At 32.7% G+C, this 57,480-nt stretch overlaps 3 protein-coding genes across 4 annotated transcripts; all 3 read right to left on the reverse strand.

The window, feature by feature from the left end:
* Positions 1 to 2,140: 2,140 nt before the first annotated feature.
* Positions 2,141 to 55,522, reverse strand: LOC132759156 (alpha-(1,6)-fucosyltransferase-like). 2 transcript variants are annotated; one of them, XR_009629674.1, is made up of 11 exons: positions 55,446 to 55,522; positions 30,364 to 30,600; positions 24,847 to 24,986; positions 16,652 to 16,829; positions 15,914 to 16,031; positions 14,745 to 14,982; positions 11,373 to 11,619; positions 9,030 to 9,206; positions 8,293 to 8,443; positions 3,942 to 6,916; positions 2,141 to 3,828 (listed from the first exon to the last, which is right to left on the reverse strand). XR_009629674.1 is itself a non-coding variant. In XM_060750879.1 (10 exons), the coding sequence occupies exons 2-10, from the start codon at positions 30,555 to 30,557 to the stop codon at positions 6,596 to 6,598; spliced, it is 1,764 nt and encodes a 587-aa protein (XP_060606862.1). In that variant the 5' UTR covers positions 30,558 to 30,600; positions 55,446 to 55,522; the 3' UTR covers positions 2,141 to 6,595. The 2 variants fall into 2 exon arrangements, 1 of the variants encoding a protein (XP_060606862.1); XM_060750879.1 differs by having other exon boundaries at positions 2,141 to 6,916.
* On the reverse strand, positions 30,580 to 35,150 carry LOC132759164 (uncharacterized). The gene is made up of 4 exons (XM_060750886.1): positions 34,891 to 35,150; positions 33,141 to 33,947; positions 32,833 to 32,950; positions 30,580 to 30,600 (listed from the first exon to the last, which is right to left on the reverse strand). Exons 1-4 carry the CDS (start codon positions 35,148 to 35,150, stop codon positions 30,580 to 30,582), a joined length of 1,206 nt encoding a protein of 401 aa, XP_060606869.1.
* On the reverse strand, positions 35,156 to 35,905 carry LOC132759165 (uncharacterized). The gene has a single exon (XM_060750888.1). It carries the CDS (start codon positions 35,903 to 35,905, stop codon positions 35,156 to 35,158), a length of 750 nt encoding a protein of 249 aa, XP_060606871.1.
* Positions 55,523 to 57,480: the final 1,958 nt, after the last annotated feature.

Here is a 57,480-nt window from a genome sequence, read left to right on the forward strand (position 1 = left end):
TAGGAGAGTCCATACTGGAATAACCAGCACTCATAATACTACAACTTTGCAGGTGAAAAGAAATTCAATCAACGAATATGTTTCATCTAGCTAAAGATGATCATTAAGCAGAAGAAAAAAAAAGAAAAAATGGAAAATAATGAGACAATATTAGAAAAAGGCAAAACTTGACAACATGTATATAGAACATTACATAATCTAAATGTTATTCAAATATGAATGTAAAAATACCAATGCAAAATATTGAGGTCAATTTGGAATAAACAGATCATTATCTGTCCTGTGTGTGTGGCAAGTATATGATTGATACAATAAGACTGAACAATTTGACTAGATACAACAGTAACTACCTGACATCATTCTTTCTACCGGTATATAAATCTAAGCTCAAGTTTGTGAAACATTACAAGCATACCCATTATTTATCTACGTTTAAATTTTGGTAAGGTTTGAAATCACACTGACATTAGTGAAGGAAAACCTCTCCATACATTATTTCAATCTCAAGCTAGCACCTAGGTAAAGACCACCACCCTTCTATAGGCTAGCTGGAATAGCATCCTCAAATAAAAGAATTTATAGTCCTTGGTGGGATTTAAGTTTACAGTGGTGACGGGCAAGTGGTTTGAAATCAGCAACATTAACCAGTCAGCAATGTAGGTATCAATAAAGTATATCCCTTCATTATGATTTATCTACAGTTCATCAAATAGCTTTTACATGAAAATAGCTACTTTAATAGATTTCCATTTAGTCTGTATAATTCAATTTAGATTATCATAATTGTTACAATTAAATACTAGTAAAACTTGTGTTTTAAAAAAACACAAGACTTATATCTATATTAAAGTTATGCTAATTTGGCTTGAAATAAAATTTTATAGACATCAAGAAACAAAAAGTGAAGAAATGCAGGAGTGAGGTATCAGTTGTAGAGAATGGCACAAGGTTTTAGTATTAATATAAGATTACTATGATCTACAAACAAAAAACATTGATAGTTGCAATATAAGAATGCTGCTTTCTTTAAGATAATGAACTACCTAAGGGACTCCACTCAGATTTTTTCTTATGAAGGGACTGGAATAATCCAAGATTATGTCCCATTTGATGTAGGTCTTGACCAATAACTTACTTGCATGATTACAGATCAGTACTTGCTCACTATGTTTGTTTTTTTTTCTTCAGAATATTCTAATTGTGAAAAAAAGCACAAAATTGAAACTTTTGTCACTCTAATTGGGTTTAAAATAGCACAAAAATACAATTTTTTAATTAGTTTCTGAGTCTATTTCTTAAAAATCTTTTGCTAAGTGCCTCATCTGATCTATGTTAGAAATTCAAATTTTATGTTTTTTTATTACTTTTTTACCTCCTTTAAACCAGAACCTGCTAACTGAAGGTGACTAGCTATTGCCGCTAGTAAAGAGCCTAGCACATTTGTGCAGTCCATAAACTAGACTCAATACTGTTAGTGACTCAAACTTTTTTATTTTGATACTGATATCTCTTAATTTCCAAGTGGACTTTTCCAATTTCAAAGTAGGGTAAATCCATTACAATAATTCAGGTGGTATTAGCATATCATATGTTGTTAGTAACACTTCTTCTATAATAAATATCATAAAACTAGTTTCTAATTGTCCGGTTATATCATGTAACAATTGTAAAATTGAATATTACATTAATACTATATTACATTGTCAGAAAAAGAGAAATACATATGGTATATATTCTACAATTGTTAATACATGTAATAATATTGTAAGTGACTAGTGGCAAGTTTTGAGAGCTTAACATCACATGATACAAATACATTGAGCACATGACAACAATAGTCTTTGTACAGCGATCGACACCTGCCAGTCTGATAGACCTCTGACGTAAAGCATTATGTTGGTGTTCCGCTCATTTTATAACAAATTTGTGACATACCTCAATACTAAATTTCCAAATTTGAGCAACTGTCTGGTTACATTTATGACATCAAACTATAATGTATGCAAGGCTGAAGAAATCAAATCAAACTGTCCTCACAACTCTGCTACAATCAGTTATTAACTTATAAGGAATTCAATTTTATAACATTAATATTTCAGTGACATTATGCTCTTTTTTTTTATTGTGTAATTAAGCTGAATTCACTATATATTTCAAAAGACTGACTATTATAATGGTGATTGGTTACTGCTTGATATTGGAAAATGTTTAGAGTAAAATATAAATTTGCGTAAAATATAAAAAGACTGCCCCATTCTTTTAATAAATCAAACATTACAGTTAAATTCAAATGGATATTTTCAGCAATTTCATTGAGCCACATGAGTTATTTATCATTCATGCAAAGTAAATTATAAAATTGAAAGGAATTATGACAAAATTTAACATGTTTTGACTTTCACATGTTCACGGACTCTACACTCTTGGATGGGCATAATGTTTTTCCATTTGAGATACCAACAGTATAGAGTCTGGTCAGACTTATGTACCAGTTAGTCAGACTTTATACTGGCGACAAAGTCTCGTCTTAATCCAACAGACATACGGTAATAATAACACTAAATGTTCAAGTCTTTTGTTGAAATATGTAAATTAAATACCATTAGGCTTACTGTACATATAATCAAGAATTCTAGTACTGTAAGATTTCTAAAACAGTAAAAATGTCTTGTACATTATAAAAAATTTTCTTTAGTACACCAAACAGTTCAGTAGTGTAAAAATAATTACGCAAAAAAATGGCAAGAAGCATTTGCAAGTTAAAGATGTTATAAAACATATAAGTGTCATCATAAACTAATTAATATTGATAGAACTGCAAGCAAAGTAAAACCTAGATAAAATATGATATTACTATGTCCATTAAAGCTTTAAATAGTTAATGTAGATAACAGCATAAGTAAGCATTTCATGATTTAAAATAAAACACATCAAAAATCAATCATAACTAAATTATTCAATGTCACTAGCTCATCTATCTAATTGTCAAAAACTTTGACTTGTAGACAATAAAATAAAGCTGCGTATTTCTTGTAAGAACAATTATGTTGATATTAAAAGATCATAACAACAAAACATATAACTTTCACAATACTATTGCAATATATAAAATACAAAAGCAAAATGACAAGTTTACATTATAACATAAAAGCACAAAAACAGGTTTACAAAATAAACAGAATGGCACTAAATAACAAAATACTGGTCCTAAAATACTTGAAATGAACATCCCTCACTATAATAAAAACAAAGCGTTTCTCAAAATGTGATAAAAAGTTTAAGCTGTTAACAGTATAAAATACATGCCTAGATTAATGTATGCTTCCTTTACATTACAAGAAAAATATACAAATTATATTGACAAATATCTTACAAATTTCTTCAAAATTGACCAAAAAATTATCAGTGATGGTTTTTGTAAAAAAAGAACATCACTACAGCTGTAGATAGTTGTTTAATGAAGGACTTATTCTAACATAGATACAAGCATACATGATTTGTGTGATTCATCAAACTATGTTCTAGCATGAACAATCTGATATGTAAACATATAATCATGAATCATTTTAAAACATATCTATATAATATAATATTGCTTTCACAGTATAGGTAAGCATGTGACCAGAGTAGGTTATTTTCAAAATCACATACTACCTTAACAGTATAGAAAAGCATGTGACCGGAAAAAGTTATTTACTAAATCACATACTTCCTGACCAGTATAGAAAAGCATGTGACCAGAATAAGTTATGTTCTAAATCACATACTACCTAACCAGTATAGAAAAGCATGTGACCAGAATAAGTTATTTTCTAAATCACATACTACCTTAACAGTATAGAAAAGCATGTGACCGAAGTAATTTTTCTAAATCACATACTTCCTTAACAGTACAGGAAAGCATGTGACTGGAATAAGTCATTTTCTAAATCACATACTACCTGACCAGTATAGGAAAGCATGTGACCTGAATAAGTTATATTCTAAATCACATACTACCTAACCAGTATAGAAAAGCAAGTGACCTGAATAAGTTTGTTTTTTTTCTATAATATACTATTGCCTTATCAGTATAGAAAAGCATGTGACCAAAATAGTTTTTTTTTCTAAAACATACTACTTCCTACTTTGTACAGAGAACCATGTTATAAAAATTGCTATTTTTTTAAGAACTTAAAAGTAGAAAATTCAGACCAAAATACACACAAAAGAATAAAAGTATTGATATTCTTATTTGTCAGTTTTTCCATGTATTTATTGCAATGTATTTGGCATGATTGATTAACTCAAATAGTAAATTCACCACCACCCTATCTTTTCTAGTCCTCTAATTAACCTGATTATTTTTAAAAACAATCAGTAAATGAAAAGAATTAAAACTTAAAAAAAAAACAAGTTAAAGTAGATAACAGAAAATTAAAAACATGTACCCCAGAAAAAAAGCAAAGTATAAATATATCTAGCATCTTCTGTTAAATATATCGTATTGCATTATCTTCTCCATTTTCCAGGTAGAAAAACAATTTTAGACCACATGATTTTCAGCACTTTTAAACTGAAGTGTTAATTAATCTATAACCTTCTGGACTAGAAAGTGACTGTCCTAATTTGTCATTAGTACACAGCCAGGCCAGCCTACACATATGTGCTGTCCATCCAGGCTCTAACTGTTGGTTGTCTAAATTTTCATGACATATGAAATACCCGAAATTGATAATCAACAGTTCCAAACTTCCAAAGCCGGATAAGTCAATGTAAGACATACCACAGTTCACTGGTCAAATATTTTTTTATAATACAGCAAGTTTGTAACATCGCTTTTCATTGGATAAGCATGATGTTTATATAGATTCATACACACAACTGCAGTCAATTTATGATGAAATGATTCAAATCTCACTTTTTTTTCTAAAAAAGATTCTTGCTGTTTTATATGATTGGTTCTAAATATTTGTGACAGGTTATATGGCATTATATAAACGGCAGTTTGCAATATAACCCATGCCTAGTGGCTCTTGTATATTTTCAAACAATCATTTATATATGGCCATATAACCTGTCAAAAATCTTTATAATTAATAACTGCAGTCATATCAATATTTTACAATTTAAAGTCAGTAAACATGAGACAATTATTTCGCTGTCATAGGTGTATTCTGAGTCAACTTAAAAACAAAGTTTCAACTAAAATACACTCAATAAATACATTAACACAAAATTAACAAATGTACAAATTTTTGTGACCCATGATTTGGCACTTTATCATTTCTATAATGTCATCTAATAAATCAAAAAATGTAACAAAAATCTGTAACAAAATAATTTGCTGTTTTTACACAGTTTAAAGACATAAAAGGTCTTTCACTCAAGACTAAAATAAATCTTTTGTTTTGTCTCTTTTTATAAATGGGAACTTTTATATAATATTGCGTCCATAATTTATATAATACATAGCTGATATATAATGTTACTTTCATTGAAAATAAACAAATGGATTTCACTCGGCAGATAGACATATTAGTTCATTAAAAAAAATAGGATTTCCTTTACTGAAATAAGAAAAAAACTTCAACAAAAAATTGAACTTTTATTTTTGTTGCATACCAAGAGGGATACAAAAATCACAAATTTTTCCATGGATTTCAAGTTAATAAAATATTCACATATTTCATGTGAACAAATCATACTGACAAGAACATGTAAAATATAATTATACCCATCAATCAGAATATGCATACTTTTTAATGTTCATGAAATAAAAAAACCTTAATAGTTTAAAAGTTTTCCTTCTTAGTACATGTATCACAACAGTGGTCCTATAGTGTTTACCTGATTATATTTGCTGTGTATAACCTGTTAAAACATAGGCAAATTTTACCATCATAAATGGTTGCAAAACATTTAGTATACCCAGCCTTTACAAAAATCATCACAATCTTAAAAATTTTGCAGGATATTATTAATACAATGTTTCTATGAAATTATCTTTAAAACAGGCAAGTTATTTTGCTTACTTCAGGATTTTGCTAATCTCTACATTATATATGTTTCAGATGAAAAAAGAATTGTTAAAAACAAAATATTGTTAAGACTAGCAATGACACTTTGGAGATTTTTTTTTCTTAATTTGAATTTGGGAATTATAAAAGGTTAAACACATATATTACAACTTAGGACTACAAGCTGATTTATTACTTTGTTAAAAAAAAGCTTAAGAAAAAATAGACAACAAATGAGCAGCGTCACGACAAAACCAACATAATGGGTTCGCGACCAGCATGGATCCAGACCAGCCTGCACATCCGCACAGTCTGATCAGGATCCATGCTGTTCGCTATCAGTTTCTCTACATGTTATAGGGTTTGTAAGCGAACAGCATGGATCCTGATCAGACTGCGCGGATGCGCAGGCTGCTCTGGATCCATGCTGGTCGCAAACACATTATGTTGGTTTTGTCATGACGCGGCTCAAATATGCTATTATTTCTACAGTGAGGCAATGATTTACAAAATCATTCCTCCAAAAAATACCATACAATAATATCACAAATTTTGATATTTTTAAAACATCACTCCCAAAATACAGAGTGAAACTATCATAATTCTATTACTTCCGGGTATGTAGGCATTTTCACTCTTTCAATCTTATTGATTGTTTTATATGATGGAAATAACCCAGATTTATGTGAAGTGGCAAGTTTTCCCTTGGAATAGCCATCCCAATGGTTGCCGGCTATTCCAACCAAGTCACCTACTTTCAGGTAAATTTCGTCTTTGTTTTTCGGTGTATGACTAACAACAGCCTCCCACTGATGACCGTTCTGACCACCAAAATAATAAATATCATCTAGAGATTTGAACCACTGTGAGGCGTCACCATGAAGTGGCTGCATCAACTCATATCCAACACGACACACCTACAAATATATCAATATACCAGTAAATTAACATTACTCTACACTTTACTACATTTTGAAAAAAATCCCTGAAAATGATGACTGGAAATTCGAAATAAATGCATGTAGTGTTATTTTCATTTTTTTTTTTTTTTGGTTGGGTTTTAAGTCAAACCAACACAGTTTAGATCGTGTGACGACTTTCCAGGTTTACTGGTGGTGGGAGACCTCAGATGCCCTTCCTTAAATTATGTCATGTGCTAATGGGCACCCAAGTAGAACCACCAACATCTGTAAAGTGTGGTAAGAGTTTTTCCGATATTTATACATCACAACAGCAGGTGTCAATTGCTGTGTGGCAGCCTTAAAAAGTTGTCCTGTACTTCATTTCAGTGTTGTTATATTTTTCTGGTCCTTCGGAATCATTGAGTCCAGCACTTTTAAGTGTTGAGAATTGAGTACCGCTCAAACCAGTGTTAAGGGACATGAGGGCTGTTGCACTTTTTCATTATCCCTCATGTACAGAACTAAATCAAACCGGGTCTGCAATTTTCATGTAATTTTGCTGTTTCTAATGCTTCCAAGGAATCACTTTTTTCCAGATATTATTACTGAAATTACAGGATTTTTAATAACCACACGTTATACATCATTCATTTGTTTAAAAGGGCCAAAAAATTGTTAGTTTCTCATTTCTATGTGTACTTTAAAGGATAGTTTATCCATTTCCATAAACTGAGAGGTATACTGCATAATTATATGTCTAAAACAAACAAATACCTTCTTTGTTTTACAAATAGCCAAACAAGTCAAGCTGGTGTGAAATAAGGAAATCCTATATTTGTTAAACCTTGTGTTACCTGTTTACCTTACTGCTAAACAATTTGTTATGATATCTTTGATCTTTTTTAAATATCGAAAAACAAGCACTTCAGTTAAACCAACAAAAAGTATGGAAAGTGCAAAAAAGGTAAGTAGTGGATAAAGAAATTAGACACTGCCACATATGGCAGAACCAAGATAAAAATTGTACATCTGTCTATATTATAAACATTTTTTCTTCATTTTTCAATGAATCAATGTTATTTAACTGACTATATGTGCATGTATATTAAGAAATTAAAAAGTATGACTGTAAAACTAGGATCGTCAGGTTATACAAATGAAATATTTAAGGTTTATTTGTTTATGTGCCTGTTTTTTACGTTTATTTGAATACATTTTCAGTAGTTTTTCAGTGATGGGAACACTTAACCAGCTTTCCTGGATAACAAACCAGTAAAATACCCATTATTCTGTTATTGACTGACTTTAACAGTTTATGATAACATAAATATTTATGTAAAGTCAAAACCTTACATAAATATTTATGAAAAGTCAAAACCAAACTATTATACCTGAGATGAAAATGTGCAGACAAGATAATCACACAATGAGAGCATGTGGGTGTCGAGAATAATCCCACGTAATGATGCGTCTGTATATCTACTGTTTAACCCAGCTGTCTTTGATACTTCGTTATCACTAACAAACTTGTACTGCGGATAACTGAAATATAAATCATTAACAAATAATTATTTAAAGTAACACCATTAACATTCACCTAGTAAAAGCATTACACTTGATAGGAAAATCTACTTTTTATCATTATCAAATTTCTTTTAAAAAAAGCAATTAAAGTTTCAGATCAAAATAAATATAATTCCAGTAAAAGCTTTTAAGCATAACTTCATGAATTAACGAGATTGCATATTATTATCTAATTGAAAGCAATTACTTTATTCTCTATGTTCTCTTGTATAATCACCTCACAAAATTAATAAATATACAAAAATGTCTTACATTCTCATAATTGGTTCATCGTTTTTTTTTTACTTCCTCTCACAATATATCAGACATTTTATATGATATTGATTTTGATGGAATTTATTTTCTGCTATAATACGTGAAAAAGCATCATTAAGAAACACTTGATGCCATGTGATATGTATTAAAAGTAATAAATCAAACCTAAGAAAAAATATTTCAAATTATGAGAAAAAACATTTTTGAATCCTTACAAGATTTAGTTAAAAGAAAAAATACAACAAATAAATTACAAGAAATTTAAGCAATTCTAAAACAAGTGGCTCACTTATTTTTAGCTTCAGTTAGTACATTTGGGTCGTCTGATGCCAGATATACTCTACGTTGAACACCCGGATGTCTTCTTTCATAAATATCAAACCATTCATTAACATATGTCATGTATTCATCCACACTATGAAACTGTGCTTCCATTCCCACTTTATCAGTCCTTCTTATGTGAACCCTGTCAATCAGATAAGATTTATACTTCATGCTTCAAACAGTTTCATTACATGCTTTAAATGGACCATATATATTTTTCATAGGTTATTACATCTATACAAATAATGAACCAAGGATGTCACATTCAGTCATGTGCTGGCACCTTGGTACAACCACTATCCAAGTTTTATCCCATACAACATTGAAATTTCACTAGCATTATTTGAATCTACAGCAGTGGGAGTACCAAGTGATTCCAAGTTGGTAACATTAATGATGGTACTCCAACCATATACTTTATGACTTATATACTTTAAAATATATTATAAGTGAATACTACAATTTTACATAATTTTGAGCATAACAAAACTGTTATAAACCATGAAAAACAATTATTAAGTCAACTCCTTACAATGCTGGAACCAATAAGAGCACCTTAGGGATAACATTCATCTGTTAAAATACCCACTTTTGACCAAAAAAAAATTAAAAATTAAAACAAGAGGGCCAAGATGGCCCTAGATCGCCCACCTGACCCATCAAACTCATCCGAACAATTACCTAGACAAGCATTCTGACCAAGTTTCATGACAGGTGAGTCAAAAATGTGACCACTACAGTGTTAACAAGGATTATCCATATTTGAGCAGTGTGACCTAGTTTTTTACCCAGGTGACCCATATTCAAGAGTGTTAATAAGGGTTTTCTATTTTTAGCTCTGGTGACCTAGTTTTTCATCCAGGATGACCCATGTTCAAACTCATCCAAGCTATCACCTAGACAAGCATCCTGACCAAGTTTGATGATGATTGAGGCAAAAATGTGACCGCTAGAGTGTTAACAAGGTTTTTCTATTTTTAGCTACGGTGACCTAGTTTTTCATCCGAGATGACCCATGTTCGAACTCATCCGAGCTATCACCTAGACAAGCATCCTGACCAAGTTTGATGATGATTTAAGGCAAAAATGTGACCGCTAGAGTGTTAACAAGGTTTTTCTATTTTTAGCTCCGGTGACCTAGTTTTTCATCCGAGATGACCCATGTTCGAACTCATCCAAGCTATCACCTAGACAAGCATCCTGACCAAGTTTGATGATCATTGAGGCAAAAATGTGACCTCTAGAGTGTTAACAAGGTTTTTCTATTTTTAGCTCTTGTGACCTAGTTTTTCATCCGAGATGACCTATGTTCGAAGTCATCCGAGCTATCAACTAGATAAGCATCCTGACCAAGTTTGATGATGATTGAGGCAAAAATGTGACCGCTAGAGTGTTAACAACTAAATGTGAATGGACAACGGCCGACCGACGATCCTAAAAGCTCACCCTGAGCATGCTTAGGTGAGCTAAAAAAAGCACAAGCCAAAAGATATAGCTTTCAGAATTATGACCCTTGTCTAAGAAATGAATCTTGTTATGATAAGCCAGCATTCCAAGTTTCATATTGGTATCTTTAAAATTGTTCAAGAAATGGCCTGTATTAAAGTTTTTTGGACAACACAACAACACAGGGATCTTTCTTTGAAACACACACCAATAATATATAGATCTAGTCAAGCCATCTTTCACTTTCTCAGAGGCTGATCATGTTCTATAATTAGATATTGTAGATTTAGTATTGTATAAATTCAAAACAGAGCAAATGTATAACACAAAGTGAACGGTGTATGGTTAACTTACCTTCCATGAAATTATGTTACAGTTACAGGTGTATAGCACAATATTGCAATTTATCAAGAAAAGAATGTTGCACTATCAGAATAATGTTTAAAACAAGAGCTGTTAGGAGGCCAGCATGCTTGACTATTTTCAGTGATTGATAGATAGAGCCAGGATAATGTAGAATTTTCTAAGTTAAAAAAAGGCAAATTTTTTTAAATTCTTGAACAGCTATGGGCCTTGTTCAGTAACCTCCTTCTATTATGCTCTCCCATAAGTTTGTGAAGTTTCAACTCAATCCTTTCAGCAGTTCTGACCATATCAATTTGCCAAAAACTTTACCAATGTGTGACAGTGACGCTGACGTAAGAGCGAATGAAATAGCTCTCCCAACATTCTTCTTATAGTCAAGCTTATAAAACTATATGTCTAAAAATTATTATGTAAGATTATTAAAAGCTTTAGAATGAACAATTATTAGCAATTAAAGAAGAAAATCAAGGAAAAGAATAATATACTGATATTTTACCCAACAATAGGATTTTCAAATCCCAACTTCTTTTTGCTTTCTGTGAGATCATTCTTCAACATTTCATTTGGTCGAGTAAGATATGTCACTAACTGACCAATCCACCATGCAGACGGGTCACCATGGAAACGTAGTAACCTATCAGCAAGGTCATCTGGTATTGCTAGTGGGAGATAATCTGGACGTGGGGACAAGCTGTCTACAATTGGTAGCTCGACAACCTGTGCTGATTCTATGATACTGCCAGCTGAAATTATACAATTATTGTTATGAAATATAAAGCAACCCTTTTAAAGCTGAGCTAAAATTTCCTCAATCTGATTTTGACAGAACATAATATTCTTGCATATCAGACTGGCATTTCCGTTTGCTAAACCTATGCCTGAAATTTCATCTGGCATAGGGGTGCCAGATGAGTCACGTGCTGTACAATGGCATGCTTAGAATGACATAATTTTACTGTTATGAATGAAGTTATAATTTCATAATGCAGAAGTAAGAAAATATTTACCGGTGTAATGACATAATTTTTAATGGAAAATTGTTTTAAGGTAAAGAGTTTAAATATAATGGCATATGGTAGAAAATGCAAGAAAAAATAACAGATATATGTTTGAGGTTTAGATCGGAATATCCGTCACTCGGGAACCCGCCCATGGTGTGGAAACTAGGCAAGCCTCGTTATCGCACAATGGGCGGCTCCCCTCGGGACGGACATTCACATCCAAACCGCAACATATGTCAGATATTATTAATCATGTTTATAACAATCAAAACAGAATAGATTAAACTAAGACATACTTTCTCCAACTAAATAATCAAAGAAAAGCATGTGTGGTGACTGTTCAAACTGACTAACCAAAGGATAACAAATTTAATGCTTTTACTGCTAAATTATTCAAGGGCAGATTAGTGGCCTAGAGGTTAAGGTGTCTGCCTCTCAAATTTGGAATCATAGGTTGGAACCTTACTGGAGTCACAATCATGTTTCCTCATATGACACAAGAAGTTGTAAGTTCCAGGAAGCAAGAGAAAGCAAGAGTTATTTAAAAGAGTTAAAAAAAAGTTTATTTCACTCATAATCATAGTGTTGAAAGGAACTCCACTGAGGTCCAAAAGCCTAAATTCCTAAAATTTGAATTCCTTACATAGATCTGTTTAGGCACTAAAAAATGACTGTATGCAAAGGATTATTAACAAATATACTCAGAAATAAATTGAAAATCGTATTTTTGTGCTAGTCTTAGTCCAATTTGATTGAAAAGCATTGCATGGCTTTTCAATTTGGATCATTTTTCACAATTGGAATAATTATTCTGGAAAAATGGAGTAAGCGAATGTGCTGAAATTTTGCATACAAGTGTCTTGTCTAGACCTAAATCATATGGAACATTCATCTGGAAAAAATATTTCCAGTCCCATCATGTCAAAATACCTCAATGGAGTCCCTTTAAACTTAATTTAAAATATTCCATAAATGCTCTTATAAACTATTTAGTAAAAAAACAAGAGCTGTCGGTAGGACAGCAACGCTCGACTATTCTTAGTGCTTGATAGTAAAAAAAATGCTTGATACAGTTACCTCCTCCTGTTTACAGGTTGGGGTCATGATGGTGAACAAGTGTGCAAAGTTTCAAACCCATATGTCAATGGACTTTCAAAATATTTGAACTATTACAAAAACTTTAACGTAAATTCTAAGTCAAAAAAGGGGCATAATTCTGTCAAAATGCTTGATAGAGTTACCTCCTCCTGTTTACAGGTTGGGGTCATGATGTTGAACAAGTGTGCAAAGTTTCAAAGCCATATGTCAATGGACTTTGAAAATATTTGAACTATTACAAAAACTTTAACGTAAATTCTAAGTCGAAAAAGGGGCATACTTCTGTCAAAATGCTTGATAGAGTTACCTCCTCTTGTCTACAGGTTGGGGTCATGATGGTTAACAAGTGTGCAAAGTTTCAAAGCCATATGTCAATGGACTTTGAAAATATTTGAACTATTACAAAAACTTTAACGTAAATTCTAAGTCAAAAAAGGGGCATAATTCTGTCAAAATGCTTGATAGAGTTACCTCCTCTTGTCTACAGGTTGGGGTCATGATGGTGAACAAGTGTGCAAAGTTTCAAAGCCATATGTCAATGGACTTTGAAAATATTTGAACTATTACAAAAACTTTAACGTAAATTCTAAGTCGAAAAAGGGGCATAATTCTTTCAAAATGCTTGATAGAGTTACCTCCTCTTGTCTACAGGTTGGGGTCATGATGGTGAACAAGTGTGCAAAGTTTCAAAGCCATATGTCAATGGACTTTGAAAAAATATTTGAACTATTACAAAAACTTTAACATAAATTCTAAGTCGAAAAAGGGGCATAATTCTGTCAAAATGCTTGATAGAGTTACCTCCTCTTGTCTACAGGTTGGGGTCATGATGGTGAACAAGTGTGCAAAGTTTCAAAGCCATATGTCAATGGACTTTGAAAATATTTGAACTATTACAAAAACTTTAACGTAAATTCTAAGTCGAAAAAGGGGCATAATTCTGTCAAAATGCTTGATAGAGTTACCTCCTCCTGTCTACAGGTTGGGGTCATGATGGTGAACAAGTGTGCAAAGTTTCAAAGCCATATGTCTATGGACTTTGAAAATATTTGAACTATTACAAAAACTTTAACATAAGTGGTTACGCCGACGCCGACGCTCGGGTGACTGCAATAGCTCTACTTATTCTTATCGAATAGTCGAGCTAAAAACAACACAATATGACTGGCATTATACCTATATTTCTTCCAGCAAGAAAATAGAATAAAATGATCAATAAAATAAATTAGATGTTTATATATAATTCAGTCTCTCTAACTTGAGCAGTAATTCAATTAAGTGGTTAATTAACTTAATAAAGCAATGCATACACCAATTAAATATTCATTTTAAGTGTAGTCATAGAGTACTGGTAATTTGAGTACATCTTGTGCAATCATTTTGAAACACAAACATTTTCTAATTTTCCATTGTCTTTTAGAAAGAAAACAATTTTAAAGCATTACACATATACTGGTAGTAAAAGCAGAAGAATTTTTAATATGCCATATTTATTCATGGTTGCTTTCTTTTGTTTTTTCCAACCATCTTATAAAAGAAAGTTATAGTGGTTAACCAACAGATTAGTAATCTTAGGATTGCTGGCCGCAAGGGTTGGTCCAAGTCAAGGGCAAGCCATCATTTCCTTGAGCAAGAAACTTTACATGGATTGCTAGGTACTGGTTGGTTAAGGAATGGATTCGAGAGTGTTTCAATAAGCTTATAGCTTCCAACACAATCATATAAAATAAATTTGTATAAACAAAAGAAACTTATTAATTCAAACTTACGCCCCCATCTGACTGCCTGTTGACCCATAGTGGAAGTACAAGTTTTACTAAGTGGTAGGAACACAGTTTCCCAGCCTTTAGTGGCATACCTCCAGCCTTCTGACTGCAGGATCAGAGTGCGCTCAGTGGCATAGGACATCAGAAGACAGTAAGTAACATGGTGCAACTGGCAGCCATACCCGCAACCTTTACCCAGATTACACAACATCTTTTTGGCAGATTTGCAATTCTTTGGATTCTGTAAACACAAAGTTGTATAATACATATTCAACCATATACCCTCATTTGAGTTTCAGTCGCCAGTATCGAGTTTCATTATACTGCATGAAAGTTCAGGATAGACTAACTCAATACTGGTGGAATATTATAAGCACTCTAACAACAATTTCATTTTCAGTAATACAGATTTTTTGTTTAATGGTTTTACTGCTGTTTAAGTGAAGGCATATTGACCCTGTGTCTGTCATAATAAAGCAACTTTCCAGCTTTCCCGGTGGAGTGAAATCGTAAAATGACCAAAAAGTGGTGAAAGAATACATCAATATATCAATAATCATTGAATACTAGATGGTTGATGAGATCTAATTGTTATAAAATTGTAAGGAAATATTGTTCTCCTATCTCGGCGGCATCCTATCATATGTCATCATACATTGTGAAAAGAGAAATATATTATGCAAGTCCTTCACACTACAGAATATCACATGGGACTATTGTCACTGTTTATGAGAACTACTTTTCCGACAATATCAATCATGTCTTGCATGTAAAACCTCAATTGTAACTTTCTGTGATTAAACGAAAAGGCTGCTTCTAGAACATAAGGCTTCGATTTCAATCGATTGTAGAGAATATGATTTAAATAGACTGTAGAGAACATTTTCATGTTACTAGTTACTTTCCTGTCAGCAGATGACATTTTCATATCTTTTTCCACAATTAAAAGCTGTAAATACGGTTTCTGAACAATTTTCTAAACAATTTTCTGAACAATTTCCTTTGTATTTAAGTGAAAAAAATGTGGTATGTTGATGTACAGTAAGGATAGCATGTAACAATGATAATTATGTGTATAATTACCTCCTGAAAATTTGTAGCCATCATCATTCATTATATGATAAACATATGTCAAGAAAAAATATATTTTTAGGACATAACTTTAAACCTACCTGTAAATAATAAAGCCTTCTTTGAACAAGATCTGTTAATTTTTGTGACTCTTTCTCTCTCCAGGCTCCTATTCCATCTACAGTGTTACCAAGTTTATACAAATCATTCTGTAATTTTCTGTAAAATGTATGTGGGAAGAAAAACACTGTATTAAGAGATTTTTACAAACAAATCAACATTTTTCTCTATCTTTCTTGAACATATTTTATTTTGGTTTTAAGTCAAACCCATTCTGTAACTGCAACATTATAGTTTTCCACCTTTATTGCAGGAAAAAGATCTTAAATGTCCCTGTATGCCTGATGTGGGAAATTTAAACTTAAAACTGTCTCCCCAAATCTACAAAGCAGTTTTTCAGTTTAAATTCAACAGGTTAAGCTGAATGGCTTTTTTACAAAGACATCCATAATCCCTTGTAGAAATTATACCCACAGATATGAGGGAAGTTTTTTTAAAATTGTGACATTAAAGCCATGAAGAATAAGTGAAGAACAACTTAAAAAAAGAGAAGTTCCTCAGTCATGACAACTAGGATTGTATGCTTAACTATCAGCCAATTATAGATAAAACATTGCTTAATTAACACTCCTCTTTTTTACCACATTAAGATTATTATGATAAGACTTTAAAACCCTTGGCTCTATAATCATATATAAAAAATTATCTCACAAGTAACAGAAACTGTAAATAGACTTGATACCTTCAATAATTGAAGCACACTATGTTTTTACACTTACTTTTGATAATCAAAGCTGTCAGCCAGTACATTATTTATATCTTTGACAATTTCACTTTCTGTAGTTTTCTGTTTTAGTTTATTGAGCTCACTTCGTATATACAACCAAAACTCCATGGAAACACGTTCCACCTCCCGTCGTGACATCTCGTGATCTAGACTCGGTACACTCATATTGACTGAAAGTAAACATTAACAGAGAATCAAAGTGTGCCGATAAATCTTAATCTTACTTTTTAGAAGCTTACATTTTTTGGTTGTCACACAGACAACAACAACAACACTGGACATGTTATATAAGACAAAGTCAGCTTTTAATTGGTTGCAGAAGTCCCTTGGTGCCGTCAGATGGCATGTCTAGACTTACAAAATTGCAAATACAATCAGGAATAAATATCACTTATTTTTGTCAAGATTGAAAAGAAGATGACTTATGTTTTACAACCTACTTGCAATATGTCATTATATATTTTCGGAAAAAACCAAAAACCTTTTACTCTCATTTATCCATGAAAAAAATTCTTGAACATGGACACTCCATCAGTCTTAGCACATTTATTGAAATTAAAGGATCTCAACTAACCTTCAAAAGCCTAAAAACATGAAATTTTAAATTCTTACATAGATCAGCTGGGGCACTTAAATCAAAAAGATATGCAAAAAATTATTAAGAAATATAATCAAAATTTATAATCATTGATAGCTGTATTTTTTTGCTACTCTCGGTCTGATTAGAGTGAAAAGCATTGCAATACTTTCTTTTTTTGTGTGATTTTTTTCACAATTGGAATAATTAATCTGGAAAAATGGAGTGAGTTAATGACCTGAAATTTTGCACACAAGTTATTGGTCTAGACCTACATCAAATGCAACATTAATCTGAAAAAAAATTATTTCCAGTCCCATCATGTCAAAAAACCACTATCAAGTCCATTCAACCAATAATAGCGGAGTTTTACCCATTTCCCTGCTATGGATAATGACCAAGAATTATATAATGAAATTGATCTTCCTTTTTTGTTGTCTCCAGTACACCAGTCAAACATGGAAACTTTGTTTCTTGTTTCATTTGGCAATTAAGGACTATACAGACAAATGTGTGAGATTAAACTGCTGAAATAAAATGTTTTGAGATAAAAGTAAAATCTTATTAAAATATGGTCAACATGTGTCTCTTAAGGCAACTAAGATAATGTCAAAAGAAATCTTTACACCCTAATTAGCTATGTAATTAATCAATTGATTAATTAGTATATTGATTACTATGTTAGGTTAAGTTAATCAGCTTGTAGGAGAGGTAAATCAGATTATACCTTTCTACACTGCAAGTATTCTAAATATCATAATCCTCAATAAAAGAATCTCTAAGTCTACAATAACAAGCATTTGATAGTATTGCGGGCAATACAGTAGTCCCCTACCGGTCCCTCAAAAAGTTCTTTAATTGTCATACACTCCTGTGTATTGCCATTTATAATGAATTTGAGGATGAAGTCTGTATTTGAAAATATCGACCACAAAACATAATAAAATAAGTTTGTCTATATCACAGTAATGTGTTAAGTTTCCATGCTTAGTAAGGAAATTATGTTTATACAACCTTGTCATATTATTACGATGTGTGATTTTAAAGTAAATCCTATAAGGAATGAAGAAGTTGGAGTGAAAATACCAGTATCTCGAAAAAAATCTAAGTTCAAGGGGGACATAATTCTGGAAATAGTCTTGCTAGAGTATTTAAACTTCTCAAAAATGTCGAGTGATAATAAGAAACATATATATGAAGTTTGAAGTAGATACATTAGGAAATAAAGAAGTTATTTAAAAAAGACAACATTTTTTTCCCCTAAAAAATCTAAGTTCAAGGGAGGTAATACTGATATTTTTTGTGCTAGAGTTATAAACCTTGTCACATATGATGTGGTTGATGACCAGAAACTTATATTTAAAGTTTGAAGTAAACACCTTAAGAAATAAAGAACATATAGTGAAAAATCTGAAAAATTTAAATCAGAAATCTTGAAATTCAGGCTATTTGTTGCCATAGCAACCAGAATTTTCAACATAAGAAAAAAAGAAAAAGATGTGCATAACCTCCAGACTGCCATCTACCCATATTTCAAGTTTCATAAAAATATTTTCAGTACTTTTTGAGTTATCACTGGATCCAGTTTATGTGTTAAATTTGCCATATTTTCAGACTATTTGTTGCCATAGCAACCAGAATTTTCAACATAGGAAGAAAAAAAAAAGACGTGCATAATCTCCATACTGCCATCTATCCATATATCAAGTTTCATAAAAATATTTTCAGTACTTTTTGCGTTATCACGGGATCCAGTTTTGTGGACGGACGGACTGACGGACTGACAGACAGACAGACAGACGGACAGACAGACGGACAGACAGACAGACGGACAGACGGACGGAGGGTAAACCTAAAGTCCCCTCCGGTTAAACCGGTAGGGGACTAATTAGAGGATATCCAAACTTACTGGAAGCCATACAACCTGCATCGTTAATGACAACCCATAACGGACAACCCTTTTAGTATTTTGTTACTTGCATTCTATGTTATATTTTCTAAGGAAAAAGCTAGTTGGTCTTTTCTGTTCCAGAAGAATTAAATATGTACTTAATGTTGAAGTTTATAATGCACAATGAGTACTTGGGGAAACCAGATACTGGAAAATATCATGGCTATTGGTATTGTGTGGAAACCCTTACTCAACAGGAACTCAAGTCAAAGTGTAGGAAACCACATTAAACATGATCTCAAAACAAAGTGTGGAAAATCACATTAAACTTGATCTCAAGACAAAGTGTGGAAAATCACATTAAACATGATCTCAAGTCAAAGTTTGGGAAACCACACTAGTCAAAGTGTGGGAAACCACACTATACAATATCTCAAGTCAAAGTTTTGGATATAATAAATTAAGAATGAAACCGTACGATATAATACCGATACTTGTGAAATTATACGGTATTAAATTATCGATACTCATACTCAATACTTTTTAAGTTGTTTCAGCAGCATTATTCATTATGTACTCATTTTCTCTAAAGGAATCTTATTTTGTTTGTTTTATTATTAAATTATCAGTTTTAGATGTTTCAAGAATTTGCTGGTGTTGCCACCCTAGCCAGGCAGAAAGTTTGACAAAATATACAAACACCACCTCAGTCTTTAGGAGTGAAATGAACACTTTGTTTGATAAGCAACAACATATTAATGCTACATTTGTTGATCACTTTTTTATTTATTATTCTTAAAAAATATAGTTACGTGTTTTGGTATAAACATTTCTGCAATTTGCATTAATATATTCAAATTAATAATATACATCATGTATATCATAAAATTTGAATATTTTAAATCAAATTGCAGAAATGTTTTATAGCAAAACACGTAACTATACTTTTTAAGAATAATATATCAGAAAGTGATCACTAAATGTCCTATCAAGTATTTGAATTTATGCATCTTGTTATTAGTAAAGGTTTTTGTAAATACGAATATGGCCGCTACCTTAAGCACTCGTTAGTGATCTCCCTCGACTTAGATTAATTACCAACATTTCTGACCATGGCCATTTCGCATTCTTTTTGTGATATTATTGATGTAAATAATTGTTGATTTTATTTGATTTCCTTTGTATTTTTGAAAATATTCTTTGGTTTTAATTTTGAAAATACCATTTAAAATAGCGGTACTTTTTGAAACGGTATTTACCAGTAAATTATGAAACGGTTTTCGTTACGGTCTAATTACGGTTATCAGTATCCAACCCTAGACAGTATAGATAGAAAACAAATACAGTGAAAGTTGACAAAACCGGACAGCTTTCGGACCAAGGGTAAATTTGTCCGGTTTTCTCAGCGGTCTGGTATTCTCAATGTCCCCTTCAGCTATTCACCGAGCAATACTTTACAAAGGATGCTGAACGTATATTTGCATTTAAATGATCATGAGTAAGTATATTGCTTAAAAAAGAAATGATAAAAATACTATACAATATGTTTTAATTGTTTTTGTCCCATTATTGCATATAAATACAATAAAATTTTGGATTTAAACGAACAGCAGTTACCTCATAACGATAAAGTCCGATTACACCCGCATATGTTTACATTTGGGTAATGGATAATGACTTAACGAACATAGTTTACTTTGTTTGTTTATAATAATGCCCCAATTGTAAATATTGCCTATACCACATTTATCAGATAGATATTTTTAAAGTAGGTCTCGACAAAGTTTCACTGTCTTAACTAATTTAGATTTGTCACTTATAGACAGCTCTCGTCAAATTCTTTTAGGCCATGGAATAGAACTTAGCGCTGATAAATGTCCTTTCCGTTGCGTTGTCATTTTGGGAAATGAATATACAAAAAACAATGCAGTATAATAATATTCTATTTTTCATTCATACTGATTTTAACTTATCAATTTCTCGTGCATTTTGGCATTTATATATAAAACGGTAACATCTATACCTTACAATGAATCAAACTGTAAAAAGAAACATAATTAACAAATCAGATAATCATTGTTCCGTTACCGCTCAGTTAGCGTATTAGACACAACCAATTGATAAGTACACAAGGTTATTCACACCTTCTTCGTCCGGTATTGTCAGAGTAATTGTCTATATAATGGACTTTGTAGTCCCCTCTCAACCGTCCGATATTCGGTTTTTACAGATTCCGGTATTGTCAATGTTTAATACAATAGTTTAAAGAAGGGAAAATTTGGGACTGAATTATTCGTCCGGTATTTAGAGAGTTCTGATTTTCTCAGCGTCCGGTTTTCTCAAATTTCACTGTATAATAAATAAGAAAAGCAACACAATCTAAAACTTTTGAAGAATAAAATATTTGTATTTAACACAACACTATTGTCTTTGAAAACATTTCATATAACTTCTGTCAAACATAATACTAAGAATGGAAATACAGATCAACAATTTCTAGTATAAAACAAGCATAAAAAGATTTAAAAATTTATATATCAATAAAAAAAATATTTTCCTTAAAAACTAGGAATTTACAATTTTTCATCATTTTAAATAATTCTTTAGATAAATCAAATCTTCATTGTTATAAATAATTCATTAATTTTTTTTAGATTTTATGGTAATTTTTTCCATGAAACATATATATCAAGAAAACATTCTGATTCTGTTTCATGAATAAATATTATAGTCAACTAATGGGAAAAAAGAAGTACCATTGCTTTATACTAGAATAGATATAGAAATTCAAACTTTGAAACTAATCCAGAATTTTTATACTTACCTTTATGACACCTTAATATAATAACAAGCAATAAAATTTTACAATTTACCCAATCAACAAATTAAATTTATCATTTTATTTACTTTTATAGGTAACTGTTGGATGTAACGTCATATCTGAAAGCTTCAGTGGTTCAGGAAGAACTTGGTTACCAATTGATGTATTATTTCTGACTTGGTTACTACCACTTGATGCATTATTTCTGACTTGGTTACCGCTTGATGTATTATTTCTGTCTTGGTTACCACTTGATGTATAATGTCTGACTTCGTTACCACTTGATGTTTTATTTCTGACTTGGTTACCACTTAATGTGACTTGGTTACCACTTAATGTATTATTTCTGGCACAAGCTAGCTGTATAGATTGTCCTCATAAAAGACTTTCTTGGGAAGTTTCAAACAAACAAACAAAAAGTTGCATATGTATACAAAATATCATGAGGCTATGATGACGTTACTTAAATTTTCTACCACTGTCTGACCACTGATGTTGAAAATTTAACTTAGTTGGTAAACCGGAAAAGAATGAGCATCAGACCTGAAATGGAATCCCACAATATGGGACCACAGTCATGTCAATGCTGTGAACCACATATCAAGAGGCTGTGGTAAGTAGTTGCTGAGAAAACTGTTACGAAAATTTCCTACTATCTATTGATCATAAATTATGTCAAAATTTAACTAAGTCGGCAAACAGGAAGTGGATGAGCTACAGATCTGAAATCAAATCCCACGGTATGGGACCATATGATAATGCTGTATACCAAATATCAAAAGGCTGTGATAAGAAGTTGCTGAGAAAACTGTAACGAAAATTTCTTACTATTGTTCATTAATGTTGAAAATTTAACTAAGTCGGCAAACAGGAAGTTGATAAGCGACAGACCTGAAAACGAATCCCACAGTATGGGACCATGTGTTGATGCTGTATACCAAATATCAAAAGGCTGTGATAAGTAGTTGCTGAGAAAACTGTTACAAAAATTTCCAACCATTGACCATTAATGTTAAAAATTTAACTAAGTCGGCAAACAGGAAGTACATGTAGATGAGCGACAAACCTGAATCGAATCTCGCAGTATGGGACCATGTGTTGATGCTGTATATCAAATATCAAGAGGCTGGGATAAGTAGTTGCTGAGAAAACTGTTACGAAAATTTCCTACTATCTATTGATCATTAATTATGTCAAAATTTAACTAAGTCGGCAAACAGGAAGTGGATGAGCTACAGATCTGAAATCAAATCCCACGGTATGGGACCACATGATAATGCTGTATACCAAATATCAAAAGGCTGTGATAAGAAGTTGCTGAGAAAACTGTAACGAAAATTTCTTACTATTGACCATTAATGTTGAAAATTTAACTAAGTCGGCAAACAGGAAGTGGATAAGCGACAGACCTGAAATCGAATCCCACAGTATGGGACCATGTGTTGATGCTGTATACCAAATATCAAAAGGCTGGATAAGTAGTTGTTGAGAAAACTGTTACGAAAATTTCTTACTATTGACCATTAATGTTGAAAATTTAACTAAGTCGGCAAACAGGACGTGGATGAGCAGCACACCTGAAATAAAATCCCACAGTATGGGACCATGTGTTGATGCTGTGTGCCAAATATCAAGAGGCTGTGTTAAGTTGCTGAGAAAACTATAACAAACAGTTTTCCCCCGACCACCCGCCGCGCAAAATTCACCATACTATAACCCGGGTTTGCACCTGTGCAACCCTGCCAAAAATGTCTTTGCTTAAAGGTTGAGAATATCAAATTTCTATAAAATCTATATACAAACAGCATGTTAATACAGACATATTTTCCTACAGATTTTATGTCAACATAAGGTGTGATTAGAGAGGTGATATGGCAATTATAAAGAGTAAAAACCTGTCACCCTCATCAGTAACAGCTTGTATATATATTCTGATCCGCCCGCATCATAGTTAAATAGATAAAAAAAATCGCCATGGATACTAAACATACTTCATTAATCAAATAATTCTACCATCGATCACTTTATCATAAAACTATCTGCAATTTTAGGATACTTTTTGACATATAAAAACAACACCACTTCATTGTCAATAAAAAGCTAAGGCAAAGTTTTACAATAAAGACGTTAAAAAGTGATAAGGGAATGTTGGAGTCTATCCCCATTTACATATAAGTAGATTTATGAAATAATCGCATATAAATATCCATAATTTTCCTATTAGCACTTGTTAACATGAAGCAACAGATGTTCAGGTTTTTTTATCAGCTTGCCTTGTTCAGTAAGATAAAATATAACATATCAATGATAATTACTTAATAAAGACAAGAAACATGCACTATCAATAGGTATCTGAAACAAAGAATACTGGTCTTTTACTTTTACCCTCTACATACCTTTAAATAGACTTTTCCATCTTTCAGTCTGTACAAAACCATTTATAGTTTCTAAATTTCAAAGTATGTACTAACTGGAAGGCGAACAGTGCAGACCATGATCAAACAGCAAGGATGTGATGGCTGATTTAGTCTGCACTAGTGGCATGGGTGATGCCGCAAGCAGGCTAAACCATGATAAACTTATGCAAAAGGAGGAATTGAAAGGAAAGAAATGGACTGAGATGGGATTTTAGCAATATGATAACTTAAAGTATAAAAAGAATCTGAAGTTTTAAACATATACTCAAATCAAATTCCTTATCTGATAGTTCAAGTATGAACAAAAAATATTTATAGTACCACATGGCTAGTTTCCTGCAAGAGAAAGACCACAGTTTAATTTCCTTGAATGTGTTTCAAGAAACTTAAGATCCTGAATTTGTTCAAGAACTAGCCTGATGAATATACACATGAATATATTACAATACAGAATATAATTGTATTACAATATTAAATATACCAGTTCTGAGTCTGTTGCCACTCTTTTTGTATCCTTTACTTTGTAACATCTCCAGTTCAATGGTAGCTTTATCAAGTTTACTCTTCAGCTCTGCCAGCTCAGCACCTGTGCTCTTCACCCCATGTCCAAACTTTAAATCTCTGTAATATCAAAATATTCAAATTCAGAGATGATCACATTGTAATGTTTAAAAAATAAAATTATCACAGACAAAACATAGTATCGCAAAGGTCATGGGTCTGAGGTTAAAAAGATAATTTTCCAAGCTCAAATTCAGATCTCCGGTATATGAATTATGATTGGTCAGAAATCAGCACAAAATGTGCACTGACCAATGAAAATCCTTAGAGTCTCTAAAAAATATTATATCCTTGTCCAAGTTTAAAGCTCAGGGATCTCTAAATGTTTGTTCAAGGCATAATTTAAAACTAAAATACTAACAATTATAATAAGCAGGTGACTCAGTACAATAAGACTGTCTGTCAGATGTAGAGTCTTACTGACTCTTTACTGTTATATGGATAGGCAAGTCATTTTTGGCAGCATAATTAACAGATTTAAACAAGACACAATTCACGATACCTAAAAATTTAGAATTTCATAAAAACTTTCAAGTCAAAAATTTATTTTCTGACCATCACATAATTACAAATAAAGCAACAATTATAGCTTTATTATAACATCTTGCATCAAGTTATTATTTCATACAGAAAGAATTGGCTAAAATCAAATGTGAGTCTAGGAAAAAAGTTATTAAACAAGCCTCAGTGGCATGCATAATAAAACATGAAAATCTAAAAGATTCTTTTTATCAAATGATACTGTAAATTTTGAAAACTGCACAACAACCATTTTTTAAAATGACGTCCTGCATTGGCAATAAACTGGATTCATGACATTATTTTGATAATCAATAAAAGTGTTTGTGATATTTTTTTCTGAATTAAAACACTTTTAGTGCTGAAGATTGAACATTGTGCAATTAAGAGGGCATATTCAGAAATGTTGCACACTTCCTTATCTCTGACATAAACAGACTCTGTAATTTTCACCTATTTATTTCCATACTCTCAAGGGATATCTTCTTTTCGAGAAATAATATAAAGAAAATATGTAATGGTTATATTCCATTGAGACAACAAGGAAGTCATGTGTTAATTATCGATGATATCAATGATATCCAAGTCTAGGAAGATATCTTACATCTGCTGTTTTATCTATAACTAACTAGTATACAGATTATAAATATATCTATTTTCTATATTGATCTGCAAATTGTACCACTAAGGCGCAAAAGCTCTATAAATACAACCTTTGAACAGCAATTATCTACTTGATGAAAACATCAAGACAACACTTTTTTATATAGACAATGGCTTTTTTTATGGTCAACACTTTCCTCCTTTCTGAATTAATGTGAAATCATTGACTGAATTTGCATAAAAATGTTTGCTGCTCAGGGAAAAGCGGCACTTCAGTGTAGATATTAATGCAATGATGGATAAAATCAAACTGGAGACAAACTTCTTTACTTTATATCATTAAATAACTTTAGGCACAAACATTTTAAATCCTGGTATATAAAGTAGACTGACAACTGCTATCAAAGACACATTATAACAAAATTTTTCTTTGCTTAAAGTAAAGTAGCACACATAATGATTGACAATTAATGATTCTTATATCCATAAACTACAAACCCAAAACTTAGATTTTTTCATAATTTGGCAAGTTAAGCATTGCCTAAATGTGGTCCTCCACATATTTTCTTTAAACTGTGAGTAACAGTATGCTAAGTCAAAAAGGAATTCAAACATAAATAAATGATCCATGAATTTTCATTATGTTCCCTTTTTCATAGCCTACAGCAATTTATTTTTTTATTTTTTCATGGGCCACTTATTTGCTAATAGCAGGCTTACTTGTATAACATGATTCTTGAAAAACATTTCCATGTTTGAAAACTTATTCTAGCTGCACATAATTATTGTCTAAAAAAAGCTTTTTACAATTTGTTTATTGTAAATATTAAACCGCAGAGAGTTCTGTACGCAATCCATCAAAAATGACATCAAAGAGCTTTGATTCCTGAGAGTTTCAATTAAAGCCTCCATAAACAAAGCTTGGCTAAATGCTGAAAAGATTTAAGATGACATTCTGTATCCGAACCAAAGAATCAGGCATTTTGTGAACTGATTGGTGGCTTAATTTATACAACTTCTTTGATTATAAGAAAGCATTATGGTTGAGTTTGTTTTTTTCTTTCTTCTTTCTTGTTTCTGTTCAATAAAAGCAAAATGGGGTAAAGAAACAATTAATACATTGAGTGACAGGAAATTCCCTCCAAAATAAAACAAGTTTACCACCAATATTACATTATCATGTAAAAACAAGAGCTATCACTAAAGGTGATTAATACCCCTACCAGCAACAAAGACTTTTTGAAAAATAAGTGGTCAGAAGCAAAATTTGAACTTGACCTTTAAACTGTGTTTATATTAATTACAATCCCAACCAAAGTCTCTATAAAAGCTTGCTTTATACTAAATTTGTTATACATGTAATATCTTATTCCAAACTCTTGTAATTGTTCAATGAGACCTCCACTGTGACCTTGACCTGATTTTTATTGACAAGGTGAACTTGACTTTTCAGGTGGTCATATGACAGCCTAATGTATCTTGTATTACTATTATTCATTACATCAAATCAATGAGGATGGTAAACAGAACAATATTTGCACTGGATATGACATTTTCGTACCAAAGAAAGTGTGAAATGAACATTGCAATATTTCTTTATTACATTTAATCTAACAAAAGGCCATGTTATATAAGAGAAAATTATTCAACTTCTATTCAGGTCCCTTGAATTGCTGCTATTGTAAAACCATGGCAACCATACACAGCAATATTGCAGACTAGATAATACAATAATTTAACTGTCACTCAAATGTTGACAAGAGTTATTGAGATCAAACATTGTTCACAATGGGGACCATACTTATGACAAATTCAATATGAAAGAGTGCTTACATAGACAACTTTCACAAATTTGCTCAGACGGCCACAAACATTCTTTGGGGTGATGATTTATTATCAGGAAAATGTAAAGAAACTCACCAGAATCGTATAATTAATATTAAGAAATTTAAACTTTTATTTAATGGCAGAATATTTCAGAATATAGATCTAGTTTATAATTAGAAAATAACTTTTTTTTCATTTTCTGTTTTACACCTTATAATAATATTTTATGTATGTAAGCAAAGAATTACTGGTAGTTAAGTGTTGAAAATAGAACACTAGATAAAAGTTTATTCTGCACAGGACCTAATAAGCAGCTTTATTATTATTTAAACTTGTAAGTTTTCTGATGAAATTACAAGTATAATTATACAGTCATTTTTAACAGAAAAAATACAAGTTTTTAGACCTAGTTGCATATTCAACACAAGTTATTTGCGTAACATGTCAAACATAGTAACAAACTTCCTGTGTACATTGCTTGTTTAAAAAAAAAATTGAGGGAAAAATCCAAATTATATCTATTTTCTAAATCTGTCAACATGTCACAATATCAATGTAAATGTATAAAAAAATGCACATACAATTGTGAATAACATATCATTTAAAAAAAATCTTTATTATAGTCTTAATACAATCTGTGCAATAAAAACACACGCTTTCCTTTTCAAAATAACCAAATGTATAATATGTCTTTTGCAACACAGAGTTATAGAATATGCATGAATATACATTTTTTTTTAATTTTTTTTTTTAATAGTATGTAACTCACACATCTTACAATATTCTTTTAACATAGACAGGAGAAAGTTTAACATTCATACAAAATAAAATGAATTATTTCAAAATTATTTATCAAGTTATTTCAAAAATATTTATCAAAGTTTAATATAATAATTCTGTTCAATATTTTTCTAAGATTTTTTTTATAAACATGCAAAGATTTTTTTTCTAACCGTATAAAGATTTGGGCATTCTAATAGAAAATGAAATTCGTCAACTTTGTTATGAGTGCAGAGAGTGCATTTTTTCTTTCTAAAGGGATCCTATGCCAATTTCCAGTTCCGAACGGTAGTTTATGATTTCTGGTTCTGAATTTGATCATATATTTAAAATATTTGGAAGGTGTTTCACTAAGGTATTTTCTCAATTTCAAATTTTCTTTTAAAAATACAATAACTTTTGCAATTAGATGTGTTTTCTAGACCCGAGTACCACTGATTTATGAATATATCTGATAATTTTTGTTTAACTGATTTAACCAGCCAATTACGTTGGGAAATTCATGACTCATCCAAATATTAGCCATTCCACTTTCTATAAAAAATATCTTTTATGCAAGTTATCCATTTGAAATTGAAATTTGAGTGACTATTTTTAAAATTACTCAATGCAACTGCATATATTTTTGTTGTAAAAGCTTTTTGTAATTTGTTACAATTAGTTTTGCCTAAAATGAAATCATCCTTGCTTTAATTTCTATTGATAACGGTTTGATACCAGTTTCACCATACACAATTATATTAGAAGTATTTTATTTTAGACATAAAATATGTTTTAAAAACTTAAGTTGCAGTCTTTCAACAATGTCTAAATTTCCAAATCCCCAGATTTCACAGCAATATAAAAGTACAGGTGGTATATGACAACTTTCAAACATGAAATACTTAAAGAAAACTACTACTTGTTAGAACACTTCCGGGGTCTTGGCTCACCCAAACCCGTCCCCCCACCCTCACAACAAAATATATATATTTGCTGATTATAATATATATACTGCAGCATATAAGCGTATAAAGGCAGGACAAATCCAACTATCAATTTTAAAATTCCGCATGCCAACAGACTTAAATGGAAGAAAAAAAAGATGACATCTTTTCAAGATCATAGGGTAACCTCCACATTCAGTATGTGAAAAAGTCATGTCTGTATATGTAATTTAATGTACTTTTCTTATGTACTTTTCTTATTCCTTTAATTTTTAAGATGAAATATCTTAGCGGTGTCTTGAACGAAATGGTTAACGCGTCAGACTAGAAATACCATTTCTGAGTTATCATTTAAAATAAAAGTAAATTCAATATGGACTATTCGACTGATTTTATGATGCCCAAAGCATCTCTGCTACAATAATTAGGGAGACTAGACAGATCCATTTGTTATTTTCTCCAAAATTAATTGAGTTTTATCAAAGTTGATATCATGTAAAAGGTATGGATTACCCTATTTATCATCCATCAACTTGTTGTTTCATACATACACTGTCTGACTGCATCCCATTTGAAGTATATTACATTAATTTTATGTGTAAACTTTGGCCTTTATATTTCTCCTCGAAATTGCCAAGTAAAAATGCCAGAAATACAAAATTGTCTTCTCTTAAGTAAGTAAAATTGAATTATTTAGCAGTTTTTTTTAGTTCATTGACTAGAAATAAATGCTGCTTTAAATACAACATTCTATTGTATATACACAAAACAAAATGACATACTTTATTTCTGAGGCGAGGGCGTGAAGTTCGATGTTCTGATCGCGAAGTTTCTGCAATTCCTCCATGGCACGCTGTAACTGGCGCTCGGCATTGAAGTTTGTGTCACTGGCATTAGGGAACACAGTATTACTCATGTATATGATGACCAGCAACCACAACACGAGCAGTCCCGTCACATACTGCCAGTACTTCATTGCTGTTTTATCAATTTATCTCTCACATTCCTCCTTCAAAAACCTGCAATTATACAAACAACATACTAATTATTTTTTTCTCATTTTTTATTTTCTTTCAATGTTTTTTTTTTCCTTATCACTGAGTTGGAATAAAATGCAATTAATTCCTGCACTAAGTCTCTCCCCTACTAACAACACAAAACACTCTCACTTAAAGTTTCTTTGTGATTACAATAACTACAAAGTTTCTTCTTCTTTGTCTTTTCCAATTCTTTTCCTGGTGAAGAGAATTCATACGAGTACAATTGCACACCAACTTTATTTATCACCTAATATTTCTATCAGGGGATTTAACCAAATGCTGCAGTGATTATTCTCTAGCCCGACACTGTACAACATCAATCCCTCATCTTGTTACACCATAACACCATAACAACAAGACTTAAACAACATGTAGATAAAATAAGAAACATACCAATTGTCTATATTATAGAATATCGCCACTCATGAAATATCTATTTTCATAATAAATCCTTTATTTATTGGAAAAATAAAATGAATTTTTCTCTTTTTTGATATTACAATTTGAAAGACTTTCCTTTAAATTTTGTTTATTGACTAAATTTTAAGTGTCATTTTTACAGTGAAAATATGCAAAATGAAAATACATGTTTTATTTCATCAATATTTCTCAATATTTCATTTATAAATACAAGTACCGGTATATAATAAAATAACTTGCAATTGAAACTTTAGATGTTAATTATGACATATTTTTTATAAAGTTCTTACCTTTTTACCAATAATTAAACTTAATCTTCATCATCTTAATATTTCGGCATTTTATAACAATTTTGAACCTTAAAAAAACATATACTATCTTATGTATAATTAATATGGTATTTCAATCAGAAAATACGTTAAATATATTACTGAAAACACTGCACATATTGTGATTTCCTTTACCAATAACTGTATACCAGTTTTCAATAGGAAACTTATAATCACAGAAGTTGGAATTTCAATTTATGTGCTGCAAAAGATGAGACTGAGAAAATAATTCTTTAAATAGCTGCATTTTCTGTAATGAAAGTTAATATATGGATTATGAAAAAAAAAATTTCACTTGCCTTCAAGGGACTCCACTGAGGTTTTCTGACATGATGGGACTAAAAATATTTTTTCCAGATAAATGTACAATTTGATGTAGGTTTAGACCACTAATCTTTGTGCAAAATTTCAGATCATTCGCGCACTTCGTTTTTCCAGAATAATTATTCAAATTGTATAAAAATGACCCAAAATGAAAAGCGTTTATACGCTTTTCACTCAAATCGGACTAAGAAAAGCATAAAAATATGATTTTCAATTTATTTCAAAGTATATTTCTTAACTATATCTTTGCATATATTTATGTTTAAAGTGCCCCATCTCATTTACATGTATGTAATAAATTCAAATGATATGATTTTTAGACTTTTAAACCTCAGTGGAGTCCCTTTCATGATTGAATTTCTGTTACAGAAAATATAACTTCTAATTGTACAATTTATTAGGAAATTAAATAATCAAAATCTTGCCTTAAAATAACAATGTTAAATGACAAATTTTCAGACACACAAAAAAAAATTAAGATCCGAGTACAGAAATTTTTTAGTCAGCTTACAATAAATATACCAAAAAATAAGATCAGCATCTAACAAAACAACCGATTAATATCCATGTGCAGAAAAGTTATGTGTCAACGAGAAACACAAGTTACCCAATGTTTTCTGGTCATTAGTGACTGTATAAAAAAGTCATTACTCAAGATTCCAGATAATCACACTGACTTGCTGTCAATTACATTTTCTCAATGTCTATGAAGAACCTAACCGTTCATGGTCATTATATTGACACAAATAGGCACCAATTTGAACAGTCTAGTCTGTTCTCAGTAACGTTTATATGTCTGCTTCTACTTGCAGACAAAGTTTACGCTTATTTCTAAAAGTGTTGTTTATGTACAAAATTATTTCCTTTCTTACGATTCATTTAACAAACATACTGGTTGAGCTTCTTTTTTTAAAGTTTTACTGATTCTGCAATATTTGTTTAACTTGTGGAGGAAAAAACCTTGTCAAGGCTGGTTGAGGAGACCATGTCATAGCTACTGGAGAGAGAGAGACATTGCCATAACTGTTTGAGAGACAACGTCGTAACTGATTGAGGGGGAGACCATGTCATAACTGGTAGAGGGAGAGACCTAGACATTTTCATAGCTGTTGGAAGGAGAGACATTGGTGGAGGATACTATGTCCAAACTGGTGGAGAGAAAGACATTGTCATAATTGGTGGAAGGAAAGACATTGTCATAACTGGTGGAGGGAAGGACATTGTCATAATTGGTGGAGGGAAAGACATTGTCATAACTGGTGGGGGGTAAGACATTGTCATAAATGGTGGAAGGAAAGACATTGTCATTACTGGTGGGGGGTAAGACATTGTCATAACTGGTGAAAGGAAAGACATTGTCATTACTGGTGGAAGGAAAGGCATTGTCATAACTGGTGGAGGGAAAGACATTGTCATAATTGGTGGAGGGAAAGGCATTGTCATTACTGGTGGGGGTAAGACATTGTCATAACTGGTGAAAGGAAAGGCATTGTCATTACTGGTGGAAGGAAAGGCATTGTCATTACTGGTGGGGGTAAGACATTGTCATAAATGGTGAAAGGAAAGACATTGTCATAATTGGTGGAGGGAAAGACATTGTCATAATTGGTGGAGGGAAAGACATTGTCATAATTGGTGGAGGGAAAGACATTGTCATAATTGGTGGAGGGAAAGACATTGTCATAATTGGTGGAGGGAAAGACATTGTCATAATTGGTGGAGGGAAAGACATTGTTATAATTGGTGGAAGGAATGACATTGCCATTCCTGGTGTAGGGTGATACCTTGTCATAACTGTTGGAGGGGGATACCATGTTAATTACTGGTGGAAGGAAAGACATTGTCATTCCTGGTGGAAGGAAAGACATTGTCAAAACTGGTGGAAGGAAAGACATTGTCATAACTGGTGGATGGAAGGACATTGTCATTACTGGTGGAGGGTAAGACATTGTCATAACTGGTTGAAGGAAAGACATTGTCATTACTGGTGGAGGGTAAGACATTGTCATTACTGGTGGAGGGTAAGACATTGTCATTACTGGTGGAGGGTAAGACATTGTCATAACTGGTGGGGGTAAGACATTGTCATTACTGGTGGAAGGAAAGGCATTGTCATTACTGGTGGAGGGTAAGACATTGTCATAACTGGTGGAGGGTAAGACATTGTCATAACTGGTGGTAGGAAAGACATTGCCATTACTGGTGGAAGGAAAGGCACTGTCATAACTGGTGGAAGGAAAGACACTGTCATAACTGGTGGATGGAAAAACGTTGTCATTACTGGTGGGGGGTAAGACATTGTCATAACTGGTGGAAGGAAAGGCATTTCAAAACTGGTGGAAGGAAAGACATTGTCATTACTGGTGGAAGGAAAGACATTGTCATAACTGAAGGAAGGAAAGACATTGTCATAACTGGTGGATGGAAAAACGTTGTCATTACTGGTGGGGGTAAGACATTGTCATAACTGGTGGAAGGAAAGGCATTGTCATTACTGGTGGAAGGAAAGACATTGTCATTACTGGTGGAAGGAAAGACATTGTCATAACTGAAGGATGGAAGGACATTGTCATAACTGGTGGGGGGTAAGACTTGTCATTACTGGTGGAAGGAAAGACATTGTCATTACTGGTGGAAGGAAAGACATTGTCATAACTGAAGGAAGGAAAGACATTGTCATAACTGGTGGATGGAAAAACGTTGTCATTACTGGTGGGGGGTAAGACATTGTCATAACTGGTGGAAGGAAAGGCATTGTCATTACTGGTGGAAGGAAAGACATTGTCATTACTGGTGGAAGGAAAGACATTGTCATAACTGAAGGATGGAAGGACATTGTCATTACTGGTGGGGGGTAAGACGTTGTCATTACTGGTGGAAGGAAAGACATTGTCATTACTGGTGGAAGGAAAGACATTGTCAAAACTGAAGGAAGGAAAGACATTGTCATAACTGGTGGATGGAAAAACGTTGTCATTACTGGTGGGGGTAAGACATTGTCATAACTGGTGGAAGGAAAGGCATTGTCATTACTGGTGGAAGGAAAGACATTGTCATTACTGGTGGAAGGAAAGACATTGTTATAACTGGTGGAAGGAAAGACATTGTCATTACTGGTGGAAGGAAAAGACATTGTCAAAACTGGTGGAAGGAAAGACATTGTCATAAATGGTGGATGGAAAAACATTGTAATTACTGGTGGGGGTAAGACATTGTCATAACTGGTGGAAGGAAAGACATTGTCATTACTGGTGGAAGGAAAGACTTTGCCATTACTGGTGGAAGGAAAGACATTGTCATAACTGGTGGATGGAAGAACATTGTCATTACTGGTGGAGGGTAAGACATTGTCATAACTGGTGGAAGGAAAAACATTGTCATTACTGGTGGAAGGAAAGACATTGTCATAACTGGTGGATTGAAAAACATTGTCATAACTGGTGGATGGAAAGACATTGTCATTACTGGTGGAGGAAAGGCATTGTCATTACTGGTGGAAGGAAAGACATTGTCATTACTGGTGGAAGGAAAAACATTGTCATAACTGGTGGATGGAAAAACATTGTCATAACTGGTGGAAGGAAAGACATTGTCATTACTGGTGGAAGGAAAGACATTGTCATTACTGGTGGATGGAAAGACATTGTCATAACTGAAGGATGGAAGGACATTGTCATTACTGGTGGAAGGAAAGACATTGTCAAAACTGGTGGAAGGAAAGACATTGTCATAAATGGTGGATGGAAAAACATTGTCATTACTGGTGGGGGGTAAGACATTGTCATTACTGGTGGGGGGTAAGACATTGTCATTACTGGTGGAGGGTAAGACATTGTCATAACTGGTGGAAGGAAAGGCATTGTCATTAGTGGTGGAGGGTAAGACATTGTCATTACTGGTGGAAGGAAAGACATTGTCATAACTGAAGGATGGAAGGACATTGTCATTACTGGTGGAAGGAAAGACATTGTCAAAACTGGTGGAAGGAAAGACATTGTCATAAATGGTGGATGGAAAAACATTGTCATTACTGGTGGGGGGTAAGACATTGTCATTACTGGTGGAGGGTAAGACATTGTCATAACTGGTGGAAGGAAAGGCATTGTCATTAGTGGTGGAGGGTAAGACATTGTCATAACTGGTGGAAGGTAAGACATTGTCATTACTGGTGGAAGGAAAGACATTGTCATAAATGGTGGAAGGAAAGACATTGTCATTACTGGTGGGGGTAAGACATTGTCATAACTGGTGGAAGGAAAGACATTGTCATAACTGGTGGAAGGAAAGGCATTGTCATAACTGGTGGATGGAAAAACGTTGTCATTACTGGTGGGGGGTAAGACATTGTCATAACTGGTGGAAGGAAAGACATTGTCATAACTGGTGAAGGAAAGACATTGTCATAACTGGTGGATGGAAAAACGTTGTCATTACTGGTGGGGGTAAGACATTGTCATAACTGGTGGAAGGAAAGGCATTGTCATTACTGGTGGAAGGTAAGACATTGTCATTACTGGTGGAAGGAAAAACGTTGTCATTACTGGTGGGGGGTAAGACATTGTCATAACTGGTGGAGGGTAAGACATTGTCATTACTGGTGGAGGGTAAAGACATTGTCATTACTGGTGGAGGGTAAGACATTGTCAAAACTGGTGGAAGGAAAGACATTGTCATAACTGGTGGAGGGTAAGACATTGTCATTACTGGTGGAGGGTAAGACATTGTCATAATTGGTGGAGGGAAAGACATTGTCATAATTGGTGGAGGGTAAAGACATTGTCATAACTGGTGGAAGGAAAGACATTGTCATTACTGGTGGAAGGAAAGACATTGTCATAACTGAAGGATGGAAGGACATTGTCATAACTGGTGGAAGGAAAGACATTGTCATAAATGGTGGAAGGAAAGACATTGTCATTACTGGTGGAAGGAAAGACATTGTCATAAATGGTGTAAGGAAAGACATTGTCATTACTGGTGGGGGGTAAGACATTGTCATAACTGGTGGAAGGAAAGACATTGTCATAACTGGTGGAAGGAAAGGCATTGTCATAACTGGTGGATGGAAAAACGTTGTCATTACTGGTGGGGGTAAGACATTGTCAAAACTGGTGGAAGGAAAGACATTGTCATTACTGGTGGGGGGTAAGACATTGTCATTACTGGTGGAGGGTAAGACATTGTCATTACTGGTGGAAGGAAAGGCATTGTCATTACTGGTGGATGGAAAAACGTTGTCATTACTGGTGGGGGGTAAGACATTGTCAAAACTGGTGGAAGGAAAGACATTGTCATTACTGGTGGGGGGTAAGACATTGTCATTACTGGTGGAGGGTAAGACATTGTCATAACTGGTGGAAGGAAAGGCATTGTCATTAGTGGTGTAGGGGGATACCTTGTGATAACAGGTTAGGGGATGCCATGTTAATTACTGGAGGAGGATTAGACATTGTCATAACTGGTGGAAGGAAAGGCATTGTCATTATTGGTGGAAGGAAAGACATTGTCATAACTGGTGGAGTCAACTTGTTACATAAACTTTCAACGATTAATGTCATTAATTAGTATTAAAGCCATACCAGCCTCACATAATGCTCCCTGCCTCAATTAAGTACTTTATTTTAGTTACTGAAAAAATTTTTGCTAATAATTGGCACTCACAAATTAAAAGCCAAGTCCATTGCAAATTTTCATTTACAGTCACAAGATAATGGTAACTTAATAAATTTCTTCTTCTGGAGAAATAGTTTTCATACCTTCTGCATGCTTTATATATTGATTTATACAAATAGTATTCAGGCAGATATTACAGACATCATTAACTTTTTAGAATTTGACATTGAAAATAACAATGTAACAGAACAAAGTGTGGGTGCAGTTTTAAAGGGACTCCAGTAAGGTTTTTTTTTACATTACTGGGCTTGAAATATTATTTAGTTGAAAGAAATCGAAATGACACTTTAAAATGTTCATATTTTAATGTTGTTTGCTCTTAAAACAGACAGTTCCCTTTTCCGCCAACGGGATAATTACCTTCTTTTATTATACTACAGAATTCTTTCATCCCAATTTTTTTCAAGTACCATGTGATGGTACCGGACCATTTCACGATCTGTGATCCAAGATCCAGAATGCACGAAACTGGGGATTGTATAAAACATAGAGGGAAAAGTATTAACTGCTGGGGTTATGAAATGTGTAGTAATTTGTGGCATTAAAAGCTATAATTGATTAATTATATATATCAAATATATGATGACCAGTATATCAATTTAAAGTTTAGCTTGAAATATAATTTGGGCCTACTCATTAACAAAAATTGAAATACAACCCCGCGAGTACCGGATCTCGGGATTTTTCCGAACCACTGTTGTGATATGTGACCATGTTGGACAAGATATCTCTCCTGTTTATATTGACTACTGTGTAACTAACACAGTAGGTAATGCAAAGAAGAAACACCATATATTGACACCCTGTCTTGAATTAGGATGTCAGTAATAATGGATTTACACATGAAACCTAACTTGAGAAAAGAATTTACCATTTACTTGAAATTTTATTTCATTTTTTTTTCCGTTAAATTTACCATCTGAATGAGAGCGGCTTTAAAAAGATATGAATTGATGAAGTACAATCAATAGTTTCCATTTGGGCTCTTTTCCGAGAACTGTCAAATATTAATACTTTTGCTTATGTATGACACCAATGAGAGAAATTTAAATGTCAAGCACTTTTATCTCAGGGAACTCAGCTGCACAAAAGTTGTGAATAATTGATTTGAAATTACACTAATATAGATCTGTTTTGGTTTATCAAGGCAATGCATTTTCTGATACAAGTAGGCATTCAATGTAGTTGGAAGTCTGCTAAAAATTGGGCAAGAGTTCAACCATGTGATTAAAAAAATTATACACAAGACAAGCTAGGTGTTTGTAAAACAATATACAAATACTTATAGAATCTGGCATACTAAATATGATCATGGTGGTAATTATAGTTTGACAATATTGACTGAACACCGTTTAGCTAACATAAGGAATTTTTTCATCAGTTTCCACATTAAGTTTTTACAACCAAAACATATGTGATTCATAAAAGTACCGTTTTCAATTCTAAAAGTTTACCTTCAAATGACATCATTCAGGCTCGTTTTTTCACTGTCAAGTTGAGTTGAATAAGTTCAGTAATATATTGCAAAAGATTATAGGTATTAAAATGGTAATTGAACAATAATTGATAATGATACAATATAAAACTACTTACATTATAGGAGACTATCCCATTTAAAATTCTTTTGAGAATTTTAGTGTAACCAATACATTCTAAACTTTATGTATAGACATTTCCGTTAGTCTTATGAATTATTAATCCTTTTTTTTTTCAGAGTAAAATAAAAACACCATCAAGTAATTGTTATTTATACTTGTTCATTGACCAATAATTATTATACACTTGGAAAGACATATAATGTCACTTAAGTTATAGTAATGGAGCATGAAACGATGGCCTTTAAAAATAGTGGCAAGTACAGAACTCACATCTTGAAGGTTTAAATCAATGATCCAGATAATTTTTTATTCATAATTTTCACTTTGACGATATTTTTAATGATTGCATGGTGAATGGATGAATAATTCATTTTATTTTTGGTGTCTTAATAAATATTACTCTTTTTCTACTAATTTCATTGCATACATGTATACTTTCTTAATATATTTCTTGCTTGTTTATTCCCATAATATTATTATATATTGTCATGTTTCGCCTACAGTATATTCTATAATAATAATTTTAATGAAAATCACAGTCATGATGTAAAGATATCTGTGGTTTGAGTTAGATTCAAACTTATAACCTTAAGCTTCATACACTGTCATATTACTTTATCAGTAAGGATAGCAGTTTACATAACATAATACACTTTTCCTTTTTTCTCTTTCCTGTTGGATTTTTAACGTGCACCAACACAGAATAGGTCATTTGGCTATGGATAGCTTCCTTACATGAAAGATCTGAAGTCCGCCACAGTAACAGCAGTTAGGAGCAAGCGGCTTAAAGTGAACGGCCTCAACCACTCGGCTACAGATTTTTTTATTTTTTTTTTTTTTATTTGGGTTTTACGTCACACAGACACAGTATAGGTCATTTGGCGACATTCCAGCTTAACTGGTGGAGGAAGACCTCGGGTGCCCCTCCGTGCATTTTTTCAGGCACAAACGGGCACCTGAGTAGAACCACCGAAGTTCCGTAAGCTAGCAGGATAGCTTCCTCTCATGAAAGAATCCAAAGTCCCTGTAGGGATTCAAACCCACAACGGTGAGGGGCAAGTGATTGAAGTCAACGACCATAACCACTCGGCCACGGATGCCCCCTCGGCCACAGATATCTATATACATGTTTCAAAGTAGGAATATAGAAATAAATGGGAGAGGAAAACAACATGTTTCAAAGTAATGTTCATACCAAAACAGTCTTGTAGTTTTCCAGATTTGAATATCAAGTATTATGTTCAAATATTTCAGGTATATTCAAATATATCAGGAATATTTAAATAATTATCAGGAAAATTCAAATATTTTAGTAATATTCAAATATCAAAGGAATTTTTCAAATATATCAGGAAAATTCAAATATTTCAGGAATATTCAAATATCCCAGGAATATTTATTCAAATGTCTCAGGAATATTAAACAAGAGGGCCATGATGGCCCTGAGGTCGCTCACCTGTATAAAGGCACCCGGAGCGGGGTCAGTTTAAATCCCAAGCTTTTATTTGAACAAACTTGGAAGACACCCATTACAAGATGTTTCACGATATTAAGTTTTTACTACACACATATAATGAGAAACAACAATCTACCCCCTCCTTCCGCCCCCCCCCCCCCCCTTGGCAGGGCCAATTTTAACCCAAGGGCTTTTATTTGAACAAACTTGGTAGACACCCATAAGAAGATGTTTCATGCTAAACATCTAAGCTCTAGCTCATTGGGTTTTTTTTAAAAGAAGATTTTTTTAAGTTTTTACTATACACATATAGTTAAAACCAATGACACCCCTGGGGAGGGGCCAATTTTGACCCCAGGGCTTTTATTTGAACAAACTTTGTAGACACTCACTAGAAGATGTTTCATGCTTAATATCTTAACTCCAGCTATTTGGGTTTTTTCAAAGAAGATTTTTTTAAGTTTTTGCTATATACATATAAGGAAAATCAATGACCCCCGGGCGGGGCCAATTTTGACTCCAGGGCTTTTATTTGAACAAACTTGGTAGACACCAATTAGAACATGTTTCATGCTAAATATCTTAGCTCTAGCTCTTTGGGTTCTTTAAAAGAAGATTTTTTAAGTTTTTACTATATGCATATAGGGAAAATCAAAGACCCCCTGGGGCGGGGCCAATTTTGACCCCTGGGCTTTTATTTGAACAAACTTGGTAGACACTCACTAGAAGATGTTTCATGCTAAATATCTTAGCTCTAGCTCTTTGGGTTCTTTAAAAGAAGATATTTTAAGTTTTTACTATATGCATATAGGGAAAATCAAAGACCCCCTGGGGCGGGGCCAATTTTGACCCCAGGGCTTTTATTTGAACAAACTTGGTAGACACTCATTAGAAGATGTTTCATGCCAAATATCTAAGCTCTAGCTCTTGGGGTTTTTTAAGAGAAGATATTTAAAGTTTTTTCTTTCGGTTGCCATGGCAACCAGAGTTCTGCATGGAATTAAATTCTTTGAACAATTTTTAAAGGTGACCACCAAAGGAACATTCCTGTGAAGTTTGGATGAAATTGGCTTAGTGGTTTATGAGGAGATGTCATTTAAAGTAAAAGTTTACGGACGGACGACGGACGAACGCCGGGCGAAAAGCTATCACAAAAGCTCACCCTGTCACTTTGTGACAGGTGAGCTAAAAATCTCAGGTTAATTAGAATAGCCAAACTAGGCTTAGAAATGTATGTATTATGTTTTCAAATATTTACATTCTAATTCCAAAACACTGTTCTGAAAATCTTTCAAAACATCATGTTCAAATTCTTTACTCCAATATGTGACTTTTAATTAAATACAGTCTTTCATTTTTCATAATACAACCTCTAATCCAATACAACCTTTAACAAATTTTTGTCTTAAACTTCCATCAACATTTTGTGTGATAAGGATTTTCTAATTAAATTATCAGAGAGAAAATAAATGACATGCAACTGAATTCACAAGAATGAAACAGCTAGTGACTGTAAAAAATTATTCTACAGGGGCACATGTCATCAATTGATGCAATCTAATTAAGACAAGAATGTCAATCACAACACAAGAGGACAAGATAAAACAACAACCTAACACCATATAACAAGCAAAAACAGAATATTTTATCCAACAGATCTTGCATGCTGAATTCATGAAAAGGAAGCTCAAAATTTTGTTAATTGTTCATTTAAATAGTTACTTTAATTGAAACTGGATAGAGTCAGTAAAAACAAGCAATTATCATAGTATTGCAAGCAATCCATAAGTCCCCTACTGGTTAGAACCCCAGCAGCATTCTGAGGGGCCATTGGCCATTCAATTTTACCAGTGAATGAACTTAAATCTTTTGAGTTCTAAGTTTGTCTATATCACAGTAATGTGTTAAGTTTAATTCCCTGCCTAGTAAGATAATGTTTATACAACCTTGTCATATTATTATGATGTGGGATTTTAAAGTAAATCCTATAAGGAATGAAGAAGTTGGAGTGAAAAATACCAATTTCTTGAAAAAAATCTAAGTTCAAGGGGGAGATAATTCTGGAAATAGTCTTGCTAGAGTATTTAACCTTCTCAAAAATGTTGAGTGATAATAAGAAACATATATATGAAGTTTGAAGTAGATACATTAGGAAATAAAGAAGTTATTTAAAAAAGACAACATTTCTAAGTTCAAGGGAGGTAATACTGATAATTTTTGTGCTAGAGTTGTAAACCTTGTCACATATGATGTGGTTGATGGCCAGAAACTTATATTTAAAGTTTGAAGTAAACACCTTAAGAAATAAAGAACTTATAGTGAAAAAGCTGAAAAATTTAAATCAGAAATCTTGAAATTCAGGCTATTTGTTGCCATAGCAACCAGAATTTTCAACATAGGAAGAAAAGAAAACGATGTGCATAATCTCCAGACTGCCATCTACCCATATTTCAAGTTTTATAAAAATATTTTCAGTACTTTTTGAGTTATCACTGGATCCAGTTTATGTGTTAAATTTGCCATATTTTCAGACTATTTGTTGCCATAGCAACCAGAATTTTCAACATAGGAAGAAAAAAAAAGACGTGCATAATGTCCATACTGCCATTTATCCATATATCAAGTTTCATAAAAATATTTTCAGTTCTTTTTGCGTTATCGCGGGATCCAGTTTTGTGGACGGACGGACTGACAGACGGTCGTTCCTACTGAGTTGACATTATGGGGTTTTTTCTTTGATCTCCTTTGATCTCTAAAACCCCATAAGCAACGTATTTGCACCCCATAAGCAACCTTTTTCCTCACAAGTACCGTCTATACGGATTGAACATGGATATTCACCCCACATCGTCATTTCAGTGAGCTCGGACAGACAGACGGACGGAGGGTAAACCTAAAGTCCCCTCCGGTTAAACCGGTAGGGGACTAACAATGTGAATTTGTGACCAAAATCCTGTTAATAGTAATGAAATAGGTCAAAAATAATTAGTTATAATAATATCCGACAGATTATATGGCTCACTATAAATGATGTAGCGCTGACAGTCCCTTTGGTTATATTGCAAACAACAGTTTATACATGACCTTATCACATAAACCGCGGCGCAGGAGTGTAATAAAGCCATTTAATAAAAACGATATTACACTAGTGTAATAACACTTTGACGTGACGTCATTTGCGCTATATAGAAACATAGCCTTAAAGTGCGCTAATATCAGCGTAACACTATGGGCGCGTCATTAAAAAAATACTCATTTTAACAGTTTACTGTTCTTATTTTATATATGTGATAAATAGAATATCACATTCGTGTAGATTCAATACTAAATTTATTAAACTTGTTGAATAAAACAATATTATGCTCGCCAGAGGCTCGCATAATATGATTTTTATTCAACTCGTTTATTAAATTTAGTATTAAACTACAACTCATTCAATATCCTCTATATATAACATGCCAGACAAATTTATAGTAAATTTATATAGAATAACAAAAAATACTCATAAACTGCCTGTAGTCATGTATATTATAGATTATATAAACTTAACCACTATCCAATGAAAAGGGACATTACAAACATGCAGTAACAGTAACATGCAACAATAAATTCATGAAAGAGATTAAAAATATAATTAGAAAACATCTGTGTGACAATAAAAACGCATTTGAGCAGTTTTTTATTACTCAAAATAAGTACATAAAGGGAGCTAATTTAAAAATGATTTAAAATGAAGTTATGGTTCTTTTGCAATGCATTCCTCACTGTGTTATCTATTTTTATTTTTACTAAGTTTCACTGGAATCTCTGTAATACTTGGTTATTCTCTGGACAAGAAAATACAGACCAATGTTTACTTTTGACCTCTACTTTAGTGTGACCTTAATTTTATAACTATCAGGTAAGTGAAAACTTGAATTGTGAAAAATTTTCTTCGAGTTTTTGAAAGTTTATTTACTCATGATAGAAATTCCACTCTATTAGTCTCATTTTTGTTTTGATGGAATTTAAAAGTCAATTTAAACCTCCCTGATTTTTTACTAAAATAAAACAAAGTATTTTTTTGTGAAAATATTTTAATTTATAGTATGTGTAATACTAATATTGGCATTTGCTACTTTATTTCTGTCTACATTTTCAAAAATATTACCACGGAGTGCTTTTAATATGGCGCCAGTTACTGTGAAGTTTAAAATATTGAAAGTAAATCACCTTCAAATTGCCTAGAATATCTGGATGAAAAGATCATCATTGATTCTACAAAGGCAAAATGCCTGAATATAACTTTATTATTGCATGGTGTGATGCTTGTTATATCCACTAGATTGCCTATATTCTATAAGTAAACTCTGAAGTCACAGATCAATAGTTATCAAAGCAAAACTACAACTGTTGCAGCATGCAAAACTTTGACAAGATGTTAAAGCAAATTATTTATATTTGTTGAGGTATTATAGATTTTGGTTTAACTGAAACATCCATTTTAAAAGTTCAGTGTTTAAGTTTGTTTTTTTTGAAATTCTTAGGAGACATGCAAAAATGTACAATGTTTGTATATAATTTGTAACATTTTACAGACAAAATATATTCCATTTTTGAATTTAAGATAAAGGAACAAGAGGCCAATGATGACCTTTAAAGTCAACTCCAATGATGTCCAAAGGCCTAAAACCATAAATTTTGAATTACTAAGATCTTAAAAAGATCAGATGGGGCTCTTAAAAAAGAAAGAGTTTATTATAAATTGAAAATCACATTTTCGTGCCATTTTTGGTCTAATTTTCATGAAAAGCGTTGTAACGATTATCAATGATTGATTATTTTTCACAATTAGAATAATTATTTTGAAAAAAAAAAAAACCAGAGTGAGCAAATGTGAGCATTTTCCATACAAGAAATTTACTGAAAATTAATAATCTTTAAAAAACTAATTTTACAACTTTTGGCATGACAACATATATTTTATTTTCATGATTTATATGTCACATGAATAAAATACAGTATAAGAAAAAACTTACATTTTTTTTTAAAAAGTCTTTATCCAGAAGAAACAGCATTAACCGCAATTAGATCTGCTGTAAGTATGTTTTTTTCCAGATTACAGTGTACATGAAGATCTAAAGATACATAAGTATATAGACACAAAAGCAAACAGAAACACTGACAAGAAAAATCAGTATTCCAAGAAAAAGTACGAGATTATCGATAATTATCAAGTCCAGGAAACTTGGAATAACTGTGTCCTAAAAAACGTGTGAATTACAATTAAGTAACGTCAGCTCTTGGAGAAACTGTAATTAACTTGACGGCAGGTTCATCAGCAATTCAAATCAGCCTCTCATTAGAAAATGAAAACTATCAATAAGATTTGTGAGTGAAATACAGAGAGTAAAAAACTAATATATAATCTCGTCTGAAGCCGAAACCAAATATCTTTCTTTTCCCCCTATTTACTGATAACGTTACTTGCGATGGCCACAATGTTGTCAATTTTCATGTTAACAAATCCTTCCAAAAATGGAAAACAGTACCAATTTCCATTACAGTAATTATTGGGAGATATAAAGAAGTATGCGGAGATGAAAAAATTGATTTTGGCCGGCACAAGCTATCAACATTGTATCCTATATCTATTGGAAATCATAATTTCTGTCCATACCTTTTGACATATAGTTGACATTATTTTCTCAGATTCTGTAAAATAATCGTAATTGCTGTGATGTTATCAGCCTTCTACAAGAAATTTTATATTGGTAAGCTAAAGGCAGTGATACAAATTCTGGTATTGGAATCATTAAAGGTATAAAACTAGCCGCCAAATGTCATAAAATGTATCTCTTTCAGACAAATGGCTGAGAACTTCTCTTTTGAATGACAAAAACAAATTTTCTTCAACAGAAACTTTTCAACAGAAACTTGTTCATTTGTGCAGCAACAAAAAATAATAATATAAAATGAAAATAATAAAATTGTTCATTGTGCAAGACAAGGAAGAAATCTTACAAGATCAACAAGAACAACTGTTAAGAGGGTTTTTGACATGATAGGACTGAAAATATTTTTCAGAGATTTGTGTACCATTTGATGTACATGTAGGTCCGGACCATTAACTTGTACAATGTATATAAATCTTTTTTTATAGAATATTCATTATTTTTATTGTGCAAAATGACCCAAAAAATGAAAGCATTGCAACGCTTTTCACTCAAATATGTGGCTAAGATCAAAATAAATAAAACAAATACTTTTTTGCATTGTGAATTCCACCCTTTTAGGCTCCAAAACTGTGTGAAAGAAACACTTGGATACACTAACAGTATTGATGCAATTTTCAATAGAAAATACAAGACAAAAAATGACTGTGGTGGGTAAATCCCTAGAGGAAATAAACATTGTGCCTGGCTAATACTTTTGGTGTTATCAAAAAATTTCCATATTTGATGAATCATTGCCGTTTTAATGACTGATACTGAAGAGTAAAACGGCACGAAATATGACTTTCATTTCCTGTAATCATTTCAATCAATGCTGGTTCGGGTTCCGACGAAACCAGAGAAAACAATAAAAACTTCCATGATTACAATGTAGAAAAGATGAAAAAAACGATAAAATACTAGCTAATGTGAAAAATCACTACATGTAACTTTTTTAAAGGAATTTTTCCGCTTACAATGAAGCTAGCTATATTTCTACTCAATGCAGGCTACAAAAAATGGCAGGTTTCCTCTTCCTATAAAATATCTTTCCCATTAAAATATCTCAAGCTTGCATAATATTATCACGAAAATTTCCTATGAATATGAATTTTATCTCCAAATTGACCATATCAACATCTCATTAATAAAAATACATGTGTCACATTTTCTTAACTGACAAAATTAATATCTCCTCTACATAATATTACTATCTGCTAGATATTATATTTCTGGAAGAATAGAGAAGAATGTAACTTACAAACAAGAGGGCCATGATGGCCCTGAAGTCGCTCACCTGTATATAGGCCCCCCGGAGCGGGGCAAGTTTAAACCCCAGGGCTTTTATTTGAATAAACTTGGTAGACACCCATTAGAAGATGTTTCATGCTAAACATCTAAGGTCTAGCTTGTTGGGTTTTTTAAAAAAAGATTGTTTAAGTTTTTTCTTAAAACATATACTAGTATTAAAAACAATGACACTCCTGGGGCAGGGGCAGTTTTGACCCCAGGGCTTTTATTTGAACAAACTTGGACACCCATTAGAAGATGTTTCATGCTAAATATCTTAGCTCTAGCTCTTTGGGTTCTTTAAAAGGGGATTTTAAAAGTTTTTACTACATACATATAGGGAAAATCAATGACCCCCTGGGGCGGGGCCAATTTTGACCCCAGGGCTTTTATTTGAACAAACTTGGTAAACACTCACTAGAAGATGTTTCATGCCATATATTTAAGCTCTTGCTCTTTTGGTTTTTTAGAAGATGATATTTAAAGTTTTTTCTTTTGGTTGTCATGGCAACCAGAGTTCTGCATGGAATTAAATTCTTTGAACAATTTTCAAAGGTGACCACCAAAGGAACATCCCTGTGAAGTTTGGATGAAATTGGCTCAGTGGTTTATGAGGAGATGTCATTTAAAGTAAAAGTTTGCTGACGACGGACGGACGACGGACGAAAAGCGATCACAAAAGCTCACCCTGTCACAAAGTGACAGGTGAGCTAAAAAAGGTACTTACAATACAGAAGTGTCTATCTTAGGAGTGTGGATGTGATTCACTCAAATTTTTGAAAATTCCCCCCTATTTTTTCAGAGAGGGGGAAAATTTTACATAGAGAAAGAAGGAAAAAAATCAACAAAGTAATAAATTTAATTTTCGATAAAATCCCCGTTTTTCAAATCCTAGAATAGATGGTAAACAGTATACATTTTTGTAATTTGAAACTATAATTCAAACCAGTGTTTGTTTATTTTCCTCTCTGACTTTTTTTTTAAACTAAATTCATTGCATAATTTTGATTCTTCATTTTGATCCTTAGTCTCATTCGACTTTCTTTCTTCACTTATTCACTCACTCCTATTCACTCTGTCCAGGCTCTCAATATGTATATCGTTTAAAGCTCAATTTTTTGTATTTTGATGAGGGAAAATTTTTTGCAAAAAAAGTGACCATATATAAAACACATGCAGCAAACTGTTACCAGCAGTGTATGTTACATGACACTTGACATGAAAGGAGAAATTTTGTCTCACAGTATATTAAACCATCAATTATGTATATACCTTTTTCAACACTGTAATTGATTTTCAATACAGCAAATATATATTTCAACATTAGCTTGTAGTAATTAATAGAACAAAATTGAGATATTGTGTGTAAAAATATTACCCATACAGAAAAACTAATAATGCATATTTCAAACCAATGTAATAAATGCCACTAAGGGTGTACAATTATCTTACAGTGGGAGGGGGGAGATTAAAGCAATGAGGAAGTTATAAGGGGAGGGGTATTTATTACAGGTTACACACAGTAGAACTTTTAAGCCAAAACTAGTACATGTATTATATTGAAAGGTGATAAATTCTCTTTTTATGTGGTCATTGTCCCAGTGTAAGAAATTAGGATTTGAAATGACTAGGCTGGTCGGACTACCAGATTGGAATATTCACTAGCCCAAAAGACATTTCACTAGCCTGATTCATTTGTTCAAAACAGTTGTTGATATTGCCTCTGAAAATACAGTAGCCTGGTCGGGCTTGTTACTATGAAAAGTTGGTAGCCCAAGGAAGAATTTAATAGTCAGGGGCTATCGGACTACTGCTAATTTCGAACACTGTTGTCCCCCAGCATTATACCACAAAACAACAATATAATGTAAGTACTGTGCCGCTATGATAATGTGAGAGTGACATTGCATTTTTTGTGTACACAATAGTTTACAATCTTCATCTGAATAGGTAAAACAGGGTTTTTAGAAGCGAATATAGTACAAGATAAAAGTTAAAATTTTAAATGTCTTGATGGCAAAGTTGGTAAAGTCGTAGGAATGCTATACAAATAAATTTTTTCACGAGTTTGAGCCTCACAAGTTGTTTAACTTTTTCCTTTCTTTTTCTTTCCCCTTTTTTTCAATTTTACTGAAGATGCAAATGAATTGGAAAATATAGGTAATTTTATTAAAATAATTTAAATATACCGGTAATAACATTTTTATCCTGTGTAGTGTGAAAAATGCAATTGCCATAGTACTTGTGCAGTGCATGAGTATTTCGTGCCAACTGAACTATTGTTGAAACAATTTGTGTACATGTATTCATTCCGTTTAGTATACGATATAAGGTTGAAAAAATATTACATATTCGTATTTGATTGTTTAAATATAGAAATTATTTTCGAGAAAAAAGTACAAACCGAACCAGTCTTGTATTGATATTTAACTAGAAGATTAACTGACAACGTTACCTACTGCGTTACGCTGACAGTTGATCAATTTGTTGATATTTTAATTTATAAGGCAAGCCTGCATACCTTAAGATAATAAACACAATATGATAACTGTTTTACACCGTAATAGTGGACTTGACCGCCTCGTCACTAAATAATTATCCTAAACGGACAGTAAATCATACATATCTTAAAAAAATATGCATAAAGTACATGTTATTATAGGCACTGTGCTGGGAGGGATAAGAATGTAGAAATGAGATGCTTTTGTAAATGTCTTTATTTTGACCTATTTTTCCCCTTAGGAAATGATTCTTTGTGCACTGTGAACACCCTGAGTGATAGCATTTGCAACAAGGCAGGCCAATCAATGCTACAAATACTACATGTTCATAAATGTATGCCAACAATGTATTTATTATACATCTTTAAGATGTGGTTAAATTTAAAATGAATTATCAGTTGACAGTAAACTTTTAAGGCAAACATTTACAAAATCAAGAGAGTTTAAATAATCTCTCCCAACAATAACTCTTATTTTTACCAACAGTTTCTGTAAAATATAATAAGATATTAATATAAACATTCATAAGTTGCAGTATACTACTAGCTTGACTTAAATTTTGTTATACATGTAGTTGTGTAATTATACAATGCATACTAATGGAAAAATTATCTCAGCAGATAACTGATTTATACGCCTTAATAAATGTTATTAAATGTTATTCGGAACTCTGCAAATGTGGGTTTTTCCCATCTAATCCCCTGATACATAATCCCATGATACAAACCAATTTTTACCGTTATAGCATCATGGTGCACTTCAGGTCACAATAGATAAGTCTATTATAACCTTTGTAATTCTGAAATTAGTCGGACTGCCTAAGAATAAGCTACATACAAATATGTATGTAGAAATGAGAGAATTACGACACATATACCACCAAATCGATATGCCAGACCAATTACAGCACGGCCCCTAGCAGAACAGTCATGCAAGCATAGATACTGCAAATCCACCGGTTTCAGAACAGCTTTATAAATATGTAAGTATATATTATATACATGTTTGTTGTACACCAATAAGCCTCTAGCAGATCTATAAGAAAAGTACCAAGGTGTAATTCCATTATAATTCTGGCAAAGCAATCTTATTAGAAGAGAATCAATACATAATCATGATTTAATTTTGATTTATTACACTGTGTCTGCCAACTATTGACTATACACCATGTTTAATTCACTGTGAGGTAAAATGAATATGAATATGACAATGCCTTTACATGGAAATAGATACTGTATAAATATTCAGTTTCTTTGAATAGGTATCTGGTAAATTAAAATATTTTTAAAGTTTGAAAGTAGTGTAAAGTTGTATTATACCAATGGTTAACCACCTTCTTGACACATGCGATAGTTTTTTACCACCTTAAGTCTTTTGGTAACCTGTATCTTGCTGTAATAAAGACAACCACTTTGCCCTTTGGTATATGTAGCTTTTGCCTTTTACAGCTGTTTTGGGAAAGGCCTATGGATTAACGTGGAGGGCGGAATCTGGAAAATATCTGGCATTGTTGGAAATTTTAAGAATTTAAAAAAGTTGAAAAACTACCCAATACATGTACATGACTCACAGTTTTATTCAAGTGTATATTTTTTTCTTAATTAAAAAAAAAGAGGTATTTTGGATTGGGAATAAGGAATTATGTTGGCCCTGGTACACCCTGGTAATGGGCGGAAAATGCCCTTCATATGGAATGTAGGCAATAACTGGTGTAACAGTCACACACCAGGCCTTTTCCTAGCCATTTTGTCCAGAATGTTTGCATTGTAAAGTTGCTTAATTAGGAAAAATATTTAAATACCTGTAATGTTAAAAAAAAACAAATAACGTTTTCATTGTAAATTCAACTAAAACATTGAACCATTAATCATACAAATCATTAAACAATAAAAATGTTGATTATTATATATTTAAAATCATATCTAAACCCTGCAAAATAACCAAAGATAAAAACACAGAGGAAAAAATCAAACATTGTATCATCCGATGAATCAACTTTAAAAATCAAAATGTATTTTACTCCCAATAGCAACTTTCAACTTGCATAAACTTTGTACCTAGCAATTACTATGCTATGATATACAAATATAAAAAGCCTTTTTTTATGTTATCCTCAATATAAACATTTTGAACAAACTATGAATGGTGGCCTAGTTAAGAGGGATCATGGGTTCCAGCCCTAATTGGATAACGAGCATATTTCTTCATGATTAAGATTTCTTAAGCTTGCCAGTATTATGAAAGGAAAAGAGAATGAAAGTAACTAATTGCTTAATATTGTTCTTGTGAAATGAAGTGCTTGGATGCGACATAACGTTGTCATGTGATAGAAATTTGTGCCAAGTTATTTCAAATTCCTCAATGCAAAGTTTGTCTGGACATGATTGTTATGTAAGTGGGGACGCACAGACGGACACATCGTCTTGATAGACATTTGTGCCAAGTTATTTTAAAATCCTTCCATGCATGACAAAGTTACAGTCCGGACATGAATGTGTATATGCAGGGCCTTTCTACCCTTCTTAGCTGTAGCCGGTATCCGGCTACTTCCCCAAGCCGACTTACTACCTTTTTTCCCCAAAAAAACAGTCTAAAACTCCCCTTCTTGCGGAGATTTCCCCTTTCAAAGAAATGTTAAATTAAAGAAAAAAACTTGTGAACAAACTTTCTTGTTTAAAAATAGATCGTTGTTTTTGTCCAATGAAAGCTAATTATTCAATTACCCACTAGAGGGATACCTTGATTCAATACAATTGATGTTAACTCACAGCCTCGGTCTGAGTTTGCAACTTTCTAAAAGCAACATGGGAAAACCCCTCTGCCTTATTTTTTATTGCACACGTTATTTTTTACAACAATACGGCGACCAATTTACGATGTCGCAAATGTAAACAATGTCACAGAACAAGAAGAAAATACTATTGAGTGATGTTTGTAATTGTTTACTAAAATTGGACGAATTGTTGACCTTCCTGTAAGTGCAAGAGAATCCAGTACATGTATCCCCTTGCAAGTTTGTATGTCCGAGTAGCACAACATGGCCAAGTGTGGGGAAATGTTTTACACTTGGGAAAATAGTGAGCCTAGCACAACAGTGCCAGTAATAGTGATACAGTGGTAACTGATAATAATGTTCCCTCTGAATCAAATCAAGAACCCTCACATGTCCTACGTAAATTTATATAATTAGGAAATATGAGTCAAGGTATTTTTGGGCAAATATAAAGTGGCAATAAAATGATCTGGAAAAAAATCCCTTTTACTTTGTTAACTTATGTTGGACAGAAAGCTCCTTAAGTGTGTTTGGAGGAAAATGTGCAAATATTTCCCCCAAATGTGTGATTTTAATAAGTATTTGTAGTATATCTGGTTATAGAACAACACACCGACTGCCTGTGGAAAAAATATATTTTCCCCAAAAGTATGAAAACCGCGCATTTTTTCCCCACAAAAAGGGCTAGGGCGCCTTCCCCAAAACTAGTGAAAAGGCCCTGATATTTAAACTCTTCTAGACAGAATGAGTACCTTCAAACTATAAGTGTGACCTTGACCTTGAAGGTAGGGACAGGGGTCTTAGACACTACATGTTACATGTTGTCTTGATATAGTAGACATTTTAATTTGTGCCTAGTTATTTTAAAATCCTTCAATGCATGACAAAGTTACCGTCCGGACACAAATATGTTTACCTATAAACCCTAATTAATCAGTAAAGTGAACTTCAAAATGGTAATGTGACCTTGCCCTGAGGTAGGGACGTGGTTTTTGAGAGCGACACATCATCTTGATGTGGTAGACATTTATGCCTTGTTATTCTAAAATCCTTGGATGCATGACAAAGTTACAGTCCGGACACATATGTGTGTACCTATAAACTTTCACGTGATCATGTGAAACTTAAAAATGTAAGTGTGACCTTGACCTTTGAGATAGGGACATGATTCTTGGATGCAACACATTGTCTTGATGTGGTAGACATTTATGCCAAGTTATAGTAAAATCCTTTGATGCATGACAAAGTTACAGCCCGAACACAATTGTGTGTACCCATTCACTCAAATTGTGGAAATTTGAAACTTCAAAATGTAAGTGTGACCTTAACCTTTAAGGTAGGGACGTAATTCTTGGTTGACATTTATGCCTAGTTATTTTAAAATCCTTCAATGCATGACAAAGTTACAGTCCGGACACAAATGTGTGTACCTATTGAAGTTCTGTAATTGTGATCATGTTAAACTTAAAAATGTTAGTGTGAACTTGACCTTTGAGCTAGGGATGTAATTCTTGGACGAGACACATCGTCTTTATATGGTAGACATTTGTGCCAAGCTATTTTAAAATCCCTCAATGTAAAACAAAGTAACAGTCAGGACACAAATCAAGTGGGGACAAACAGACAGAAGGACCGTGTGATTTTCATATGCCGCCCTTTGGGGGCATAAAATGTCCATGGTTCAGAACTGTTCACTATCTAGAGGAGAAGATGTGTAAGCTGCTGGCTAGCTCAGTTGGTAGAACCGTTTAACGGTATTTCGACGCGACGACCCCGGGTTCCAGTCTCGGTCAACTGCACTTTTTTCTCACCCCACATTTGGTGGCCAACGTGGGACCATGACTGCATAATTATATACTATAGCTCAAAGTTTAATTTGCATTGCTCTGTAACCCTGAGAAATTTGGGAATGAATTTCAATATAGCGGGAAAGTATGTCACAGCTCAGAACTATTCACTATAAAGGGGAGAAGCAGCGGTATATCTCAGTCAGTAAAGCCGCGGAACGGTATTCCATGGTTCCAGGGTTCAAGTCCCAGTTAGACTTAACATTTTTCTCACCCTGTGACATACAAACATGTAATAGTGAGCTTGTACCGTAACAAGAGTACCTGCTAGATAGTGATGGTTTTGAAAACTTTCGCCGGAAGTAATGCAAAATTATGGGAAACTGGCCAATCGCAACTTTTCCAATTACAAAATGATAAAAGCCGAGGAATTCTAATGAAAAGAGATGTGTAGACTGGCCTCCTGCGAAATTTAAAAGGAACCATAATTTGAACCGACTTTCCTGTGCATATTGTGCAGCCGCCAATGGGTTTAAATTATAATGTACTATAATTTCTGTCAAAGAGCTTTCAGAATATCACCAGCTTCATAATAATGGTTTCTAAAGACAATGCTATATAATAACACACGAGTCTTTAACTCTGTTTAAACAATCAGTTAATTCCTAAATTTCACAATTTTTAAGCTGACAAAAGACATCATATAACACTTTTAAAATTACTGAACTTACGAAAGTAGTGTTGCTTATATTAAAAACACTATATCAAGATGTGTTTACAGAGAGATGGAACCACTTCACACAAACAACTGACACTTCATCGAGGTTTCATAGGTTTTTGTAAACATCGCGTAAACATGTGACAATAAAAAATCTTGTAAATCTTAATTTGAATACGTCATTGAGCCTAAAACTTGAATGAGACCATGAATATAAACATTTGCATTTATTTTTTAAATCAGAAAGCATAAAAATAATTACCGAATTATGATGTTAAGTCACAGGAATCCTCTGGAGACGTGTATGTTCGCACCGCTTTGTACTTACTAAAGTTCATTTATTAAATGTTGGTTGATCAACTGAATCAGTTACGTCCAAAATCGAATGTTAAGAAAAATAATGAATACGTCATTTTCAAATTGATAATTTTATCGAAAGTCTTCGGACAATAATGTCAAGTTTAAGAATATTTCATAGAATCGCTTTTTCAACCGTTCGCGTCCCTTCCACTAACCCACCTTATAAATAATCAAATTAAACATGTATCTAATTACACAGACACTTGGGGTTTGGAGCTCAAAACGCCTTTAAAATCCAAATAAAATGCATATTTGTCAATCCCAGCACATGTACTGATCATATATATCAAAAAAACTTAATATAAGCCGTTTTGAAAAAAAATCATATTTCAACATCTATAATAATATTATTATAGATGTTGAAATATGAATTTTTTTCAAAACGGCTTATATTAAGTTTTTTTGATATATATGATCAGTACATGTGCTGGGATTGACAAATATGCATTTTATTTGGATTTTAAAGGCGTTTTGAGCTCCAAACCCCAAGTGTCTGTGTCTAATTAGAGCGTTCATTGCAGTAGGCAAATTTATAAATAAATTGCTGGCAGCTGCCGTAATTTTAATAATAATTTATCCATCACTAAAAGACATTGTTTGGTATCAGAACTGTCAATCAACACATTTCTTTAAATCGCGTCTTTACAGCAGATCTTCAGGTCTGTGTTGTTAACTTCATTATTTTTTTTTATTTATTTATTTATTTATTTATTTTTTGAAAAAGATGGTGCCTTTGAGGAAAAGAGGTTTTGTTGGTCGTATTGACTAATTCTGGATTAGTTTGAGATATAGATATCTAAATGTCACAAAACAAAGTGACTGAGTAAATTAGTTGATTGCCATGGTTACTTAATTAATTAAAGTTTCTGTTAAAGAACCGGTTTTAATTAAAAGTAAATGGTCAGTAAAAATGTTTGGTTTTGCGAGAATTTTTCATAACATTGCTTCTCTCAAGCGAAGTTGCTGATAAGTACTAATGAAAATTGTAGTTTGAGGAATGTGACAATGCATCTTTAAAAAAAAAATTTAGTCGTTCAGCTTATATCAACGTTGATGACATGTTCAAGACGGTTCCTAGCTTATGTTTGACAATCGGGAAACAGGAAATCCCTGAAAATAATCAAACAAAAATAAATAGGTGAAAATCGCAGACATAGTTTCATCAAGTCTGTTTCTAATGTCTTATGGAAACTCAAAGTCTAACATCTCACATGTATGTTAATCTAAACAAATTTCGTTGTGACCATTACGTCGCCGTTGTCAACACAGCACAAATGTTTTTTTCTGTGGGCATCGATTCAACTATTCTCTTCTTCTGAACATGACTTCATCATCAAGGGTCCTCTAACACCCAACATCTTTAAATGGATATAAATTGATAGCCCCTTTAATTTACAGCCGATTATTCTATTATGTATGTCCTTTGAAAACATCTGATGGAAAAAAAATGAGTATTTGCTTCTCGATCTGTTTTCGTTAATTTTAAATGTACTTTTCTTGCAGAAACTTTCTCAATATGTTGCGATAGAGAATCAACTTTTTGTAGAATGGCGGATGTTTTTAACTTCAAAAAATTGAACCTTTGGGTCGAGCCGACTCGATGTCTTTACGTTTTATTAACTTTTTACATTTCATTATACAAATAGCGTATTTTTGACATGACGAGACAGAATAATAATTTTTCGACATAAATGTTACATTTAATAAAGGTCTAGACCTGTAACTTGTGTGCAATTTTTCAGGAATAAGTATTTTAATTGTGAAAATATGAGCTAAAATTGAAAAGCGTTTAAATGATTTTCAATCAAATTGGGCTTGTAGAAAACGACAAATATATATTTTAAAGAACATATGTATATGTTAATTATCTTTTGCAAATCTTTCTGTTTTAAGTGCCTCAGCTGTTCTATGTAAGAAATGAGATATTTATAGACCTC

This window comes from Ruditapes philippinarum, unplaced genomic scaffold (genome assembly GCF_026571515.1).
Source record: "Ruditapes philippinarum isolate M1 unplaced genomic scaffold, ASM2657151v2 ctg450_1_1_1_1, whole genome shotgun sequence".
Taxonomy (NCBI): domain Eukaryota; kingdom Metazoa; phylum Mollusca; class Bivalvia; order Venerida; family Veneridae; genus Ruditapes; species Ruditapes philippinarum.

What these genes read in the sequence shown, in the direction of transcription:
- LOC132759156 (XM_060750879.1), bottom strand. Translation starts at nt 30,557, where the DNA reads ATGAAGTACTGGCAGTATGTGACGGGACTGCTCGTGTTGTGGTTGCTG. An exon ending in ACAGGCAGTCAGATGGGGGC is followed by an intron (nt 11,620 to 14,744) that starts GTAAGTTTGAAT and finishes GTATAATTTCAG; the next exon opens with CTGGCAGTATCATAGAATCA. An exon ending in CTAACTGAAGCTAAAAATAA is followed by an intron (nt 8,444 to 9,029) that starts GTGAGCCACTTG and finishes TTTATATTTCAG; the next exon opens with TTATCCGCAGTACAAGTTTG.
- LOC132759164 (XM_060750886.1), bottom strand. Translation starts at nt 35,150, where the DNA reads ATGTCTTTCCATCCACCAGTTATGACAATGTTTTTCAATCCACCAGTT. An exon ending in ACAATGTCTTACCCCCACCA is followed by an intron (nt 32,951 to 33,140) that starts GTAATGACAATG and finishes ACCCCCCACCAG; the next exon opens with TTATGACAATGTCTTTCCCT. An exon ending in TCTCCACCAGTTTGGACATA is followed by an intron (nt 30,601 to 32,832) that starts GTATCCTCCACC and finishes GTATAATTGCAG; the next exon opens with GTTTTTGAAGGAGGAATGTG.
- LOC132759165 (XM_060750888.1), bottom strand. Translation starts at nt 35,905, where the DNA reads ATGTCTTTCCTTCCACCATTTATGACAATGTCTTTCCTTCCACCAGTA.